At 46.8% G+C, this 51757-nt stretch overlaps 2 protein-coding genes across 2 annotated transcripts; both read right to left on the reverse strand.

Annotated features, from left to right (window-relative positions):
* Positions 1–6416: 6416 nt before the first annotated feature.
* Positions 6417–43486, reverse strand: ZSCAN2 (zinc finger and SCAN domain containing 2). The gene is given in 5 exon segments (XM_027089404.1): positions 6417–7838; positions 7840–8338; positions 24196–25614; positions 40813–41326; positions 43043–43486. Coding segments are annotated over 4 exon segments (2592 nt in total). The 5' UTR covers positions 41219–41326; positions 43043–43486; the 3' UTR covers positions 6417–7570.
* LOC113610890 (putative SCAN domain-containing protein SCAND2P) lies at positions 11673–16003 on the reverse strand. The gene is given in 4 exon segments (XM_027089403.1): positions 11673–12754; positions 12918–13107; positions 13763–13972; positions 13974–16003. Coding segments are annotated over 4 exon segments (636 nt in total). The 5' UTR covers positions 14166–16003; the 3' UTR covers positions 11673–12710.
* Positions 43487–51757: the final 8271 nt, after the last annotated feature.

Consider the following 51757-nt stretch of genomic DNA (forward strand, 5'->3'; position numbering starts at 1 on the left):
ATATCCCCATATCTCTTCCCTCTTGCATCTCCCTCCCTTCGACCCTCCCTATCCCACCCCTCTAGGTGGTCACAAAGCACCGAGCTCTGCTATGTGGCTGCTTCCCACTAGCTGTCGGTTTTACATTTGGTACTGTATATATGTCCATGCCACTCTTTCACTTCGTCCCAGATTACCCTTCCCCCTCCCCGTGTCCTCGAGTCCATTCTCTAGTACGTCTGCGTCTTTAATCCTGTCCTGCCCTTAGGTTCTTCATGAGCCTTTTTTTTTTTTTTAGATTCCATAAATATGTGTTAGCATATGGTATTTGTTTTTCTCTTTCTGACTTACTTCAATCTGTATGACAGACTCTAGGTCCATCCACCTCACTACAAATAACTCAATTTCGTTTCTTTTTATGACTGAGTTATATTCCATTGTATATATGTGCCACATCTTCTTTATCCATTCATCTGTCGATGGACACTTAGATTGCTTCCATGTCCTGGCTATTGTAAATAGAGCTGCAATGAACATTGTGGTACATGACTCTTTTTGAATTATGGTTTTCTCAGGGTATATGCCCAGTAGTAGGATTGCTGGGTCGTATGGTATATAACCAGTATTTTAAACACCCCTTTACTATCCTGAAATAAAAGTTTACAGGGAATATTGATTGTTTACAAACCTAATATCAAAATCACTATAAAATATAAGGGAATAAAATACAAAAGATTCTGTATTTCAGTGTAAATGCTCATTCTTTCACATAATGAGGTAATCAGATGCTTGCATGTACGTAGTAAAATCATCAAGAGCAGGACAGCCATGATTATACAGCCAGACTGGTGTGCTGCATTTGTGACTAACACCCAGGAGTCAAGAACATGATTTTTCTGAGTTGGTGAACAACTCTTTGGAAAGTTCTAAACAAAAGAAAGTACTGTTTTCTCCAGTTTTACGCAGTAGCTGAGTTTTTGGGAAATTCAGGTGTATTAAAACTGTGCAAAACTTTCCTTGTGTATTTGTAAAAAGTTAGGTTCAGAAAAATGGTACAGATGAACTGGTTTGCAGGGCAGAAATTGAGACATAGATGTAGAGAACAAACGTATGGACACCAAGCGGAGAAAGCAGCGGGGGTGGGGGTGGTGTGACGAATTGGGCAATTGGGATTGACATGTATACACTGATGTGTATAAAATTGATGACTAATAAGAACCTGCTGTATAAAAATAAAATAAAATTTTAAAAAAGAGAGAGAAAAAAAGTTAGGTTCTAGGCACACATAATTGTAAAAAGGTTTTCCCCTACATCAGTGGTTCTCAAACTGTAATATGCATAAGAATCACCTAGGGGACTGGTTAAAACACAAACTGCTGGGCTCCGTTCCCAGAGTTTCTGATCAGTAGGAATGTTACCCAGGGTGTTGTGAGAGAAGCAGACCAATAGGAGTTATTTCACACACACACACACACACACACACACACACACACACACACACACACACACACACACACACACACACACACACACGGAGTACCTGTGGGAGCTGGGCCCACAGTCTCTGTAAGGCTGCTGTCTTCCTGTCCATCTGCTGCTGGAGCTTGGGGCCCACAGGGCAGGCAGGAAGGGGATGGCAAGGACCAGCTGGAACCTGTCAACTCTCGCTGTCTCCAGTCTTGATGCAGGTCACCTGCACGATTCATCACTGAGCTAAACACGCCCCCGGCCTAGGGGTGGGAGAAGCTTAAGGAAGGTCACGGGAAGGTGGAGCAGCTGCAGGTAGATAATCCACACTGACCGGTGAGTCACAGCCGCACCTGCCCCAACGCCCGAGCGTAAAACCAGCACGGCTGCGGCTTCCCTTCCACCCACCACGTCTCACTCAGAAACGTCTCTCGTGGTCCACTCTACCCGGAAACACACAGGGGAGTGAATTCTGGGGCATGTGGTTCCGCCCAGCCAAGTCACCACATTAAAAAGCCACCTCAAGTTTGAGGGTGGGGCTGGAGAATTTGCACTTCAGATAAGCTCCCGGGTGATGCGCACGCTGCAAGTCTGGACCAGGCTGAGGATCACCGCCCTCCAAGAATGCCCGGCAGGACTCTAGTGCAGGACTGCCTCAACAATTGCATTGCATCTACGTGGCCCCCGTCACTGCACACCGGGTGTGCCCCCAATTTTTATGACAAGCACAAATCCCCACCTCCGACTGCCAAAATGCTTCTTTGAGAATGGACATATTCCACAGGGAGGAACTCCTGGGGTTCTCTCAGCAATTCTAGGAAGATGCCCCAGAGAACCCCTTAAGGGACCGAAAGAAAATAAGCGATTCACGTTGACATCAGCACAGGATCCACTCTGGCAGCGGGACAGAAGACCCAGCAGCATGGACGGCAGAGAAAGTTTAGGAACTGTTTTGGCCTCACAAAAGCTCAAGGATACAAGAAAGACCAAGCAGCTATTTAGAGAGGATGAAAGAGGAGCAAGCAAGAAACCCTGCAAATAGCAACGTAAAGAAGGTGAGTAATTCGATTTGGGGCAGCTCTTGCATATGTGTGCTCAGAAGGATGTGTTCCAGAACAGAATGTGTCAAGGTGAGAAGGGTGTCACCAGGCCAGAGGAGGAGGCATGTTGAGGCGTGTCCAGGGGAGCAAGGGGTACTTTTAAAGGCTGTGTCTTTAGGGTCTCAGCCCAGGCCCTTCTCTGGAACTGCCTCCCACTCTTCCAGGTCCTCTGAAAGTGTGAGTCAGCTACCCCCGCCCGGCCACAGCGGCTTGGCCCAGGGAGGGACGTGTGATCCAGGGACCCAAATCCTTTCACTAGGATGAGCCAATCTGAACTTCTCTCAGAGAATTTGAACTACATAACACAGAACTCCAGTCCATCAGGGAGAATGGAGTCAGGGCCAGGGTCGGCTCCGCGTGGGTGGGGCTGGGTTTCTGGGGAGCAGGAACCAGGGTCTGTGGAAGAGGCCATTCCTCAGAGACTGAGACACCTGTGGAGAAAAGCAGAGGTGAGAAAGAAACTGGCAGGCTGAGACAGAGCACAGCACAGGTTGAATGAATGAAGGAAACATGAATCGCCCCTCCCACACATGATCTCCGTGATTGGTTATTATGAACGAGTCGAGTCACTGGAGGTTAGGGAGGGAAGCAGGTGTTTCCACAGCCGTGGGAGAAGGAGGTGATGCTATAGGTTCTGATTCTCTCAACTAGCATTTACTGAGTATTGCTGTGCGCCGAGTACCATGCTGGATGCTGGGATAGGAGATACAGAGATATAGAAATATAGCCCCACTGGTGGGGGATTTGGGGGGAACACCCATAGAGGGAAGGGGTCGTGTGTTGTAGGAGCACAGAGGGCTGAGTATCCGCCTCCGCTTGGCTAGAGACCAGGTGTGATCAGGAAAGGTGGTATTTGGGTTGCATCTTTCCTTCAGGCCAAGGAGAGGGTAGGGTGTTCCAGGCAGAGGAAACAGCAAAGGAAAGGACAAGTGGAAAAAGGCATAGCCCCAGGAAGTTGGAACTGCAGCTGAGAAAATGGGCCGTAGCTGGTCAGCATTGGCCCTGAGTGCTGTGCCCAGGCGCTGAGCTGGGAGTCCCTCAAGGATTCGGCGTGAGAGGGCGGCTGGCCTGGAAGAGGGGGTGGAGACCTCCTCCAGGCAGGAAGAGCGAGGGCACGTGATACAGCGCTCACACCTGCGGCAGCCTGCCTGTAGAGCTCATCTGCTTTTCTGGATTCATTTCAGTGTAGCCAGCCAATGAGTGGTTTAGATCTTCTCTGCCCAGTGCCACCCTTAGACTTGGGCAAAATGGATGCCATGAACTAAGCCAGACCCAAAAGGACAAATATATGATCCCACGTACATGGGGAGCCTAAAATAGGCCCGTTCATAGAGACAGAAAACAGAATGGTGGTTGCCAGGGGCTGGGGGAGGCGGGCATGGGGAGTTCCTGTTTAATGGGTACAGAGTTTCAGTTTGGGATGATAAAAAAGTTCTGGAGTTGGATAATGGTGATAGTTGCACAAAAGTGCAACTGTACTTAATGCCCCTGAATTGCACACTTAAAAATGGTTAAAAGGGTAAATTTTAGATTATGTTTATTTTACCAGTTTTTAAAAAGTGGATGCCAGGGCTCCATGCTTCAGAAGGCCCAGCCCCACTCCAGCCCTCCTCTGGCTGCGCCCTTGTCCTATGGGCTTTCAGCATTCAAGCACCTCGCAGGCCTGAGAGAGGCTGCCCTTCCCTAATGGGCTATGGAAGGGAGTCCACAGACTAACTTGGACCATACACAATAATTCCCTTATGTACTGACTTCACTGCCCAACCCCGCATACGCTGTAGCTACCAACAGTTTGCACGGTTGCGAGTCAGACAGCTCAGGGCCCAAGTCCCAGCTCTGTGTTCAGTTTCCCCCTCTGTAAAATGGGCCTAATCATAGTAGCACCTCATGAAGTGGCTGAAATGGGTAAATGAGCCCCTGCAATAATGTGGTTAGAGGCCTGACACACAAGAAATGTCAGAAAACTTGGCTCCTACTAGAATATTCACTCTGCGTTCTTGACTGGAGGACTGATTATAGTTGTGTTGAAGAGAAGTGAAGGGAGAAGGTCATGTTCTCTGAGGGTGGTGCAAAGTTATCCAGGCAGGCGAGTGGGAGCCCCCTGCCCTGGGCTGAGCCAGCTGGGAGGCCTGGGTCACGCTCACCAGACAGTGGTGTCTGCAAGTCCCACGTGGCTTATTATACTCTTCGGAGACATCAGTCTCACACAAGTCTCTGCCCTGGGGCTTAGAGTCTCATAATAAGTTTGATTAAAATGTCTCTCCCTTGGACCGTTCCACTCACAGGATTCACTTAGAATTCATTTATTTGGTGGGTTAATATTTTGCATCAGCTTTGTCTAAGCAGGATCAGTGCCCTGAGACCCAACCCTGGTGTTTCTTGCTATCTGTAAATGAGAATAAGGACAGGTATTTTTGCTATGAGTTTCTTCGATAAAAATTTGGCAATGCATAATTTGTGTCACCTAATTGCAACTTTTATAAGAAGTGAATTTTATGCATCCCCAGTTATAACTTCTTTTTCTTGAGGGATTTTCAAGTAGCTTCCAAAAGCCACCCTGCTTGTCTGGTTCAGATACTTTAAAGGCATAATTATGAGTTTGAATTGAGTTAAAAATAAGAGCCTCCAGAGCTTAGCTCCTGCTGAGCACAGTGGCGGGCGAAAAGGTAAATCAAAACACTTTTGAGCAAGAGAATGGATGGCTACAGTTTCAAATAAAAAATTAGGACGCTGTAAAAATCATCATATTACATTTGGTTCACTGGGAAACATCTCCATGCGGCTACTAACCCACACTTAACTCACTGTTGTAAGTACTCCATGTAGGAGTACTAACAGCAAACGTTACTTAAAGCAACTAACATGTCACATTGCTCTAAGGATGATAAAATACATATGAAATATATACAATCTCCAGCTCAACTTTCCCTTATTTTGCTAAGGGGAAAAACACATGTGAGATGAAATTGTGTGGATATTATATTTGAATCTTCTGGATCATTCCAAAGTATGATAGCAAATTTTCTAAAAGGAAATCTGGTTACTTCCAAAGTATTTTTATAATGCAGAGCTACACTAGGTTTTAGTATGATGAATTTCCACCTAAGTGAAGACTTTCTCATTGAAAAGAGTGAAATTATTGAAAATATTCCATATCAGATTTATTTCCTGGCTACACAAAAAACTCTAAGCTCAAATTTCTGGGATACCTTTGTTGTTGTTTGTTTGGCCATGCTGCACAGCTTGCAGGATCTTAGTTCCCCAACCAGGGACTGAACCCGTGCCCCCTGCAGTGGAAGCGTGGAGTCCTAACCACTGGCCCACCAGGGAACTCCCAGGGATACCTGGAAAAACCATCTTCCAAAAAAGGCTCTTTGAAAAGTCTCCTCAATGGCAGCAGATTGACATGCTTTGAAGGGATGTCAGTCCCTTTTTGGAAAGGAGATACTGGGCAGAGTCACCTCTCGTGGATAAGGGAGGTGATCAGGCTAGACAATAAGCAAACTGTCTTTTCTGTCAGTGTTTATCAAGCCTTCCCCACGTGTATCTCTGTGTGCTGGAGATACACGGACACGAGGCTTTCTAAGGTGGCTTGAAGACAGTTCTTAAAGGAAAACCCAAAGGATGTCTTCAACAATGGCAACAACATATAAAGTCCACAGTGCATCAAAATGACTACTTTTGACAGATACTTATTTAGATAAGTTCTTTTATGTTTTTTTTAAAGAAAGACTAATTACTTCATAATCATACTTTATAAATCTACTTAGATAAAATTGTACTATGTGTAGATTGTGCTTTGTTTTATAATTGATGGGTTTCTGGAAAGTTGTGGGAAAATCCTTTAAAATCAAACACACAAGGAAATTATTTTAAGAGGGAGAAACTGTGTTCCATTTATTTCCAAGCACCATTTGCTGTGTATGTCAGAGGCCCTCCAGGGACTCTGCTCCCAGAGAGATGCCCAAATCTCCAGAACCTGTCGACCTGCACTTGGCCTCCCCCGTAGGACCTGGACACCTGAGCACAGACGGGAACTAGTGAGCTCGTCAGAGGCAGGTGATAGAGCGGTAACTCCTCCAACCAGGAGTCTTCTTAATCAACGCCATGGTTCCTAGTTATTGTTCTGGACATATTTACAAACAGAAAAGACTTCACCCACTTTATCACCCTGGTTCACGATCTTCTAGACCCGGTCTCACATTTGTAGGATACGGTATGAGCTTTAAAGCTCTGCAGCAGCCCTGCTGGCAGTTTGGAGTAATTCAACCATGCAAAAATTCTACTTCGGTTGAATCATGAAATCGCTAGTTTTATAGAGCAAAAATGGCAATCTCCCATGGTTCAACCTAATATGTTGGAGGAAGAGTAGGGTATGGTATGGTTTAGAAAGTCAGCCTTTAGCATTGATCTTTCCTCCTCTTCCCTCCTCCAAATAACCCAATAGAATGCTTTCCTCTCAAGTAACTCCATGTAAATCTAAGACAGGGGATGTAGGGAAACACAGACAGTTCTGAGGCTCCAGTCCTCCCAGAGGCAGAACAGGGGAAGACCTTTAGAAATGTATTTAGCTCATAAACAAATCCTTGTTTAGCTGCCCAGTGCCGGGAGGAAACTGCTCAGCCACTGCTGGTTCTACATCTTTAATGCCATCACCACGGGAGGGCAGAGCCGCCTCCGGCCTGGAAGGAGGATTTGGATCTCACCCTCACATTACCATGCTGTGAAAATTAAGGCACAGAATCACAGTGAAGACACACTGAGATGGTGATACAGTCAGATTCAGAACTAGTCTCTGAAACCTCTGGAAATCAGCTTCCATTTTAACAGCATGGACAGGAAAGCCTTGAGTGGTATTTCATAAGCCCAGTGGGTACTGAGTGAGAGAAACAAAATACGGTCTGTTGGACTGGGTTTTGAGCTCTCTCTCCTTCTCCTGTGGGTGTCGTGGTATAGAATCAAAGGCCATACAAACCCGTTTTGGGGGTAGATTCTGCAGTGTTTTCAAGATAGGTCCCCTACACCTAGAGTCTCTCCCCGGCGTGGGCTCTCTGACGTGCACTAATACGTGAGCTATTGTTGAATTGGCTCCCACACTCAGCACATCCATAGGGTTTTTCTCCCGTGTGGATTCTCTCGTGAGTAATAAGACCTGAGCTCTGATTGAAGCTCTCCCCACGTTCCCCACATTTATAGAGTCTCTCTCCAGTGTGGATTCGCCGGTGGGTAATGACGTTTGAGCAGTCAATGAAACGTTTCCCACATTCCAGACACTCAGAGGGTTTCTCTCCTCTGATGGCTGGTCAGAGTGGAACCCTTACTGACCGTTTTCCCACACTCGGGGCACTGGTAGGGCTTTTCGCCAGTGTGCGTTCAGCAGTGTGTCCCCAAGCGCGAGCCGTTGGTGAAACTCTTTCCACACTCACTACACTTACCGGGTTTCTCTCCTGTGTGGATTCTCTGGTGCATAATAAGGCCTGTGCTCTGCGTGAAGCCTGTGCGGCACTCCCCACATTTATAGGGCTTTTCTCCTGTGTGGATTCTCTGGTGTGTGATGAGGTCAGAATGATCACTGAAGCCTCTCCCACATTTGGGGCATTTGTAGGGCTTCCCCACCATGTGGATTCTCTGGTAGCAAACCAGATATGAGCTTTGGCCAAAGCTTTTCCCACACTGGCCACATTTATAGGGTTTCTTTTCTCCAGTGTGGGCTAATCTGTGGACAGCTAAGTGTGAGCTCAGGCTGAAATGTTTTCCACATTCACAGCATACATTGGGTTTTTCTCCAACATAGGCTCCCTGAGGACGTATGAATTTACCTAAGTCTCTTTCTGGAGGAGAGAGCAACTCTTGTCCATCTTCTAAGGATATTTCCCACTGCTTCTCTGCCCCATATTCACTCTCCCAGTCTTTCCTCCAGTTGAGGTATTGGGAACCATCCACGCTGGATCTTCCTAATAACACCCCAGGTAGTTTTACTGCCTCTGAAATGTCCTGGCTTGAATCCTCCTCATTCTCTGTCCTTGTTTCAAGATCTGAAAGAATGAAATGAAACTGCAAAGGTTACCTATTTTCTGATTCAGAAGAATGGAAACAATGTGAAAGAGGTCCTTACTGGTCACTTAAAAACAAGTTATTGGTGGTGACAGACCTTAATCAATTTTCCATTAACCAGGAACAAATAAGCTGGAATATGGCTGAACCATTGTCAAGACCAGCAGACATCCAGGCCTCACTCACTCCCCCAGCTTCTAAGCAGGAAGGTCATGTGGAGAAAGGCTGGAGGCAGGTCCAGGCGCACTTCTTCCTCTTCAGTCAGAGCTGCTCCCCCCTCCTCAGAGGCTCTGTCGCCAAGCTCAGCTCCCCCTCTCCTCCCATCACCTACGAACTGGTAATCGGTACTAAAAAGCCACCTTTCTCTTCCTGATACTGCCTTCTGGGTAGAGAGACGTGCCTTAGAATAATTCTCCTGGCCATTCTCCATCCCCTTCCTTACAGGTGGGAGGAATGACTTCCTTGGTTAACAAGCAGCTGGTGTACGTGGCTCAGATCAGCAGTGAAGGCTCTATCCCTGCAGGGCGAGGTGGTGGTTGTCCAGTGCTGCCTGTGGCTCAGTTCTGGGGCTCTGTGTGACCCCACAGCTAAGCCACACCCTCAAGAGCTCCACCATTTAGAAAGCTACCATTCTGATCTCAATGTCTTACTCATGTCTCTCTCAGTCGGTCTAGAACCTGAGTAGGAGAACAGTTCTATTTACCAGATCACCTGAAATTCCAACAAAATGACTGAGCCCCACCACGGAAGGGAGCTCATCTTAATCATGAGAAATTCACCCCTCCAATAATCTAAGGTTGACTGTAGTTTTAATTTGGGGTCATCCATGTTCCCTTTTTCTACTAACCTGGTTAAGTGATAGTTAATTAAAATTATAATTCAGATAGAAATTTAAGAGAGAAATCATAAACACTAATACTTTGTTTATAGCTACATATTCCAAGGTAACTAAAGAGACCAGGCTTTCTTTTCTGTTCTTCTCACAACTCCTGTGGTTTCAGCACCACAGAACAATAACCCGGGAAGATCAAGTGCCTGGGTTCCTCTCCCGCCCTTGTCCAGTGCTGGCTCATCCATGTTCAGAATTCCAGGTCTGACTTCTTTGTTGGTAAGATACTAGCTTTCACTCATTTCCCACCTGCACAGGAAGTTTTCCGAATTTCCTTGAAATCCTGGAGACTGTCCTTCCAAAGTTCTTCACTTCCCTCCAGACTTGAGACCCCATCTGATGGGGGAACTGGAGGTCCTGCCCAAGGAAAAGCAAGAAGGGACATGGGGTTCTTACATAATTTGCCTTCTGTTCTCATATGTGGAAGTGGTAGGTGGGATGAGAATGGAAGCACGCCTCAGAAAGGTCTAGTTTTCAGAAGAAAAAGTTAATGACTTAGGAAATTTTCCCCCTTAAGTTCAGCATACAGGGCAATGTGCTTATGTACTTTAACAATAATTATAACGATGACAATGAGAACTAACATTTGCTGAATGCAAACAATGTAACAACCCAGGGAGGTAGTTACCATCACTGTGTCCATTTTGCAGATAAGAAAATGGGGGCTCAGGGTGTTTAACCAATGTACCCGGGAATAGACAAGTCTTTAAAGTGGCAGACTGTTACATATAATATATGCAGAGTTCACATCTATGGGGCACTTTAGGTGGAAACAAACAACTGAAACTTTAAGTAACTCTCCTGTTTCTCTAATATTGTTACTAAAAGCAGGCAGGGAGATCCCTTTGCTGGCGAGCAGAGCAAAATCCTCAATCATCTTCCTGAGTCACCCTGGACTATTGGTTTCTATCAGTATTTAAAGATAGGCTGTAAATAGTATTCCTCTATAGAAATCAACAGTTTTCCTCCTGACAAGCCCATTCAGATACAGACTAGTGATAGCAGAGTGAAAGACATAAGCATGTCTCCTGATTCATGGTCCCTAATCTTCCCGCGGGGCTTCCTCTCTCCCACTGTTCTGAAGTGCACTTCGGGGAAGAGAGCTTACCATTGGGATACCCCCTCAAAGCCTGGGGGCCGAGGCTCCCGGGCTCCTCTTGGGGCTCCTCTGTCACCTCATTACCATCCCATCACTGCCTTCTGGTTCTCACTGGAGTCCCCTCTAGTCCGCAGAACGCCTCCTGCCACCTCAAAGGCATCAAAGGTGTTGGCCAGGGTCCAGGGACTCATCAGGGCATCCATCTCATCGTATAAGGGGCAGGTGCCTGGAGTGTGGGTGCTCCTGGCTTTGCGGTAGTTAGTCTGGAGGTTTTTGAACCGGTAGCGACACTGCTCCAGGGTCCGCAGTAAGCCCCGTTCCCGCAGCCGCTCAGCCACAATCCAGTACACCTGGCGGTTCCGATGGCACGTACAGAGCTTCTCATGAATCCAGGACTCACTGCGAATTCCCAGGAAAATCTTGGTTTCCTCGTAGCCCCAGTGCATCCCTGCCACCTTCTCATCCTCCAGGCCCTGCCACTCCAGCTCATCCCCCATCTTGGCTTTTCTCAAGATGGGCACCTGGCCAGGCCTGACTCTGCCCCAACCCACCAGGGAGTCTCACACTCTCCTTCCCTCTGGAGCGCTGAAGACCTGGGCTCTGTGGCTCTTCCTCCTGCTCCACATGGGAGCTCACACAGGGGCTGTGGGTTGGAAAGGCTGTTTGCAGGGAGACAAGAAGAAGACATAATGGTTGGGTGAATCTAATAATCCCAACCACTTTATATGCCAGGGAGAGGAGATTTTTTTTTTTTTTAAGTCCAAGGGAGGGGGGCCTTCCCTGGTGGCGCAGTGGTTGAGAGTCTGCCTGCCGATGCAGGGGACACGGGTTCGTGCCCCGGTCTGGGAAGATCCCACATGCCGCAGAGCGGCTGGGCCCATGAGCCATGGCCGCTGAGCCTGCGCGTCCGGAGCCTGTGCTCCGCAACGGGAGAGGCCACAACAGTGAGAGGCCCGTGTACCGCAAAAAAAAAAAAACAAAAGTCCAAGGGCGGGCTTCCCTGTGGCGCAGTGGTTAAGAATCCACCTGCCAATGCAGGGGACATGGGTTCAAGCCCTGGTCTGGGACGATCCCACATGCCAAAAATTAATTAATTAATTAAAATAAATAAATAAATGCAATGAGTGGGACAGGGAGGAGAGAAAGCAAAGGAAGAACTAAGCTACCATTTACTGAACACCAGGCACTGCACTGGAAACTTCACATTTGCTCAAAATTCCTGTTAGTATGCGGCAGAACTGGGATTTGAACTCAAGACTGTCTGAATCTGAAGCTTTTTTCTCCCACTACACAATCCTGCATACTATGAGGACGAGATCCAGATACCGTAAGAAGGAAGTAGCCATTACTTTTAAGACAAACAAGCAATCTTAGAGTCAAGGAAAGAATGACTTAATACAACCCCTCACTACCTCAGCTGTGGCGCTGCCTTACACAAGGAAGGAGATTTGGGCAACATTTTTCAAGCTGATGAAATTTGGAGCCTCATCTATAAAGTTACTGGGCCTGCCCGCTGGGTAAAATTCCTTTGTAATTTCCGATAGGCAAGAGAATTGGTGCAAAGGGCCCCACTCAGTAGTAGAAGGTGACCTGAGTAAGAGGAATGTCTGGCCCACCTGGAAGCTGCGTATGGCCCCCCTGGTCACAGCTGTGCTCCGGAGAAAGAGCCAGAGCCTGAGGATCAGGCAGGCCTGGGGGGAGAGAAAGGAGCCATTAGAGGGAACGCTTCTTGGCCCCCCCCAGGGACCAGCCCATCGGGTTTGGAAACAGAAGAGTCTTCCTCCTCCTCTTAGTGTCTGCTTTGTCCCATCAAAGAAGGACTGGTGAAAAAGCAAAACAACACATTTCTCAAAGGAGAGTTCCAGATTTCCCTTCCATATCCATCCACGTTACTGACAGTCAGCGTTTTATGCTTTTATTCTTCAGTTTTGATAACACAGGTAAATCATCCGAATTGGTCTGGGGACACGTACCTGTTTTGGGAATTACTGCGCTCTAGTTTAGCCCTACCTTGTGCCTTTCCTACCACCCAGACCTAAAATTGGTACCCACACCTTACCTCCTGGGACCAGTAAGGTCTCACTCACATAAGGAGAGGTGCCACCAACTCTGCTGTGTAGTTTTACAAAACATGCCGACCAAAGTTCTTCTTCCCTTTGGAGGTGCCTGTTGAGGATTCCACAGATTCATGTGGTCAGCCTCAGTTTATATGCCACATCCTCCCAGGGAAAGGAGCTGTACCCTCTACCCCACTTCCTGCACTCAGAGTGGGTTTCGCGCCCTCCCCACAGAAGGGTCCCTTCTCCCTCCCTACACCGCTGCTGCTTACCGCTCTCGTGGAAGGATCCAAGTTTTACTTTGGGGCTGTGGTTCATTTGGTCTTCTGGTTCTGGCTGTGAGTTCTTCACCACTGCCTGGAACAGATACATGGATTCTGTCTGTGCTTGCTTCAGATGGATGTTTAGGGGACCTAGTACCGATCCTGAGGGTTCCTTCTCCTCTGACAGCACCTCCTGTCCCTGCTCAAGGACTGGAAATGGTCAGAATTCTGTAGGCACTAAAACTTAATCATCCCCAGACATAAAGCAGCAAAGGGGGAACTCAGTCTTATGCAAATCACTGCAGGGGCAGTAAGGAATGTGGATGTGTGGGAGATGCCATGGAGATAAGATCTGGAACCCAGGCCCACTGCAGTCTGCCCACCCAGCTCTCCCAGGGCTGCTCCTGTCAACCTCTAGGCAAAACTAACAATACAGAGAGAGCAAGCAACAAGGCAGCTATTTTGCAATAGGACCTAAAGGTTCAAAAATGTCAATAAAGACCAGTGAAACCCCTTGCTTCAGGCTGGCTGCTGCTGAATGAGAGCTGTTCTCCAAAGAGAAAATAGGTTGTATCTGCTCCTCCTGGATCAGAGTGGTGCTCAAACTATTTTAAACAATTCTCTTATTTACTGGTGGGGACCAACACTCAGAGCAACCAATGTTGTGCGTCCTCTGAAAAGTCAGTCTGAAAATGGAAGGAAAGTTGCAGCTACCAGGCCCAGGGAATAAGCAAATTCCATGCCGACACCAACAGCAAATTGTACACATCACCCATACTGCTGGCAACCCAAGGTGGCTCTGTCTCTCACATTCCTCTATTTTAACTACTCAGAACTAAGTTTCCATATCTCACCTGCAGCCCCAGTCTTCCAGGTTCTTTTTGCAAGTCTTCCACCAGAGCCACTGCCTCCTCTCCACTCTCTGGATGTTTCTGTCTAACCCAGATCTGGATCTCCTGGGGAAGGACAGCCAGGAACTGTTCCAGGACTAGCAACTCCAGGATCTGCTCTTTCGTACACTTCTCCTGTCTCAGCCACTGATGACAGAGCTTCTGGAGTTGGATGGAGTGCCTCCCGGGGTCCTGATGCTTCTTGATAGTGGAAGTACCAAAAGTGCTGGCAGGAGGTCTATGGTTCAGGGATACTCCCTTGAAAGAAAATTTCCTGCTCCCAGTGGGAATCTTCTTCCAGCTTCACTATTTGGAGCTCTTCTTGTACTTGAGGAGTCTGGATTTGTTCATCCACAGCTACAGCCATTGTTCAGATCAGAGAAGAACCCTGCAGCTGTGATCTGAAGTTCAAACCTCTTCCTTTACTTCACTGGGAAGCCACCTTTAGATAGGAGTCTAAGTAGAACTTGAAATTCTAGAGCCAGAGACATACATTACAGAGTGAATTATAGTGAAAATCACAAGGGTTAGCCCAGTGGGATTGAAGTGAAGAAAAATCTTCCTGTTCCTCCCTCCTCATGTCCTGATGCCCGTGGAGTCTGGCCCTCTGTCACTGGGGAGGCAGCTCCAGAAGTCTAACAGTAGGGGTCAAGGGCTGGTGGTCTGGTTGGAAAGCAGAGGAGCGTGAAGCTGTTTGCATAGCGATTTACTTAACGCCAAGAAAATGCCAATGATCCATACTGAAGAATGAGGATGAACTGATGGAGAAAATGGGGACAATAAACTGCTCATTCTCCCAAGCCACTGGTCTTCAGAGTGTTGCCAAGTACATGCAGTACAAGAGGCAGACGGCACACAAGGTAGCAGCACCTTGGAGAGCAGAGGCTGAGTGGAGCCCGCTCTAAGCTTCAGAGATTCAACCGCTCCAACCCTCAACTCTCCTCGCCTCTGGGTGGGTTCTCAGATCTGGGCGGGCCCTCTCTGGATTCCTCAGTCTTGGCATCGTAACTCTCTCCCAAACAGGGAGATTTACCCTGGTTAAGGTTACAAGATGTAACAGCAAGGATAATAAGATCACAGACTCACAGGATGTTACAGTTGGAACGAAAGTTAAGAGATAGTCAGGCTTCAACTCCCTCAAAGCTGAGGCAGTCACGGCTCAGAGACCCCCAGGACCTTGCCCAAGGTCACAAAGTTGGCAGGAAATGGGCAGTGGCTCAGCCCGGTGACGGTGGACCGGGTGACTGGCCCGCAGAGCGTGACTTACACTGGAAGGCTACTCTGCTCCGCGGGCGACCTTCTTTAGAAGCTTTATGGGGTAAACGCGGGCCCTGGGGACAGGGTCGCTTCGTTGGCTACGAGGCCAGGGTCATCCCCACCGGGCCAGGTGGACAGGGAGAAGGAGGACGCCGCCAGCATGAGGGGCGCATCCTGCCCTGGGGTCTGCTCGCGGGGACGCGGGACCCAGGGTCTCCGCCCGGTCACGCCCAGCCCGCGCGGGCCCAGGCCCGAGGTGAGGGCCGCTCCTGTCCGCCGAGGCCCTGCGACCACTGGAGGGCCCCGACTCCGCGGTACCTTCTCTGTGGGCACGCAAAGTCCCCACACGACACTCCCACTACGAGACCAGAGCCCAAGTCCGGACCTTCGGAAAGCCATAAACACCGGAAGCGGAAATGCGAGCCCCAGAAAGACTGGGGCTTGGCCGGCCTACATTTCCCATAGGCCTCCACCAGGCCCTGCAGACTGACAGCATGATTAACCAGTAATCTATGCGGATGGCTTGGGCGCCCATTTGTTTCAGACGAATCATTGACGACGGGTGGGACTTTCCTACACGCCGGATTTGGAGGTGCGGAACCGCAACTATAATCGTCGCACGTGGAGCGGGTAGTCTTGCCTCCCTTCTCCCACCCCCGTGATAATTTGGGGAGGTGGCGGCTTCTCGCCTTACTCCGCCCGGGGACCACTGAAAGAGACGCTTTCCAAAGGGTTTTCCCTTACAGCTGAAAGCGGGTGTTTATCCCTGTTAATCCGTATTTAATCCTATTATACAGGTGAATAAACCCAGGCAGCTTGGACCCCAGGTCTCTCTTAGAGTGGCGCTGAGACTCCAATTCAGATGTTTTGCCTCTTAAAGTACTTTCTGGCATAGTTGCCCACCGTGGTAATGCTTCACCACTATCCTCCCCCTTGCCTAACACACACACACACACACACACACACACACACACACACACTTATTTCCTGTGTGCACGGTCCTGGGTGATTCAAGATGAATATCATTGACGCTTATTCATTTAACAATCAATTGTAGAGCATATACTTTGGGACAAGTGAAAAATGTCCACCTCTTAGTGCAGCCCCTGCTCTGCACTCCTCTTAAGGAGTGCAGTCTGGTAGAGGATGCATTTTCTAAAATGAAATGGTGAACAACTCCAATGCAGTGTGGTAAGTGCTAAATGGAGGTGTTTTCAAAGTAAATGACTGGAAGGAAATACTGGAGAGCAGCTGGGACAGCCCTGGAGGAAAGAAGGTGCACCCTCAGGGAAAGGGGGCAGGAAACTATACTTCACTTTTGCATATTTTATCTGGTTTGCTTCTGACAACAAATTTTGCCTAGTTAGGTCTCACTCCCTATTTAACAGATAAAAGGTCTAAAATTCAACAGAAGGTGGGTGAAGCTACAATTCCCCCCCAGGAGGGGCAGCCTGCGGTGGGGCAAGGGAAGGACAGAACAACAAGAGGGGCTCTCCGTAGAGTCCTAAATCCAGTTACAAGTCTGGGCCATGGAGATTCCTTCTAGCCTCTTGATTTTAGTTCCAAGAGGGCTAATGTGGAAAACTCAGGCCAGCGCTTTCAGCATGCACACACAGCTAGCTTTCAAACCAGCCCAGCCCAGAAGTTCCAGAGAGCTGCCTCAGGGACCAGTGAGGTGGGGCAAAGACCCAGCCCGGGAGAGCGCTTTGGGTTCTCACCATCCAGTCACCAGAGCATCTCTGCTTTTACATATTTTCTATTATTTCAAGGTTTCACTTGAAAAAGTGGTTCCACTGTTACAAAAAGAAAATGGAAAATGACTAATCCAAGTATTCCATGCGCCATTCCCTTAACTCAGGGATCTCCTGAGCCAATGGAACTTTCACTGGAAGCAAAATCAAACCTGGAAAGGGTCGTCCCAAACCTAGCTCCTATCACCTTCACTGTCAAAACCACATCCAGTCCTCCAAACGAGAAGACTTGCATACGTGCCCTTGAGCTGCAAGCCACACTCCCCAAGGACTGGGACTAGAGGCCCCCGAAGAGTCTACACAGATGAGATGTTTTCCCAGCTAAAGCTTTCTGGTTCCTCAGAGGATAGTTGGTCTCAGAAACCTAGAAAGGTCTATTCTTTGGTGAAAGCAGGTTCCATTCGATCTGAGTTATCAATATTACCACAGACAGTAGGATTTCAACGTTCACCGCCACACCGAGTGATTTCGAGCAGCCTTCTGGAATGGGATGGGCAAGTACGGGCATCAGCTGAGCAGGTGAGGCAAAACGAGATCTCCAGAAGTGATTTTCCCTAGTCATGCTGCTAGTTAGGGGCACAGGTGTGTCTAGAACCAGGCCTGTCAGGTCTCTTTGGCTCCCAATACCCCATCCGCTGCGCCACAGATCTCAGGACAGGAACAGGAGGGAGACAGGCAGGAGCTAGTGACTCAGAAAGGCGGCATCACATGGGACAGCTGAGAGAGGCAAGTGACAATAGTGCTGAAACTCTTCAGCAAGAGGGTGGTTTCTAGACCATTGATATGTTTAGAAAAACATGGCACAGAGGGATTTACAAGCAGTGTGTAAGGAGACAAGGATTTTGAGATGGAAGAAATAAGCGTGTGCTCTAAGAATTCAACTAATTACAGCCACGTGTACTGAGTGGAGACCACTGTCTCCTAAGCCCACTGGATCGTCCACTTAACTCCAACTTAACCAGTGACACTAACCTGTCTGTGGAGGGGGGCGTGTTCATCAGGGAAACCTGGAAGAAAGTGTCAACGGGGGCTTCCCTGGTGGCGCAGTGGTTAAGAATCCACCTGCCAATGCAGGGGACACAGGTTCGAGCCCTGGCCTGGGACGATCCCACATGCCGCGGAGCAACTGAGCCGGTGCGCCACAGCTACTGAGCCTGTGCTCTAGAGCCCACGAGCCACAATTAGTGAGCCCGCGAGCCACAACTACTGAAGCCCGCGTGCCTAGAGCCCGTGCTCCACAACAAGAGAAGCCACCGCAATGAGAAGCCCGCGCACTGTAACGAAGAGCAGCGCACACTCGCCGCAACTGGAGAAAGCCGCGCACAGCAACAAAGACCCAACACGGCCAAAAATAAAAATAAAATTAAAAAAAAAAAGTTAACGAGGCAATCTTGGGGACGGAGCCGACAGCGCGGGGGGGGGGGGGCAGGGAAGAGAAGGGGATTTTGAAGTGCAGCATTCGTCACGTGAGGGGGGTGCATCACATGACCTCTTTCTTTCAATCCGTGCCCATCACCAGCCACTGTCTGATCACAAAGCCACCATTTCAGTTTTCCGTCACTGGAGACCAGGAACAAGGGGTGCTCTGAAAGTGGCTTGGGATTGGAGATCCCCAAGTACATGAATAATAATTGGGCTTCTGGAATATTGGTCTCTTGGAAATTTAGTTACCAGGAGCCTCCCACCCAGTGTCCGGTCATCTCTGGGTGCCTGCACCATGAAACTTGGGGACTGGAACTCGTGAGTGGTAAATCTGCCAAGATGTGCCAGCCCGAGGCATCCTGGCAGGCCTCCTGCCCCGACACCGACAGTGTAAACAGACGGCAGACACACTGTGCCTGCCAAGGCCTGTGAGCGGTGAGGGGCCTGGGCAAAGTGTTTCCTTGGAGCCAGACCTTCCTCCTCCCAGCAGCCATTCTTCTACAGCTGCCGTGGGCCTTTGAATGGATGGAAAATTCACAGGGTTGGGACACTGGGAAGAGTGAGCAGGGGAGAGGGAGTGAGGGGCAGGTAGGCCCAGGAGCCACAGCCTCTGCTGATGCCAGAGGCAAGAGCTCAGTTGCACCAGTGGCTGGGTGGAGCACCAAAGGGAATTAACCACAGCCCCTACTCTCCACCGGGCTCTGCAACCTTCTGTCTCACGACCTGAGCATCATCCGTGCGATTCCACCTTCACCTCCTCTGTGGCCACGGGCTATTTTATCAAGTCAAGAGGGGGAGAGAAAGGAAAGACTCTAATATTCTGTCCAGAGATTTGAAATAGCTTAACAGGGCCAGGCAGCAGGGAGGTTAAAATGGCCCTGCATTTGAAAAACTCCAGGTCTGTCTGTGAAAGACTGTGGGACGGGCAAGCCCAGCACACCGGGCCCCTGCACAGCTCCCTGGTTATGAGACAGGACTCCCATCAGGGATAAAGGGTTGGGGAGGGCGACCACCAGTCACGTGCAAGGAAGGACCAGTTACAGTTGTGGATCATCTTGATACTAGGGGAGTAGCCAATATGCTGTTTTTATTTTAGTGTTTTGTTATTCTCTCCATTGGTTCCTTAGGTGTTTCTCATGGCTGTAATAATGCAGCGGGGTTAATTGACTTCAGGAGTAGTGTGTTAAGCCACAGGTGCAGGGCAAGGTACATACTGAACCATGAATTGTGTTACACTAAGCTACTATGGCTTATTGTAAACCAGAAATGCAACCCAAAAGGAAATAAAATTCCATGAAAAACAAGAGGAAGTCTCATGATGACCTGCCTCAAAATGTAAAATCTCTATTAAAAGTGACACAAGTGGCACAAGTGTGTCTAGAGCCAGGTCGGCTCAGCTCCCAACACTCCACCTGCCCCACTGCAAACTCCAGAACAGGGTCAGGAGGAGACAAATTACTGACCCAGAGGGGACCTGATGGGGGGACTTTGGGGTGCTGCTAAGTTGTTTCTTGACCAGGGTGCTGGTTACACAGGTGTATACAGTTTGTAAAAATTATATGAGCTGTACACTTATCTATGTGTTATATTTCCTTTTTTTTTCTGGCTGTGCCGGGCAGCTTGTGGGATCTTAGTTCCCTGACCAGGGATTGAACCCGTGCCCCATGCATTGGAAGTATGGAGTCTTAGCCACTGAACCACCAGGGAAGTCACTGTGTGTTATGTTTCAACAAAAAGTTAAAACAAGAACTGTCTCAGGATATAGTTATACGAATACCCTGGGATTAAAAGGGTGAGGGTAAGATAAAGTCTCCAAGCTTCACTGCTTGCCCAGAGAGAAGAGAAATAGATGGTGTACTACGGACTTAGCTATAAGAAAGGGGATGCATGTTTTTCACTGACTTTTGATGATCTGTGACATTTTGAAAACAAAAGCTTTTTCGTTAGGATTCTGGTTGGTGGGTTGGTTTTTATAAATGTCTTTCGCTGTGTCTCCATTCACTGATACCAATAAATTGTAACTGAGGTGAAAGGTCACTGAAGTTAAAAATAACTTAATCATCTTACCAAAGGGAAGTGTAGGAAACCTAACCCATTTTCCAGGTCAGAATTTTGGGCTCCATCCGCCTCTTGCATTTACATACAACTGTATGGAGAGAACCCAACTGGCATATATTTATTGACTTCCTATCACATGCCAGGCCCTGCTCTGAGTGCTGGAGAGTTTGGAACCTCAGTAGGGGTGTGAGCATAAAAACTCGAAGAGGGACAGGGCAGAATCACGAAACAGGTCAATGCAATGAGAGTCACAGGCACCGAAATTGGAGAGCTCGGGTGTGGTGGGCGGGATCACGTCCGCCAGGCAAGTGCAGGGAAGACCTCACGAAGGGGGTGGTACCCAGGCTGAGTCTTCAAAGATGTGCAGGTGTGCCCTGGGCAGACAGGGCAGCCCAGCAATCCACAAGAGGGAGCAGAGGGAGCAGAGAGACGAGGCCCAGCAGGGCTCATTGAGGGGAGCTGCCAGGGGGCGAGGATGGTCAAGGGCATAGAGGTGTGGTGACGAGGGCAAGGCCAGGTATGAACGTAAGGTTCCACAGAGGCCCCCATCAGGAAGGCCATCAGGAAGGCCCCCATCAGGAAGACCTCATCTGCCCTCCTTAGGGGGATGGGGGAGCCCTGGAGGGTTTAAGCTAGGTAGTGACAGGCTCAGTTCTTTGCTGTGGAAGGACGCTCACTCTGGCTACAACACAGAGGATGGAGTAGCGGGAAGCAGGGCCAGAGGGAGCTTGGGGGGCACCAGGAAGGGGGCTTTTGCAGTGTCGGGCAGGGGTTTGAACTAGGCCGGGGGGTCGGGTCTGGGAAAAGTTGAGAAGGGCTTGGTTTCCAAACGGCTCTAAGGGATTCGAGGGAAGAAGAGTCTTGGATGACTCCTAGGTTTTTGGGTTGGGTGACACCGAGTGGATGGCAGTGCTACTCACAACGAGGAAACACACCTGTGGAACCAGCAGCCTGATCAAGGGAGGCAGGTGGGGGACTTGAGTTCTGAACATGCAAGTTTGAGGCTCTAGGAACAAGGGCAGGAGGTGAGTAAGTTGCAGAAAGAAGCCAGTAGAGAGGGATAGACTGGAAATCGAGAGAGGAAATAGCAGATGAGCAAGGTCCTGAGTCCTGGAGGGAGGTGGAGGCAAGTGACAGGTGGAGATAGATGACTATTAAACCAAAAGCACACATCTCAGCTGAGCCCGGAGGCAAGGAAGTGACGGGGTTTGATACACAGAAGTTTGCTGGTTGGGACACTGAGGGAGGCCACGCTTGGCAGGCTCAAGGTTCTCAGAGGTGAGCAGAGCCTGGGGGCTGGCGTGGGTCTGAGGGGCAATGGGTTCAGGGCAGCCACTGCGGGGCCGGGGAGAGGGAAGTGACCAAAGTCACATGAAAGACTTGCTGAGGTGGGCCTGGGGGCCACACTGAGGGTAAAGCAGATGCCTGTAAAAAAAACCATTTACTGTAGGTTTTTAATGGTCCCAAGGCTGTTCCCATGAACTTAGAAACAAACTGGTAACAAAAACTCGGTCCCTAAATATATGTACCTTGAAGGGGAAATAGTCTTTGTTACAGAGACACAGGTGTAATTGAGTTGTGAACAGAGATGTAGCAGAGGCAGATCTGCCGAGGGGGCTGGGGCTTCTTGACTTTTTTCAGGGGAAGAAGGCCGTATCCTTCCATCCAACACATCCGGCATGAAGACCCCTCCTTGCCTCTGCAGACCCCCTCTAGGTGCAAGCAGGACAGGAAGCAATGGGCTCTCAACCTTTCTAGAACCACCATTTGTCATTTCCCCAACCTGGTTCCAGTCTAATTCTGAAATTTCAGCTAATCTGGCTTCCTTTCTTTCCAGGACATTTTGTGTTTATACCAGGTAGGGAGGAATAAAAAAAGAAACTTAGTTAGAAAGGTTTAAAAACCTTAATACCAATTCTTTTCTCAAGTTGAGCTTAAGGGAAAGAGAAAAAACACCATTTCTACAACCCAAATTCCAGAACTGAATGCCACCTAGGAAACCCGCCTGTCCATTCTCCCTTACAGGCAGGGCAGCTCTTGTATCTTCCCAGACAGATGGAAATCTTTCTCCTAGTAAAGCAGCATGACGACGGGTAACGGAACTTCTTGTTCACAACCTTTCTCCAGCACCTAGCATGGTGATGGTACACACGCCCTCAGTAAATGTTTGCCCTGTAAGTGAAGGAATGGAATCGGTGACGGGGATTTCACAGCCTACGTGGTTTGGTGTGACAACTGCTACTGCCCAGAGCTTCCTTGTGTCTAACTTAGTTGATTCTGGATGGAGACGGCCTCCCAAGGAGACCATTGGGAATCATCTGGCACCTTAGCCAAAGCTGCCTCTCCAAGTGTTGGCTGACAGACTGGATGCAGAGATAGCAAAGAGCAGTGGAGAGGTGGGTGCACTGGTCAAGCACACAGGACTAGGTTCACCCAAAGGTGTGCTCTTTGAAGCAAGTGATTTCTTTCCCCCTAAAGGTCTTGGACCGCTTCCAGCCTGGGGCAGGAGGTGAGTTGGGTGGGGAAATGAGATATGGGTTTGTCAAGTTCGGGTTTTTAACACATGTGAAAAGACAGACTCAGGAAAAGAGTGGGACTGTACTTTATTAGGCAATTTGGAGCATCCACCCTGTAAGAACCAAGGTGCGTTCTGAAGGCAGGCCCTATGTGTAGGAGAGAAAAGCCTATTTACCCTCCTCTTCCCTCCTAACAAAGCCCTTCACCTGCTATCATCCTGTCTTTACTGTTTCATAGCTCAAGGACCCAAGAACAAAGCCCTGGTAGCATCCCAAGATCAAGGGCGACATCTGTAGGACAACTCTTGATTCAAGCCCAAATCTCTCCAGGGTACAGGTGATGGGTCCTCAAAATCAACACTTCCTTAAAAATAACGTTCTTTGTATACAAAAGCTACCAGACAGAATTCTAGATCTGCATATATAAGATAAAAACGACAAGTGCATGGAGTGATGATTACAGGGCCATGTATCTGGGGGGTAAAGACACAAGGCAACCCTGCAGAGTGCAGGACTGTTTCACCCTGAAGAAGACAGAAATACCATCCACCAGGGGGAGGCAGCTGGCGGCTCTGACTTCACCTCACACTCAAAAACTAAAACCCTGCAAGAATAAATGTGTCCCCACCGACCCACAGCCGACTTACCCCAGGACAGTAAGCAGAGACAAGAGCAAACACATACATCGCCTCCATTTATGCCTTCCCTGGCAGGCCCCGGGCAACTCCTATCAATGGGAAGGTACTGGGACACTGGTTCTGGGCCAGGCTCCCTCATGTTCCGGTGTTCCTGACACTTTCTAGAACGAGAAAAGGGCTTTAGCTTCATGCGGATGACTCAGAATGGGAGAAGCCCCTCCACCTTGACCCGAAATCAAACCCCAGGACACAAAGGCAGGAAGGGCCAGTTCTGCCATGGCAGGGGCCCTGGGATGCTAGCAGCTCGGGTGAAGGCACCTTAGCCCAACAACTGGCAGCAGAACGACCAGACAACACCAACAGGTTTCTGGTATTTCTCTAAAATGTGGGCCATGCTGTCTTCCGTTCCACACAGAGAAATATCCCCCCTGTTCTACCAAAGAGGAAACTGGGGCACAGAGGACGGAGAGAGAAGGAGCCAATCAAGTCGAGAAACGTGACAGAAAAAGCCCCAGCTTTCCGACCTTCCATTCCTACGCTCTGTTCTCAGGGTTTGACTCTGACCACTAAGACGATGGGATCCTAGAAATGAGGGTGAGCAGGGGTAAGATTCTGGCAAAGATCCCCAACAAGCCTTTAGGAAGAATGGCTCTTCTACAGACACATCCCTGTCTGGGGGCAGAGTGGCAAGTGCCCTCCTGGGCCAGTCCCTCACCTTCCCTCTCTGCCCCTTCAGTAAAGTTTCTCCTTCATGTGAGTTCTCTGATGTGTGATAAAATTGGAGCTGTTGCTGAAGCCTTTGCCGCACTCGGGGCATTTGTAGGGCTTCTCCCCGGTGTGTATTCGCTGGTGTATGATGAGGACTGAATTCCAGCTAAAGCCTTTCCCGCACTCGGGACACCTGTATGGCTTGTCTCCCAGATGGGCTCTCTGATGCATGACCAGGATGGAGCCCCGGCTGAAGCTCTTGCCGCACATGAGGCATTTGTAGGGCTTCTCACCCGTGTGGGTCCTCTGGTGCACCACCAGCTGGGAGCGCTGGCTGAAGCCTTTCCCACACTCATTGCATTTGTAGGGCTTCTCACCCGTGTGGATTCTCTGGTGCTTGATGAGGTTGGAGCTCCAGCTGAAGCTCTCCCCACATGTCAGGCACTCGTAGGGCTTCTCGCCCGTGTGCATCCCCTGGTGTGCAATCAGGCTGGAGCTCTGGCTGAAGGTCTTCCCGCACTCCCCGCACTTGTAGGGCTTCTCCACCAGGTGGGTCCTCCGGTGCGTGGCCAGGTTGGAGCTGCGGCTGAAGCTCTTCCCGCACTCGCTGCACTGATAAGGTTTTTCTCCCGTGTGAGTTCTCCGGTGGGTGATGAGGGCCGAGCTCTGGCTGAACCTCTGCCCGCAGTCGGGGCACTTGTACGGCTTCTCTCCTGTGTGGATCCTCTGGTGCCTGATGAGGTTGGAGTTGTAACTAAAGCTTTCGCCGCATTCTTTACATTCGTAGGGCTTCTCTCCTGTGTGGATCCCCTGATGCGTGTTCAGGCTGGACCGGTTTCCAAAGCTCTTGCCACACTCGGGGCACGAGTACGGTTTCTCCCCCGTGTGAGTCCGCTGATGGGCGATGAGGTTGGGGCTCCTGCTGAAACTCTTGCCGCACTCAGCACACTGGAAGGGTTTCTCTCCCGTGTGGATCCTCTGGTGGGTGATGAGGTTTGCACTCCGGCTGAAGCTTTTCCCACAGTCCCTGCACTTATAAGGTTTCTCCCCGGTGTGAGTAGTTTGGTGTCTACTGAAGTTGGAACCATCACTAAAGCTTTTTCCGCACTCATTGCATTTGTAGTATTTCTCTCCTGTGTGGGTCCGCTCGTGCGTGATGAGGTGGGATTTCCGGCTGAAGGTTTTCCCACACTGGGGACACTCATAGGGCTTCTCACCCAGGTAGGTGCCCTGAAGGCCTATGAGCTGTCCAACTTCCCTGCTCTGGGGTGGCACCTCCCCATGGTCCTCCCCCGGGGTGTTTCCCCGGGGCCCCCGGGAGCTGCAGTCTCTCTCCAAGTCACTTTCCCAGTCAGATTGTGGAATGCCTTCCCCTTCAGGCATTTCGGAGAACATTTCATGTGATTCAACATCCTCAAATATGTCTTGGTTAGAGTTCTCCCCATTTTCACTCTGGATCTCAAAATCTGAAACAATGAAGAAAATTGTACAATTTGTACTCAATTTCCTGTAATGATGAGAAAAGAAAACCAAAGGGGAAATTTAAAATGAATTAAACTTCGAGTGAAAATAAAAAGGCTAGAGAACCCTCAAAACTTAAAAAAAAAAGACAGGTTTATTTCCTTCTAACTGGTTATCCAGTTGCCAGGTCTCATATCTTTATGGTGATCACCCAGAATTTCTGAGTCTTAAAGATGTGGGTTTCAGGTCTCTACCTGTTTCTCCACTGGGAAATGAGATCAGGTGGGAATTTTCAAATTCCTGATCAAAGGAAAGCAACAGGGTACACAGTCCCCGATACTCACCATGGTGCTCGATGCTTAGTAGGTGCTCTATTAAATTTGATGAATGAATGAATGAGTTTCTTATTGGTACCACAGATATTCCCCTAAAGCTCAGTCTCGTTTCAAATGGAGCTTATATAATAATTCTGTGCATTAAAATGTCTGATGCTTATAATCTTATTAGTTGGCATTTAAGTAAGATACAGACAAGATGACAGGGCACCAGCAACAAGGACTCTATGTGTCTATACACATGACTGGAAACAAGTAAGTGGGCAGTTAAAAGAGCCCTCAAATTTGGGGACTTCCCTGGCGGTCCAGTGGTTAGGACTCCGCACTTCCACTATAGGGGCACGGGTTTGATCCCTGGTCAGGGAACTAAGATCCCACATGCTACGCAGCCAAAAAAAAAAAAAAAGAGCCCTCAAATTTACCTGCAGTGAGAGTCTACAGATAGATCTCCTATCGGTAATACAAAATATCTACCTTCCAGAAACTTGCCAAACTACCGCCCAATACTTATCAAACGTTTGGGTGAAACAAATCATGAGGGAGGACTGCTGGAAGAACATGCATTCCCTTCCTCAAATGAGAGACTCTAAAGTCTATCCCAGGATTAAGCCAGCAGAGCCGTGGGCCTGGATCACACTGCTCTGACACTGGCAGAACTGTGTTCACTGAACTGTGTGTTGGTTTAATGACTCTGGCTGACACTGATGAACACTCTAAGAAGGGTCATTAGAAATTAATCACAGACTTCCCTGGTGGTCCAGTGTTTAAGAGTCCGTGCTGCCACTGCAGGGGGCACGGGTTCGATCCCTCGTCAGGGAACTAAGATCCCGCATGCCGCACAGCACAGCCAAAAAGTAAAAAATTAAAAAGAAATGAGGGCTTCCCTGGTGGCGCAGTGGTTGAGAGTCCACCTGCCGATGCAGGGGACACAGGTTCGTGCCCTGGTCCGGGAAGATCCCACATGCCGCGGAGCGGCTAGGCCCGTGAGCCATGGCCGCTGAGCCTGCGCATCCGGAGCCTGTGCTCCGCAACGGGAGAGGCCACAACAGTGAGAGGCCCGCGTACTGCAAAAAAAAAAAAAAAAAAAAAGAAAAGAAATGAACTTCTATCAACTAACATTACATTGTTAATCAATATTAAAAAAAAAAAAGTAAAAAAAAAAAAAGAAATTAATGGCTGTGTCAGCTACAAACTGGCACTTGCCATCTACCTCTACAAGGACTAAATCACATGCTGCTGCAGCTGCTGACTTTCAACTCCCCCTGAAAGGAGTTCAGGGTGGAGAGCAGAAATGAGGCCCTCCATGCTCTGGGAAAAACTGGCAGAACAGGTCTTCAGATAGTTAATATTTTCAGGAGACCATTTTATGAGCCCAATTCTTGCATCTCCTCGTATCTAGAAAAGCACTCAATTCCTTCATGGTGACGTCTGCTCCTCGGGATTAGCAGTAACCTTCACGAGACTAGCAGAAACCTTCTGCAAAAAAATATGTGCTTGATTGTGTATACTCCCCCTTCACCAAAATCACATATATACTGACCTCCCCCATTACGTCTTTGGAGCAGTTTCTCAGAGCTACCTGAGATGCTGTCTCCCAAGTTATAGTTCTCATTTTCTCCCAAATAAAACTTAACCCTCAACTCTCACATTGTGCATTTTTTTAAGTCAGCAGCTGTCAGGAACATTAATGCTGCCAGGAAGTTGTTGACGACATTGTTTATACCACACAATATCCTCTCGATCGGCCAGAGGAGGAAATTTCTCTCTGATGGACGTATCAAAAGGAGCTTCTCTTCTGAGTGATCTGTGTCTGCCTCACGCCCCTGACTGTGGCTCCCTCTCTGCCTTGCCTGCTTGGAAGCTTGGAGCCAAAAGCCCAGAGCAGGAATACTGGATGTTTTTACAGCATGCAACTTGTGTTCTTTCATTTTTTCCTTCCCAATATTTTCTTCTTTACTATAATTTCTTTGTGCTCTATTTCTGTAAGGTATCTTCAACCCTTTTTAAAAATTCTATAGAGTATACAGAAGTCAGTCAATGCTTTTACTGATAAAGGTGATAGCCTGATTATTACTAAGACCTAACATCACACATCAGACCTCATAAGAAAGTAGTTCCATTCATAGCAAGGAAGACAATTAGCAAAATAATTACACAAAGTCCTAGTGACATTTCCATTGTTAATGCTGATAAACTGTTTAAGGTTAGATGCTCAATTCAGTGATTATTAGTCTCTATAAGTTAATGTAAATTTCCGTATATGAACATGATACAATGTGGCCTACATCTCTCAGGTTGAACCTAGGTTCCACTCATGTCTTTAGTCAAAATAAGATCTACTTAAACTTGCAATTAAGCATATAATTACATTTCATGCTCACACTGACATACATGCTGCTGGTAATCTGTGGACTCCTATAATTGCCCTTGGGCCCCCCTCCCCCAGATCTCCAGGGGATGGATACAGGAACGAGGGGCACCATGCAAGCTCCTGCCTGGCTAGGGCCAGAAATTCTGTGCTTCCTCAACATCCTGCAAGACTGCTCTTTTGCAAGTTTCTATCACAGAGCTCTGCTATTATCTCTTCTATAAGAACCTCCAGGCTGAGGCCCTGATTCATTTTCTTCAAGCTAACATGACCCAAAACCCTTTTGTGATGACCTTTGTAGTTGTTCTCTTCCAAATAGGGACAGTAGTTAATAAGGTTTTTCATTGCCCTAAAATCAGAACTGGTATGTTCCAGGCTGAGCTCAGAAGCAACAGGAAAAACAAAAACTCAGACTTCATTTTCAGTGAGATCAGGAGGGAGATCAATTTGCAGACAACAAAATACATGTAAGGGCTTCCAAAAACAGCAGAGACCAGGCAGAAGCCAAGGAGGGAAAACGTGAAGAGAACAAGCATGGAAAGCAGGAGGCGGGCGCTCTTGGGGGCAGTGTGTCAAAAAGCTCAGGCAGAAAATCACTTCCTGAGGGTCAGGGACTCACCCTCAAGTACATCGGTACATTTGGGAACTGGGGTGAGCAGGGCTGGCTTCTTTGGTTCGGAGAAGCAAGGGAGGTGAGGCTACAATTATACAGAATCACACAGATGAGCTGTGTGTGCAGGAAGCTTTCTGTTTCTGTAAAGCAGCGGAGAGAGCCTTGACTCTCCCAAGTGAATCACAGGAATTATTGTTATTGAGAAAAATGACCATTTTTCATCCCTAAAAAATGTTAAGTGAAGCAACCGCCTCTGTGAAGGAAGACCACAAAGTAGAAGTTGAGAAGAGACAACAGGAAGAGAGGAAATGTGATCTGGGAAGAAGGGAAAAAAATCCAGAGAAATGAAGACAAAACGGGGAGGAACTCAACGGAAAATAGGCACCTTGGAAAGCACAGGAAGGGAAAGGGAGATTTGAAGTGAGATGGAAACAAAGAAAGAAGTTAGAAAGATTAAAGACCAAGGGGGAAAGCGGGGTGGTGGTGGTGGGATGAATTGGGTGATTGGGATTGACATGTATACACTGATATGTATAAAATAGATAACTAATAAGAACCTGCTGTATAAAAAAAAAATAAAGTTCAAAAAAAAGATTAAAGAGAATGACAGAAACCAAAGTGAGATAAAAGGAGAATCAATAAATATATAACTAGAGTTCTCAAAAAAGGAAACTAAGCCAAAGGAATAGAACAAATCCTTCAAGTATAATCTATAAAGATAGAAGAACCCTTGATGGGACTTCCCTGGCAGTCCAGTGGTTAAAGCTCTGCACTTCCAATGCAGGGGGCACAGGTTCGATCTCTGGTCGGGGAACTAAGATCCCATGTACCCCGTGGTCAAAAAATTAAATACATTTAAAAAAAAAAAAGACAGAGGAACCCTTGAAAGGTACACTGTGTGCCAAGGAAAACTAACCCAGGGTGGTTACTAATGAGACAGGGGACAACAAGGTAAAAAGATCGAATCACTTATATGGGGGAAGAAAATCAACCAGTCTCAAATTTCTCTCCGGAAACATTCAATCCCTGCAGATCATACAGCAAGAGCTACAAGACATGCAAGCAAAGAAAACGGATGTGAAGGATTTTACGTTCAACAAAACTGTCCTTCAAGCATAAAGTTTACAGGCCAACAGCTTTGAATATACACAAGTTCACAGAATACTGTTCCTATGACCCTTCTTGAGGAAACTATTGGGAGATGAAATTCGGTCAACCACGAGACAAAGGCAATGCTAGAGCAAAAGGACTGGGGCTGAACAGATACATTTAACTTTAGAACAACGTCTAAAACTACTGTGGCAGTTAGAGGGAAAAAAGAGAATGTCAATGTTACACAGACATGTAGAAATGACATGCTAACCAAAATTGGGGTTGTGGGGAAGAAACTGGGATATAGGATATATTCATTAACTGCCTCATCTGTATATCTGGGCGTCCAAAGGTTATCATTTAAAACTGGCAAATCATGTAACTGAAGTATAAGAGTCTTTAACAGTACAAAAATAAACATTATTGTAGATAAGATTACTGACTGAAATGAGGGGAGTAAGGCAGGGAGCAACTATCTCTGTCAAATGTTAAAACATAAAATCTCAATACAGTAAGTCCCCTACATACGAACCTTCAAGTTACGAACTTTCAAAGACATGAACGTGCCCCTGGATGCCAGCTGTTGTACTCTACTACTGTACTTTTCAAGGTACTGTACTTTCAAACTAAAAATGTTTTATTTTTTGTGTTTGTTTGTTATGTATTATTTGTGTGAAAAGTATTATAAACCTGTTACAGTACAATACCACATAGCCGATTGTGTTAGTTGGGTACCTAGGCTAACTTTGTTGGACTTAATGAACAAACTGGACTTACGCACATGCTCTCGGAACAGAACTTGTTTGTATGTAGGGGACTTACTGTAATTAAAACATTAATAGACAATCAGACCAATGAAACAAAACCAAACCTCCAGAAATAGACTCAGTAGACATGTGAGTTCAGAATTTAATACATGTGAATTCAGAACTTAATTCAGGTGGCTCGTGAATAGACAGACCAGTGGAACAGAAAAAAATCATCTCTATGACCATGGGAATTTAACATATGTTGAATATAAGGGTAGCCTCTCCAATCCATGGAGAAAAGACACCACATCCAAAAGACACCAGCATTCATGATGCTGGGAACAATCAGTTAAGTCAAATGGAAAAATTTCAGTTGGACCCATACTAGGACAGATCTCAAATAGATCAAAGATTTAAAGGGAAAAAAATTAGTACTGAACTATTAGACAAGAATATGAGAGAACTCCTTTATAATGTGGGAGCCTTTAGACATGATGCTTAATTTGTGTGATTATCTTCCTCTGCCACCTCACTGCAGAGGCCCATCTGAGCAGAATCCTGACCCAATAAGCCCCTCACTGTCTGCTGCTTAAGGACCAGTCCTATCCTCCTTTACGCAGACAAAGATTCAAGACTGTTATACTCCAGGGAAGGCCAAAGGAAGGTTGAGAGTTCTTTTAAGTTGGTCTCTGATAACACAGAGGCACGGGAGCCTTTCTAAAGGACAGAAAAGAGCACCCTTCGGGCGATCTGACTTAACAAGGGCCTCCAAATGGGAAAAAAAAATCACTGAGCTGGGAAGGATGAGGGATCCTGGTTCCTCCCAAGCTCCTCCTCAAGAAAAGGTGACACTGGTGAAATCAAGAGTATAGAGTACATTCAACTGTGGGCAATTCTCTTTTTTTGTGGGTGGTCAATTAAGAAAGTGAAAACTCAGAAGCTGATGTGGTCAGATAAAAGGGGAATATCATCAACATATTAATGGGTAGAGATGGGATGAGATGGTAGGAGCTGGGAATTTTCTTTAAAAAGGAACTTCACCAGTAGAAAGAGTGTTTGCTATTTCAAAATGAGCATATTTTGTGGATGAGACTGGATACAGGGAGGCAGGCTTCTGAGGAAGCAGGCTTGTGAGCAAGCGGTTGGACGGCCAGATCTCCAGTAGAGAAAACTCAGAGATGAGTCAGGCATTAAGGAAACAGGAAAGAAGGGGTCTCATTTGCTAAATGTTTTGATCTCCCCCGAAACTACTAGAGCAAATTCATAGAGACAGAAATCAGAATGGTGGTTGCCAGGGGTTGTGGGGAGAGAAGGGGAGTTAGTGTTTTTTTTTTTTAAATAGATTTTATTTAGTTATTTAGTTATTTTTGGCTGCGTTGGGTCTTCGTTGCTGCGCGTGGGCTTTCTCTAGTTGCAGTGAGCAGGGGCTCTTTGTTGCGGTGCATGGGCTTTTCATTGCGGTGGCTTCTTCTGTCACGGAGCATGGGCTCTAGGCACGCGGGCCTCAACAGTTGTGGCATACGGGCTTAGCTGCTCTGCGGCATGTGGGATCTTCCTGGACCAGGAATTGAACCCGTGTCCCCTGCATTGGCAGGCAGATTCTTAACCACTGTGCCACCAGGAAAGCCCGGAGTTACTGTTAATGGGTATAGAGTCTCAGTTTGGGAAGAGGAAAAATTTCTGGAGATGGATGGTGGTGACGGCTGCACAACAATGTGAATGTACTTAATGCCACTGAACTATACACCTAGAAATGGTTAAAATGGTAATCTTATGTTATATATTTTACCACCATAACAAGAAAAAAGAATTTATGGCCCTTATATATCATTTTATGTACTCTTAGCAAATTTAAAATAGTTGATACCTTACTAGAAAAATTCTGGAATTAATTTTAAAAGATGAAGTTAATGCTCAAAAAGGCAGAGAATTCTTAGAAACACTATTCAATTTCTGATGGCCTAACAGGCAAAAGAAGAGTATCTTGCTTTAATGGGTATTTCCCTGGTAATTTGTAAGGTTGAACATCTTTTCATATGGATATAATTTGTTTTTATTCATTTCTAAATTGCCGGACCATATCTTTTACCTTCTATTCTACTGGGTTGACAATTTCTTATGAATTGTAGATGCTCTTACAGAGCAAGATTTTGACTCTTATCTGCTACACTGCAGACTTTGTTACAGATATTTCCTCCCAGTCTGTGCATTTTCGTTGAACTTTGTTCATAGTATCTTATTTATTTATTTTTGGCTGTGTTGGGTCTTCGTTGCTGCACACATGCTTTCTCTAGTTGCGGCGAGCAGGGGCTACTCTTCGTTGCAGTGTTCAAGCTTCTCATTGTGGTGGCTTCTCTTGTTGTGGAGCACTGGCTCTAGGCATGCGGGCTTCAGTAGTTGTAGCATGCGGTCTCAGTAGTTGTGGCTCACGGGCTCTAGAGCGCAGGCTCAGTAGTTGTGGCACACGGGCTTAGTTGCTCCACAGCATGTGGGATCTTCCCGGACCAGGGCTCGAACCCGTGTCCCCTGCATTGGCAGGTGGATTCTTAACCACTGCACCGCCAGGGAAGTGTCCACAGTATCTTTTTAACATAAAAGATTTTTTCTGTTTCCATGAGTTCAATTTAGCTTTGACGATTTCTGTCTTGTTTAAGATTAAGAAGTCCCACCCCACTGCAAGATTACAAAAATCCTCTCCTATAGCTGATTCCAGATCTTTTACAGTATACATCTATAACTCATCTGGAATTGATTTCTGTGTAACTTGTGAAGTAGAGATCCAGTTTTAGTTTTTTCAAAGGGTCAGAACACTGTCCAAACACCATCCACTGAACGGTCCATCCACTGAATGATTCCTGAATTGCCATAGGGCCCTTATTGGTTACTAGACAATTGCAGCTCGGTCTAAATCAATGGATCTTGTATTTTCCTGCCCTTGACATGGGCTCTAGACTCACATGCACAGCACATTCCCATGGAATGCTTGTCCTTGAACTGGGCCACGTGTGTCCTCCTGCCTGGTCAGAGGCCTCTGCTTTCTCTCCCATGCTACAAAGCGTACCAGAATAAGTGTAAGGAAAATTGCTGTCAATATGGGGATAAGCCTGAATTTGCTGTAATTTATCTATAACAATGACATAACTGGTCACACACTTTGGTGCTTTAATGTGTGTTAAGCTCAGAATTCTTGTAAGGTCCTTCCCCCCTGATTGTGACATACCGCTGTGTCTCAACACCATGGTCAGAGCCACTGGTCTAAAATGCAGAAGTGGGTCTGTAATTCTGATACAGCTGATGCCCAAGTGGGGCTCTCCCTATCGGGGCGCTGCCCTGGCAAGACTGGCGGGAACCTGATAGCGCCTGAGTAACTGAGACCGTTGTTCCCCCTGAACTCTGACTGCCTGAAAGACAAAGCGCTGGTCAAAACAGCAAGGAGATGTTATTGGTTTAAATGAATGATTGCCAAACAGTTACGGTTATATGTTAATGTTACATCTGAGAGTTCTGTATGGTATACACTTCAAATATTTAAGTGAACTGAAAGTGTTTTTGTCTTGAAACTGAGAATTGTGGCTTTAAAAAGACATATACCTTTACAACTCTGCACCGCTCTTCACTCCCCTTATTAACAAACATGAAAGTATTTGCTCATTTGCTGTCACCAAGGGAGCATTTTTGCTGGGCCAGCAAGCTCAAGATAGGTAAGCTGCTGCCTGTGCCCACCAAAAGCCAGGTGTGATGCTGAGGATGGCTGGAGAGGTCAGCTGTGACTCTCAGCTCACCTGTTGGACAAGAGTAGGTTTGAAGTTGATAATCTCCATTCCTGACTAGTCTAGAGGAGTGCTTCTCGAACTTCACAGTGCATGTGAAATCACCTGGAGATCTTGGTGAATGCAGATTCTGCTTCAGTGGGGCTGGGCTGAGACTGAGGTATGCCTTTCTAGCAAGCTCCCAGGTGACACCTATGTTTTTGGTGCATGGACCACATTCTGAGTAACAAGGCTCTAGAGCAGTGGTTTTTAAACTTCACTGCATCTTAGAACCACCTGGGAAGCTTTCAAAACTCCCTTGCCTGGGCCACACCCCCATGCCAACTAAATCAGAAAATCAGAATCCCTGGAGTGGGTTCCAGGACCCCAATGAGAAGTCTGAGAACCATAGGCCTAGCACAGTGGTTCTCAAACTGGTGGCTGAATCAGGATCACCTGGAGGGCTTGTTAAACCCACGTGCTGGACACCGCCCCCAGAGTTTCCGGTTCAGTAGGTCTGAAGGGAGGCCCGGGGATTTCATTTTTAACACACTTCCAGATGATGCTGATGGCACAGGGACCCCACACTAATGGTCAGAGGATTTATATGTCACGAATCTATCAATTTTGAGCCCCATAATTTCCCCTTTGCTCCCCTCTGAAGGCAGCAGTTTCTTTTTCGGGTGGTGGGGCTTCTATGAGATAAAATGAATCTGTTAGGGACTTCCCTGGCGGTCCAGTGGTTAAGACTCCGAGCTTCCACTGCAGGGGGCTTGGGTTCGATCCCTGGTCGGGTAACTAAGATCCTGCAAGCCGTGCTATTCAGCCAAAAAAAAAAAAAAAAAAAAGAATCTGTTAGGAGAGGAGCATTTCCCCTTTCAGCCTGATGCTGCAACCACACTGGTCTGGGGTTATCTTGGGGAGGCTGCTGCGGCATGAGTCCACTGGTCTCCGGGCTCTAAAGGTATTTTTCCGCTTACTTCATACAGAAAGTGAGATGAGGGTGGGTAGAGCAATTAGAGAACAGTTCAAGGACAAGCTGTCTCAACTCTAGTGACTATACTTTCTGAACCGAAAATGAGGCCATACAATTTGAGAAACGACTTCTGGCCCCAGGGCCCAGGCCTCTTACAGACCGATGTGAGACATTCTGAGAGGTATGGTTTGGCTGCCAGCTATTGGAATTTGAGACATTTTGATGCTTTACAAGGACAAATACTCAAGATTGCCCTGGAAAATTGGGGTTCTCATTCTCCAAGTCACCAGAAAAAAAAGGAAGTGTATTGGGTTTTACATCAGTAATTTGTAACCAGAAACACAGGTAACTAGTGCTTTTCATAAATGGTCTTTCAACAGGCCTGTGAAACAGGCTAAAAACACAGCTGCCAGGCGTGAACCATGTGGGCCAATCTCATCTAAAAAGAAAGAGCACAGGACTTCTCTGGTGGTGCAGTGGTTAAGAATCTGCCTGCCAACGCAGGGGACACGGGTTCGAGCCCTGGTCCGGGAAGATCCCACATGCCGTGGAGCAACTAAGCCCGTGTGCCACAACTACTGAGCCTGCGCTCTAGAGCCTGCAAGCCACACCTACTGAAGCCTGCGCGCCTAGAGCTCATGCACCGCAACGAAGAGTAGCCCCTGCTCGCCGCAACTAGGGAAACTCCATACACAGCAACGAAGAACCAACACAGCCAAAAACAAATAAATAAATTTATTTTTTAAAAAATAAAAAGAAAGAGCACATCACTGGATGGATGGTCTCCACAGGACCAGTGATGCCCTACTGCGGCTTCCACGTCCAGCCCACAACAGTTTCATTTTCTTTGGCATTTGTGCGCTGGTGGCCACATCCAAGACCAGCTCCCCGGTGCAAGAGACCTCCAGGCAACTGTCCTCCCTGGGGTGTGGATTCACCATACCTTAGGTTTCCAAATCCAAAGCTTGTCCCTTCAAGTAAATGCTGCCAGTCCCATGGACTACTCCTACCAGTTTGGCTGGATAACAACAGGTGAAAAAGGCCACGTACTGGTTTATTCTCAGGCCATGAAGGGAGATATCCTTGAGCCTCTGGAATCTGAGAAACGGCAATAGTACCCACCTCCATACTCAGAAACATGTTCTCTATGTTTATAAACATCTTGGTTAACAGCATAAATATGATAATATTCACTGAGTTTGCTGAATATAAACAAAGGATTAATACAGAGCTTCCAAGAATGAAAACCTAAGAGTAGGTGCTCTCTTGCTGGACTAAGCCGCTTGACTTGCCTACCAGCCTAAGAATTCTCCCAGGTCTAAGCTGCAGTCCTACCTAGTCTCCCTTTCTAGATTTGGAAATATACCTGGCTACGTTCTGCCAACTTTGGGCTTGACCTTTTTTTTTTTTTTTTAAGATATTTTTGATATGGACCATTTTTAAAGTCTTTGAATTTGTTACAGTATCGCTCCTGTTTTATGTTTTGGTTTTTTGGCCACGAGGCATGTGGGATCTTAGCTCCCCAACCAGGGACTGAACCTGCACCCCCTGCATTGGAAGGCGAAGTCCCAACCACTGGACCGCCAGGGAAGTCCCGACCCCATTTTGTTTTAAAACAAACATTAGCTTGGCTTTCTCAAGGAGAGGCAGATAAGCCTGGAAGGAAGCAGCTATCTGCCTCCTTCATGGACCCAGCAGGTGAGCTTCTCCACACCTGCAGGGAGGCTCGAAGGATTCATTTCCTCATCCCGACAATACTTACTGGGTCCCCACTATGTATAGGGCACTGTGCTGGGTACTGTGAGAGCTTAAAAAAAAAAGAAAAAGAAAAAGGTTAAGAAAAAGATAGGTTCCTTGACTTTGGGGATTTTATAGGTTCCTAGAAGAAATAAGATAAGTATTCATACAAACAGAATACGATACAAGACAGAATACGATACAAAGCCAAAAGAGGAGGAGAATCCAAATGTTCTGGGGGAGATGACTTCTAGCAGAGGTGATCAGAGATGCTCTCAGGCGGGTGGAACTGGGGACAGGAAACAGGGGCCGGAGGGACAGCTTTATGGAGCAGGTCTCCAAAGGTGTGCACTCAAAGGAAGACCAGGATTTTATCACACAGGGATGGACAAGGCCACTCCAAGTCAAAACTCAGGAGCACAGGTGAATGCCAGCAAATACAGATTATGTTCAAGAAACAGCAAGATCTGGTCTGAATGAAGCAAGAGCTGTGGCAAGGGGATCAGAGGAGGACCAGCCATGGGCACCTGGGCCAGGTCACACAGGGCCACGGGCTGCAAGCAGGACAAAGAGGTCATGGTTGATTTGGAGACACTGGGGAACTCAAGAAGATTTTTAAGCAGGAGAGTGCCCAATCACTCAGGTAGGAGTGGAGCAATGCAGGGGAAAGAGGCTGAAGGCAGGTTCCCTTTGGAGGCTGCTGCAAGAGTTCAGGTGAAATACCAAGAGCCTGAAATAGGGCTGGGTATGGGGATCAAAATGCCCTTGGGAAACACAAAGAGAGATGAGCTTTACCACTTAAACTATTAATATAGGTCCAATCTCAACTGGAATTTTAAGATATTTTAACTGTGAACACCTAGAGGTGCCTGCTAGTCAAATATTAAACAACCACTGTCTAGCCAGGCCTTGAAAATGTGCTGGGTAAATGTGACCAAAGGTCCCGAGCTAGACAAACAGACTAGAGATCAAGCGGTCTTACGTTGAGTAAATGTTTGAGAAGGGATGGAGATCACTGAAGAGGTTCCTCTGAGTAATCATAAGGCAGGTCAGGAGCATGTGTTAGACAAATGAAAACCAACAAAGACGATCTCAGTGGCAGAAATGAGAGCACTGACGAGCCCACTGAGTCTGGGACATTCCCCATCCGGGATGTTCCGTGAAAGATGAAAGGCACAAAGCCCCTCCAGCAAGCCAGGTGGGGAGGGCTGTCACAGTGGGAGCCTGTCACTGCCTCAGAGACACCTGATGAGACTTGACGCCCTGCTTTGTGACTTCCCCAACTGAACAGTAACCCCAGAGGTTTCTCCTCAGCCTTCCACCCCTCTGGCCTCTCTTTAGCATCTCACTGAAGAGCCTGAGGTTCATCACAAACTCGTTACATAGTGAACAGGTTTTTAAACAGGATGAGAGGCTTTTGCTTTTTTAAGTAGGAAGAGTAAAATTAAAAGCTATTTTTCAGGGCCAAAGAAAATCAGGTATTTTGCTTCAAATAAAACCTGGGATCTACCAAACACACGTGGAAGCAAACAGACTGGAGTTTGAATGCCGGCTCCATCACTAACCAGCTGTGTGACCTCAGGGAAGAGCTTGACCTTGCTGAACTTCCATTTCCTCATCTGTAAAATGACAGTTCCACCCACCTCACGGAATTATCAGCAAGATGGACATGTGAGGTGCTCAGTGAAGGCCTGGGCTCACAGGTGGCCCTCCACGACCACCCTTTTCTCCAAAGGACAGCTTTATACTCACATCTCCCAAGTCCCTGGGCATTGTTACAACTCTGTCCCCAAACCACCTTCCCTTTCCAGCCTTCTGAATCCTCTAGACTAGATGCCTCTGAGTTAGTCACCTTTGTCTTACTCCTCATCTGCAGCCCCTCTTTCCAACATCACACCGGCAACTATGACTTTGCATCAGATGTGACGAAATGCTTAAGAACATTAGCCACGTCCTCAGACCCCTGAGCTGGCATCCTGGTTCAGCCTCGTACTAGCTGCGCGACCTTAAGGGAGTCACTTATCTTCCCGGGTGATGATAATTCCGCTTGTCTCCAAGCTGCAGCACAGCTTCCTGCACCCAGGAGTCGTCTTCCAGGATCATGGCGGCGACCTCCTCCTCCTGGTCATCTTCCTCTTGAGGGACCTGGACTAAGGGGCTCAGGGGAGTGGTTCCTCTCAGCACCTCCGAGGCCATCATCCACGTTCTTGGGGGAATCACTCAGGCTTCTAACCTTGACCTTCAGTCTTCTCCAGCCAGGCTCTCTGAGAGTTTACGTGAGTTTTGCATATCAGATGCTAGGCACACTGGCTGGCCCACAAAAAGGATCCATCAGTGCTGGCTAGGGTTACTATTAGTTCTTTCTCACATGCGTCCAGTCTCCTCCTCTTCCCCTGCAGTCCCCACCTTGGACCCACCCCTATCACTGCCCATCCAGCATCCAGACGGCTTCCTGGCTGCTCTCCTCCCTCTGGCCTCTCCCTCCTGTAATCAAACCTGCATCCTGTTGCTAAGTTCAGCTTCCTCCCATGCCCCTGGGGCCCTAGTTTAGAATTTGCTGAGGCCAAAGACATTTGGTCTAAGCCTCACCCACCCTTCCCCCAGACCCTATTTCCTACCCCTTCCTAAAGACACACTTTCCACTCCAATCAGCCAGCCTTCCTTATATGGTCATCCCACCGATCCCACACCGGTCCACCCTTCTGAGCCTCAGCTCCACTGGGATGCCACACCCTCCCCCTGCCCTGCGCCTTTCCAAACCCCCCTCCAGCTCAACTCCTGCTCAAGTGTCACATCCTCTGTGAAGCCTTCTCTGACCTCTCCTCTCCTCTCCCCACTCCGTTCCCTGAACATCCTCACAGAGGCAGCCATTGGTTCCTGGGGGTCCTGAAACAGTCCTAGGGGCACAGGTAGATCTGAAGTAAATATCTGGTAAGCAAGGCAGTCCAGTTTACAACTGAAGACCAGAATGGAGGCAGAGTGGTTGAACGGCGTGCATGGGTCCCACAACGTATTAATAACACAAGAGACAAATATATTAACTGTTGCAAAAAGCTCAGGTTTGGAATTACTCTTTTAAGAGCCTGGGATGACTTTATACCACAGATAAGTCCCTAGTTATTAGCTGGCTTACTCGTCATTCACCTTGATGTCACAAAAATAATCACTTTTTTAAAACAGGATTTGGTTTTTCTAATTGCTGGAACTTAAATATTTGGAAGTTTATTGCACAACTGGGTGAAAGTGCCAAGGGGTGGTTTATGGGGGTCTTCAGCCCCTCACCCCATAACCTCCATCAGCTTCCCAACCGCTCCAACTACACACAAAAAAACTGTGCTAACTACGTAAATCAGGCTCTGAGAATAGTCCTCTAAGCCCCTCTTATACTGAAATTCTGGAACTGTCACTGCACACAACCAGGGCATTTTGGGGTGACAATGTGCTGATCACCTGCAGACAGAGTAGAGGGATGGGGCTGACCCGAACTCAGTCCTGGATACCACCTTCTCCTCCTCTGCAAACACCACACTCTTCCATCTCAGAGGGCTGCTCCCACCCTCTCCCTACGAGGTTCTGCATCTCACCACTGTCCCGAAGGGTCTGGGTCAAATCTTCCACCAGGGCCACCGCCTCCTCGCTGCTCTCGGGCCGATGCTCTTGCAGCCAGGCCTGAATTTCCCTTGGCAGCACGGTCAGCATTTGCTCCTTGGTGTGCACCTCTGGCCTCAGCCAGCGCCGGCAGAGCTCTCGAAGACGGCCAAGGGCACCCTGTGGCCCTCCGGCCACCTCCTCATGGGGGCTGCCCTTGCCGGCGCTCTGGGGAAAGGGCTCCGACTCAGGGCCATCCTCCTGCAGCACAGCTTCCTGCACCCAGGAGTCGTCTTCCAGGATCATGGTGGCGACCTCCTCCTCCTGGTCATCTTCCTCTTGAGGGACACGGACTAAGGGGCTCAGGGGAGTGGTTACTCTCGGCACCTCAGAGGCCATCATCCACGTTCTGGGGGGAATCACTCAGGCTTCTAACCTTGACCTTCAGTCTTCTCCAGCCAGGCTCTCTGAGAAGACAGCACCCTCCTCAAATTTCAACAAGGAGTCTGGCTAAGAATGAGAAAGAGAACTAGAATCAATAAGTAAACTGTCCTAAAACAATCTAACTCACAGCAGCCCAGGTCAGGCCACCAAATGATTCTTACATCCGCAAATCAACAGAAGTTTCCTGTCCCTCTTAAAGGAAAAATGGCTTATTCCTGAAAACATCTCTATGGCAAGAGAAGTTAAGAAGAATCACAAGCACAAAAAATAGAGTAGTTTTCTTTCCAAAAGACCAAAGCATGAGTAACAGAAATTCAAAGTCCTCGCAAGAACCCAGGACTGAGTTATCCTGCCTTAAGTCAGTTCAGACTTGCTGCAGAGTGACCTTGACCTAACATACAACTCAGTCACACAACCTCACTGACCACCTAATAAGTAGAGATAATAACACCTATCCTTCTTATTTGAAGGGGACCTCTCAAGGATTTGCAAAGGATCAGATGTCAAGACACTTTGACGCTCACTGGAAGGAAGGAAATACCTCAACTGCATTATTACCATATTTTAAAATATGAAGTTTTAAAATGTTTGTACTCTTAGATCCAGCCTTGGCCCCTCAGGAATTTATTTTTTAAAATAACCATCTTTGTAAAGAGAAATTTATTTGCAAGGACACACACCATAACATTGTTTCTAATTGCAAAAAGAAAACTTGACACCTTAAAATTCCAGCAGCAGGAGAATGGTTAATTATGGCACATTCATACAGTAAAATATATTAAAAACTATGCTAATGTGGGACTTCCCTGGTTAAGAATCCTCCTGCCAATGCAGGAGACACGGGTTCGAGCCGTGGTCCAGGAAGAGCCCACATGCCACGGAGCAACTAAGCCCGTGCGCCACAGCTACTGAGCCTGCGGTCTAGAGCCTGAGAGCCACAACTACTGAGCCCGTGTGCCACAACTACTTAAGCCCGCGCGCCTAGAGCCCATGCTCCCCAACAAGAGATGCCACCGCAAAGAGAAGCCCGCTCACTGCAACGAAAAGTAGCTCCCGCTCGCAGCAACTAGAGAAAGCCCGCGCACAGCAACAAAGACCCAACGCAGCCGAAAATAAATAAACAAATAAATTAATTAATTAAATTAAATAAACTGTGCTAATGTAATAATGGCTACCTTTTGAGGGACCGTTACTGAGAAGGGGCTCAGTGGAGCTGGAAATGTTCTATATCTTGATTTAACAATGGTTGCATAAGAGCATACATATGATATTTAAGATTTGTGCACTCTGCTCTATGTATTTTTTAAAATTTTAAAATTATGCTGACAATAATTATTAATCATTAATTATTTAAAATAATCCTCATAATATGAAAATTAATGGATAAAAACAAAACCAGCAAGGCAAAAAAACCATAGACACAGTATGACCCCAATTCCTTTTGAAAATGAACACATACACAAGGAAAAAAAAAAACCTGGACAGAAATTCTACAAAATGTTGAGAGCAGTGAAATGACAAATTATTTAAAATAAAGACTAAAAGGCAATGAAAAGTTATTTTTAAAAATCGTCACTACATCGTAGGCTCAGATAACCCCCCCACACAAAAAAAATAGGGAAGGAAAAACTTTTTAAAAAAAGAACAAAAAAGAAAAGCTAGTGGAAACACCGAAGCTCTCAATATGTATTCACTAAATGGCTAAAAGAAACACAGGTATGACACAACTCTTAACTGGGAGCCCGGGAAAACCGTTCCTAGACAGTTAATTTGCTGTCTCACCTGGGGCAAGCCACGCCCCCTCTGAAGCTCAGTTTCCCCATCTGTAAAATGAGCTGCTCGGGATGTCGTCCACTGTGCCTTCCAGTCTAAACTCTGCGCCCCTGGTTGGATGTACACGGAGCTCACCGCTAGGGAGAAGAGTCCATGTCCGGTCGCTGAGCCAACCGGGCGCCTAAACCGGGAGAGCTGGGGCCCGCGGGACGGGGACAGAGCCCCCGACGCCCCTCCCCCAACAGGGCTGCCCGCACTGGCTCCAGGCCCGTTATCCCCTTGCCTCGGGCTGCTCTCTCGGCCCGCGCGGCTCCAGCTCTGGCTCTCCAGGCTCACCTCTCCAGAGACTAGATGCCAATCCCGCGGTCGTTCCGCGCGCAAAAGCGCCCCCGGGCACTGCCCGGCACCTCCGGAGTCAAGGTAGCTCAAGCCCGAGGGGCACCGAGAACAATGGACGGGAGAGGCCCGCCCTCCGCCGCGCTCATTGGCCACCGAGAACTGCACCTGGAAACTCTGCTTTCCTATTGGCGGATACGGACCCAGCCGGGCAGAGGGAGGGAGCCTGGGCCAAAGGCATTGTGGGAGGTGTAGTCCATCGAGCAGACTACGACCGCGGGGCACGGAGCAGAGTTTGGGATTGATACCCTGTGCAGTGCGGTAGGGCCAGAGGAAGAAAAATCTGCCGACTGGCAGTCAGGACCCCAGTGTGGGCCAGAGCTGTGACCTGGGACGGGTCATTTCACTTCTTTAAGTCCTCCATATAGTTCTCTATGAAAAGGGAAAGTTGAATGGACGCTCCCTTTCAGCCGTGAACTGTGAGGCAAGTAATTTTGTCAGGCCCCTCGACGGCCGAAAGTAGTCCCTGAGCAGGAAAGGAATCCGCTCGGGAGAAGTCCCTTCCCGCCGAGCTCGGCGCCCCTCCCACAGCTTGCAGATCCACACTTGCACCTGGCTTTTGCACACCCCTTTGTTTTCGCACGTGGTGTTTCAGGGTCTGGAGGAAAGCCCTGTCCCGCCTCTTCTGCAGCAGAATTCCCATTCTTTCGTCTATCTCCTCTTGCATGGAACCCGCCCCATCATCACCTGCCTCGCAGGGACACCGTCCCTAGCACACATGCTCGAAGTCTCCATTTTAGTATCAATACTTACCCAGTGTTACTTATTGTTAGTGTCAGCACAGGGAGGTGAGAGTGGGAAATTGGCTTCTACTGTGGGGTTCCCACGGTTGGCGCTTTTAAAGAAACGGCTGTCCCATGACAGCAGGTGAGTAACTGCCTGGAAACCCAAGGGAGAAATATAAGAAAAGAGAGAAAGACACTTTTAACGGCCTGTGATAGAACAGTGGTGTATTTTTGTACGGAGCAATTACTGGGGGCATGCACAATTAAATGACTACATTTGTTTTAATTTTCATTTAAATTTCATTTTCATGAAAATTTCATTTCATGAATGTTTGAGACATGTTTCATGATTATTGGTGATTTTAATCTCATTTTCTATGAACTGACTGTTCCTATCTCCTTCCCTTTTTTTAAATTGCATTTACTCGTAAAAGCTCTTAGTATATTAAGAAAATGATTCCTTTGTTTGTCATAGAAGTTGCTGCTAGTTTTCTCACTTTGCTGTTCGCTTTTTGCTGTTTTTTTTAATATAGAAATTTGACATGTTTATGGCGTCAGATTTGTCAGTCTTGTCTCTTTATAGCTTCTGAGTTTTGTGTCACTCTTAGAAAGTTCTGTCCACCACTCTAAAGATTATTTGAATTTTACCCATTTTTCAGTAATTAACCTCTTTAAGTATAAAAATGCAAAGTGAGGTTCAGCTGTTGAATGCTACATCCCTGGTAGGGTAGCATCTTAATTTATTAGCCCAAAGTGACCACATGCAGACAGCCCCACCTCCAGGCTGGCCTAAGAAGTCTGCACTGAGTGCCCGGATGCAGAATTTCCAGCCACCACCTCTCCAGTGGTCAGCATTCCTAGAAAGCAAGATCTCCAAAATGATTGAGGATGATAATTCTTGGACATGATCTTATATTAACAAAGTTTGTTTCTCCACTTTTTCATCCTCATGAGGAATGGAAATTTACACAAAAGGGAAAATATTTGTTTGCTTGGGGTGGGGGGTTAGAGGGTGGGATACAGCTGAAACTTCCCAGTAGCCTAAGGGTTCATTTTTCTCTGCTTCTATCCCAAGCCAACTCATGACCACAAGAAACTGGCACCATCTTGTCACAGGAGAATCCTGGACCCAGCCACCTCTGTCCTGTGCCTGATTCTCTGAGAAGTTGGTCCTGGCCAGTGTGAACTTCCCTACATTTAGATAGAGAGCAAGTCACATTTAAGACCAAATTCCTGGCATAATGGTTCTGGTACACAAGCCAGTGCCCTAAGACCAGCCTGGGGCAGCAAGCAAGCCCGGAAACACAGCCCAGTTCAGTGAGTAGGGTCGGTCCTCCAAGTGATTCCTTTCTCCATCCACCAAACCACAAGGATGACAGACGCTCCGTTCTACCAGTGAGCACTCTTGACTAAAAGCTTCAAAGGACAGCTCTGGCTAACTTAAAAGGGACTTATTGAAAGAATATCAGGGAACTTACAGAGTAAATGGGAGGTAAAGTATCAGGCTTGAAAATAGTTAGGGGCCAAGAAAAGGAGAGTAAGGCCCCCCAAACCACAGCAACAACCTCTTAGCACAAACAGCCCAGTCTGCCCACCCCATGAGCCCTAGTGATGCTACAGCCATCTCTGTTTGCCTGCCTTCTTCTCAAGGTTCCAGACCAGGGAAAGAGTATTTGGTTGGCTGAGTCTAAGTCACATGCTCACTCCCTGGACCCACCAGGGGAGAGGGGATTGGATCTGGCTCCTAGATTTCCTTACTGTTACTCCCACACAAAGGTGAGTTCTCCAAGCTGGAGATTGAAGGCCTCTAGGAAAAACTGGACAGGCAGAAACTACATGTGTCACTACTTGTCTTTAGATGTTGAGCGAGAAGGAAACTCACCCCAAGGAATGCTCGACCTAAGGCCTTTTGGGAGCTCCCAGCTCATCTCAAGTTGATGGAGGTGAAAAAGATGGGGATGGGCAGATCCTGCTATCTGTAACACCTAATTAAAATCAGGGCCAGTGGGGACTTCCCTGGTGGCGCAGCGGTTAAGAATCAGCCTGCCATTGCAAGGGACACGGGTTCAATCCCTGGTCCGGGAAGATCCCACATGCCGCGGAGCAACTAAGCCCATGCGCCACAATGGCTCAGCCTACGCTCTAGAGCCTGGGAGCCACAACTACTGAGCCCACATGCCACAACTACTGAAGCCCGCGTGCCTAGAGCCCGTGCTCCGCAACAAAGAGAAGCCACTGCAGTGAGAAGCCCGTGCACCACAACAGAGTAGCCCACGCCTACTGCAACTAGAGAAAGCCCACGCAGTAACGAAGACCCAATGCAACCAAAGATAAATAAATAAATAAATTTATAATAATAAAAAAAGAAAGCAGGGCCAATGACACCTGAGCAGGCGAGGCAGAGGGGCCTTTGGGCCTTGAGGATGCAGGAAGTAACTCCCCCTACCCAAGGCCCCCATCGTTGCTTAATCTGTCCTCTGTGACAGAGTAAGAAGGGAGACTGCTCTGGTTGTGCGAAAGGTGTGTCTCATTTTTGCTAGTTGTCTCATTGTTACTTAGTGGCCACAGAGCCCGGCCACTAAGTGTGATTGGGAAAAGATCATTTCAAGGAACAATGTTGTAGGATGCTGTAAGACCAGCCTAAAGAAAAAGAAAGGGCTAAAGAGGGGCTCCATCGTAGGAATGCCCAGACAGGAAGAGAAACTAGAGAATGCGATCAGGGAAATGTTTATTTTAAAGAGAGAAATGTGAAATTCGGTCCAAGGAAGTGTTACTGAACAATTGTGAAATTAAGTATCACGTGACACATACCTGTGTAAAAAGAAGAGCTAGAGCAGGATTTTTTCTTTTTTAGAATGGAATTTTTTTACCCCCAAGACCAGTATCTTTTCCTGTTTTTTATGAATGGTTTGTATTTAGTGTGGCAGAGGGAGGCCCTCTGGACCTTGTGTTGCCCCTCGGCGGATGCCGACTTTTCTCTTTCTCAGCTGTCTTGTGCTGGCCTGGGCTCCTCTAGCCCGCTGGTGCCAAGAAGGAAAATGGATTTACAACCTCCGGCCCGTTCCCATGCCCTATTCTGAACTGCTCTATTCAAGGATATTTCTGGGGAGACACAAGTGTGCTCTGGGCTGGACATAATGACTCGGGAGGTGGCCTCAGTGTGGGGTGGTGCTTGCCAGGACACAGAGGCCCGGGTGGCATCAGGGGTGGCTTGAGAGGTGTTTTAGAGGAAATCTAGCTCCATAATCTTCAGTGTCCCCCAAGCTATTACAAGTAAAGACTAATTACAAAAAACAGGAAGAAAAAAGGAAAAAAATTAAATACCTGCATGTTCGTGCACACACATACCACGCCACATACTATACACACATCACACACTACACACACTAGTGTATCCCTAGGCTAGTTCATAGGAAGAAAATTATCACTAAAATACTTACTTGACCATTGGAAAGAGAAAAAAAAATTTTTTTTGGAGACCTTTAGTAAAAGCTTCCAATGCACTTGGAACCTAAAAGAGGATTCAGAGTCTAACTGGCTTGTCAAATCAGATTGCTGCTCCTAGATACTTCTTTACAAAATTATTTAGCCACCGACTATGATACCTACTGAGCCACATGGCCTGGGAGGTAGAGAAATCCCCAGAGAATGGTTTGGTGTCATAGACTTTCCCCTAATGGACTTTTACTACTGTGTGTTTGATATGCTTTACACACACACACACAGCACACACACACACACAAAACCAACTTGAATTCTTGTAAATTATAAAACTAATGCACTCAGAATCAGGAAGAAAAATAAATTTGAAAACACAAAATTAAAAACACCTGCGAAGGACTTCCCTGGTGGCACAGGGGTTAAGAATCCTCCTGCCAATGCAGGGGATATGGGTTCGAGCCCTGGTCCGGGAAGATCCCACATGCTGTGGAGCAACTAAGCCTGTGCACCACAACTACTGAGCCTGTGCTCTAGAACCCACAAGCCACAACTACTGAGCCCACGTGCCACAACTACTGAAGCCCACGTGCCTAGAGCCTGTGCTCCACAACAAGAGAAGCCACGGCAATGAGAAGCCTATGCACCGCAACGAAGAGTAGCCCCCGCGCGCAGCAACGAAGACCCAGTGCAGTCAAAAATAAAATAAATAAATAAATTTATTAAAAAATAAATAAAAACATCTGCAAGTCATAGTAGGCCGTAAATGAAGTCAGAAAGAAATGAAAAAGTGGGGGAAATATTTGTAACGCATGTGACAAACCAAGGGTTAATTTCTAATTTACTATGAGTTTATACAAATGAGTATGAAAAAGACCAAGAACTCAATAGGAAAATGGGTAAAGGATAAGGATAAGAATAAGCAGGTCACAGAGAAAGAGGGAGAGAGAGAGAGAGGGAGAGAGCACGCTCAACCCCACTAATAATTTTTTAAATGCAAATCAAAACAAATATAGATGCCATTTTTCTCCTATGGTATTGACAAAAATTTTAAGTGTGATAATACACAGTAGTGTTGACAGCGAGGAAAATAATTCACTCTCCTACTGTTGGTGGTAGTATAAATTGGTACAGTCATTTTGGAAGGAGAACCAACAATTCTATTGCTAGGAATATATCCCATTGATATAATAATAAAAATATGTCAAGGTATATACAAGAATGTTTATTACTGAATATAACAAAGTTTGAAATAATTTTAATGTTTTTAGACAGAGGCCTAGATAAATAATGTTTGGAATATCTTTCCTTGGAATTCTATTGCCTTTTAAAAAATGAGATTTATCTCTATATGCTAACATAGAAAGATCTCCAGGTGGGTGAAAAAAGCAAGGTGCAAAATACTGTGCACATAATATGATACATTTTGTGAAAAAAAATGTAAAGGAAAGAAACATTTACTATACATGCAGAAATTTTTCTTGTTGCATATACAAGGAAGTGTGAATGGTGAGTAGCTCTATCAAGATTTACTAGAAAACAGGAGGGAGACTTTTTTACTTTTAATTTTATAGTTTCCTAATGTTTGACATTTTACCATGTGTGTGCATTTATTTTTTTTTTCACTAAAAATGTTGAGGAATTTTGTGTTATTTCTTCTTAAAACTTTTTGTATTAAAATAAAAGTAATGATGAGGATGTGGAGCAACAGGAACTCTCATTCATTGCTGGTGGGAATACAAAATAGTACAGCTACTTTGGAAGATAGTTGGGTGGTTTCTTATAAAACTAAACATAGTCTTACCATATGATCCAGCGATCACACTCCTTGGTATTTACCTGAAGGAGTTGAAAATTTAGGTCCACATAAAAACCTGCACACAGATGTTTAAGTAACTTTATTCATAATTGCCCAAACTTGGAAGCAACCGAAATGTCTTTCAGTAGGTGAATGGATAAACTGTGGCACATCCAGACAATGGGATATCATTCAGTGCTAAAAAGAAATGAGCTATCAAATCATGAAAATGTGTGATAATACACAGCAGTGTTGACAGTGGAGGAACATGAAATGCGTATTACTAAGTGAAAGAAGCCAATCTGAAAAGGCTCCATGCTGTATTATTCCAACTATATGGCACTCTGGAAAAGGCAAAACTATGGAGATAATAAACAGATCAGTGGTTGATAGGAGTTAGGGCAGGGAGGAATGAATAGATGGGGCACAGAAGATTTTTAGGGCTGTGAAAATACTCTGTGTGAGATGTAGAGAACAAACGTATGGACACCAAGCGGGGGAAATCGAGGAGTGGGGAAGTGGTGGTGGGATGAATTGGGAGATTGGGATAGACATATATACACTTATATGTATAAAATAGATAACTAATAAAAAGAATAAAGATGCTGCCTGACAAACGGTAAAGAGAGAGACAAAGAAGGAAAGCTCTCTTGTTGCTTGTCCTCACGGCTTCCTGCTTTGAAAGTGGTCCTGTGAGGTCATAGGATGCCCAAGGCTACAGTAGCCATTTGGCATGTGAAGGAGAAAAGCTTGAAGGTGAGAAGTCAACACAGATGGTGGATTAGGAGAGAAAGAACTTGACATCACAGAGTCGCTGGACTCATCTGGAAACTTACTACCTCTAGAATTCTGTTATATAAGATAAACATCTATTTTGTAAAGTCACTGCTAGTTATATTTTCTGCGACTTGAGGCCAAAAGCATCTTATTCTATCCTAGCAGCAATTTAACAATTCCATCTATTTCCTAAATAAAGAAAGTTTGTGTTGAAAACAAAAAAGAAAAGAAAAAAAAAGAAATAAATAAAATACTCTGTGTGATACTATAATGATGGACACATCCAAACTCATAGGATGTACAACACCATGAGTGAAACTTAAGGTAAATTATGGACTTTGGGTGATTATGGTATGTCAGTGTAGGTTCATCAAGTGTAGCAAATGTACCACTTTGTTGGGGGATGTTGATAACGGGGGAGGCTATGCATGTGTGAGGGCAGGGCATATACAGGAAATCTTTGCACTTACCTTTTAATTTTGCTGTGAACTTAAAACTGTTCTAGAAAATTAAGTCTTCAAAAAAAAATTAAAATTTAGGGACTTCCTTGGTGGTCCAGTGGTTAAGGCCCCGCACTCCCAATGCAGGGGGCCTGGGTTTCATCCCTGGTCGGGGAATTAGATCCCACATGCCACAACTAAAAGATCCCTAGCATGCCGCAACTAAGGCCCAGTGCAGCCAAATAAATAAATAAATACTTTTTAAAAAAATTTAAAAATTATAGTAGCATACCATTGTTCACCCTCTATGAGAAAAATAAATATTTCTGTCAAAACAAAAAAGCAAAGTGATATATAATTATTGTTGAAATTTTGGAAGATACAGAAACCTTTAAAAAGGTAATAAAAATGATATATAATCTCAACCCAAATATAACCTGTTACCGTTGTAGTGGATTTCCTTTCATTCTTTTTTCTATACATATGAATGTGGCCAATCAGGATGTCTTTAAACATTTTCCAAAGTAAATGAAACTAAAACTAGCTCTAGCCTTTAACTACTGAATTAGCCCATTACCTCTTTCTTGGAGCTTCCCCTTCTCTTGGACTGCCCAGGGCCTTGGGGTTTATGTAACTGACAAAGGAGTCCTGTGGAAGCTAACACCAGTGGGATAAAAGCCCAGACGTCCCAAGCTCTGGATGGTGGCTGTTTCTGCAATTGCTCCTCACCACCACAAGGTGTCGCTCTCCGATGCCCGTGCAGGTTCCCACCAAGGTGACCCTGCAGGCCAGTCCTTCAGACAGGCCTGTTAGGGGATTCCACTCCCTCAGGAGTTTTTTACCAGCTCCCAAGCCTTCATTCTTAGTTCCAGCCCTTTCAGGCCCCACCAGTCTCAGTGTATTGCTTAATTTTTAATTTTATTAACAATATTTTTAATGTCCACAAGTTTTCTCAATTTGTAATTTTTTAAATTTAAAAAAATATTTTCAAATGAGATAAAATTTATATACAATGAAAGGCACAGATCCGATATCTAATAAAAAAAAATAAAGATGCTGCTTGACAAAGAGTTTCAACAAGTATATATGCCTTGATGTACATGTCTTTGATTTTTTTTTTTTTTTTTTTTTTTGCGGTACGCGGGCCTCT

The sequence above is a fragment of the Aethalodelphis obliquidens genome, unplaced genomic scaffold, assembly GCF_003676395.1.
Source record: "Aethalodelphis obliquidens isolate GAN/ISIS:26980383/991018 unplaced genomic scaffold, ASM367639v1 scaffold65, whole genome shotgun sequence".
In the NCBI taxonomy this organism is placed as follows: domain Eukaryota; kingdom Metazoa; phylum Chordata; class Mammalia; order Artiodactyla; family Delphinidae; genus Aethalodelphis; species Aethalodelphis obliquidens.